This window comes from Artibeus jamaicensis, unplaced genomic scaffold (genome assembly GCF_021234435.1).
Source record: "Artibeus jamaicensis isolate MK-2021 breed Jamaican fruit bat unplaced genomic scaffold, CSHL_Jam_final contig_685, whole genome shotgun sequence".
Lineage (NCBI taxonomy): Eukaryota > Metazoa > Chordata > Mammalia > Chiroptera > Phyllostomidae > Artibeus > Artibeus jamaicensis.
The window spans coordinates 14,434,013-14,496,674 of record NW_026521924.1 but is presented as its reverse complement, the minus strand read 5'-3'; the positions used below and the strand labels follow the sequence as shown (position 1 = coordinate 14,496,674).

The window sequence follows — 62,662 nt, the reverse complement described above, 5'->3', positions numbered from 1 at the left end:
CTTGGCAGAGGATGGGGTGTAGCTAGAGGGCCCTGGTGCTGTCCCTGGTACAATAACAGGCTTCTGGTGCTGCTACTGAGGCATTCAAAGGGACCAAGAGCAGGAGACCCCCACCCTGAATGACATCCAGGGGGAGCGTGGAGGGACTGAAGACTTAGGCTATAGGTCCCTGCCTCTAGGATCCCAGGGTAAGGTGGGGACATGGGTGAGGTCATGGTGACAGTTGTCCTGCCAACTTGACATGAACCCGGGAGGGCTTGGAGTTGTGTGGGTCCCTCCAGGCCCACGGCAGAACACCCCATTCAGGTATTTAAACATTTAATATTATTTTTCAGATACTATAGTTGTATATTTCCTTTAACACTTTGTCAAGAAAAATGTCAAACTTAAAGAAAATTTGGAAGAATTATGCAGTAGAACACATATGCCTACCTACTAAATGAACAAGTCTTAATATTTTGCTAGATTTGCTTTGTAGGCATTTGTTCATCGATCCATCTGTTCGTCAGTTAAGACAGCTTATCTTCGTGAAGTAGCGAACATCAGTACACTTCCCCTTAAAGGCACTTTAGCGTGCGTACCGCTAGCTATAGTTCAGTAGTATTTGTTTACAGTTCTTTTATCTTTTAGGGGGAAGGTCAAGTTTACAAACCATAAGATCTTAAATCTTCCTGAGTTCAGACAGGACCATTCTATGTCACGGTATGGGACCAACACTATCAATGTGGAATTTCCCCCGTGTTCCTTCTGTCCCTTCCTGTCCTCATCTCATGGGCATGGATCTGTACAAATTACATAGTACTCATCCAGAACACGCCCTTGCCCTGCCCTTCTCACTCCCAGCCCAGCTCCCCCAAGCAATGGCATTCAACTCTTTTAACAAGTTCTTTTGCTACTTTTCTCCATCTTTCTAAGTATCATGCTTTTCCTGCTGTTTTTTTTTCTTAAATTCATTTTAGGCAAATATTTACCTGCTTTCTGGTCTGATGTCTTCATATAAGGCCTCTGCAGCCTGACAGCCTGGGTGCGAACCCCCAGCCGTTCCCCTGATCGACTCTGTGACTTTGGGCCAAACCTTCTTGTGCCTCGTTTCCTCGAGGGTGACATGAGAGTACTACGAGTATTCACGTTGCTGGATAATTGCGAGGATTCAACATGTAAAGTGCCTAGAACAATGCGCATTATCCAGTGAGTGGTCAAAACTGTTTCTTTTTATTGTTTTTATTATCAAGGAAGATTTAACTGTACTTACCCTCCTCTCCTTTCCATCTACATTTGTTACAATTTCCCATTAAAGGAATATGAAGTGTTATTTATATTATAACTATATAAGAATTGTTTCCTGTCAAGCCAAATCACAAGTTGTGGTTACATTTCCTTTCTTGTGAAGCTCTTTGTTTTTTTCCTGGAGTTACTACCTCCCTGCTTTGCTTGTCATTGCCTTAGTTTTTTCTTAACCCTCCATTCTCAGACATCCTCAGTTTCCCCATAGTTACACATAGAAGGTAATTTATTGGTTCTAACTGCTTTCCTGTAACCCTTTAGTGCTTTTTAACAACTTCCACTTTTTAATAAAAGCAGAGGAACCAGTTTTAAAAATAGAATCTCAAGCACAAGGATAGTTAGTAAGGTACGCATTTGGGAGTACCACTGAATGTCCCTGCCTGCGTGTGTCTCGAAGAGGGGTGGACACTGAAGTGGGGCCCCTGCTGCCAGACCCCGCCACTTACCCAGGGGAACCCCTCAGCACTGCCTGCCGTCCTACACCCGTTCTTTGCTCTTATATTTTATTCGTCTATTTATTCAACAAAAGTCTGCTGGGTCCCTCTGTGTGCTGTGCACTGTGCTGGCGAGTGCCAGGGACAGAGAGCTGGGGCCATGTCAGCTCTCCCTTGTCCAGGTTGGCATTTATTTACATGGCCATGTGAGGAGCTGGGAGAATCACTGGAACAGAGACGCACGCAGGGTTGGGTGGTGGCTGGTGTGTGACCTGGACGCGGCGTGGGAGTGTGTGTGTGGGAGCTGACCAATTTTCAATGGAAGGCCATCAGTGTGCATTTCTATGCATATGTGTGTAGGTGTTGTCTGCACAGTGTGTACTCAAAGGTATGTGTATCAGTCTTTCCTGCTCAACAAACCACCCGAAACCCAGGGGCCTAAGGTGATCTATTATTCTATGAATCGGCAATCTGGGCTCAGCTGGACAGTCCTGGTCTCACCTAGGCTCACTCACGTGGCTGCAGTCAGTGGGGGGCTGGGCAGCTTTGGAGACTCTCCCTCGCATGTCTGGCAGTTAGTACGCCGTTTGCTGGGGTGCCTCAGTTCATCTCTCTGTGCCCTGCGTGGGGTCATTCACATGGTAATTTCAGAGTTCCGTGTCCAGCAAGAAAGGACAAACTCCGATGCCTCTGGTTGTGGTTACAGCTCTCCCAGACCACGTGACCTGGCCAAGTCAGCTTCAGGGGATGGAGAAATAGTTTCTGTCTCTTAGTCACCTTGCGAAGGGCAGGAGTGTGGGCATGGAGGGATTGTGGCAGCCAGTTTCCAGCTGACAGCAACCCGTGTGGGTCGGTAAAAGTATTGGGGAAAACTCCCAGCTTGCGCACCAGAAAAACCCGGGCTTCCTGGGTGCTCCCACTCACTTGTTGCCCGACTGTGGTCAAGCCGCCTCACCCCTCTGAGCTTTGTAAACTGGGCAAAGTGGAATGGAATGAGATCTTTATAAAGTGCCTCTCATATTCAGTTGTCATCAGCGCAACAGGGTTATCAGGGCCTCCCGTGAGGCCCTGCACCTGATGATGTGGCAGTGAACGAAAAGAGCCCAAACATCTGCCCCTGGGGCGTTCCGTCCAGGTTTGGGACTGACGTTAACTGATCACCCCAGTAATTTTGTGGTCGCTAAGATTAGGTCCTGGAGGAAGGAAAGGCTGCTGACCCGGCCGGGGAGGCCTGAGGTATTTGAGCCGAGATGTGAAGGATAGGAAGGAGGTAACCAGGAGGAGAGGGGACAGGAGTGGGCAAAGATACCGGGTTGAAGGGAGAGCCCACACAAAGTCCCTGGGGTGGGAGGAGCCGATTCTAGGAGGGAGAGGAGATGGGTGGGGCCAGACTGTGTGGGGTTATGGGAGTCTGAAGAATGTGAAGGTCCATCTTTCCAGGCAGCCCGAATAAAACCCGAAGGTCCACCTGGGTTCCTGTTACTCCTCTCACCCTCCCTTTGCCTACGCTGCCTCCTTGATGTTCCAGAAATACACCGCCACCTTCCTACCTCAGACCCTTTGCTTTTGCTGTTTTCATTGCCAGTATCTACCCTGCCCCACTCGTCCACATGATTCATTCTCTCACTTCATTCAGTTCTCTGCCTGCATGTCAGCTCCTTAGAGAGCGCATCTTTGACCCACCTACTTACTGCCCTCTCCAGCTAGGCTGTCAGCATCCCCCAGTCACTGGTTCCCTACCCTGGTTTGTTTGTTTGTTTGTTCATTCTAGAAAAATACTTCCACATTGTCTGTTTCCTGTCTCTTACTCTAATCGCCTTCATGGGGACCACCCTGATGTCCAGATGGGGATGACCTGCTTCTGGTGAGCCTGTAAACCCCTCCTTCTCCTCTGGGTCTCCTCTGTGGATGGCATCTGGGTGGGCCAGGTGGAAAGAGCGGGTGAATGGGCATCTCAGTGGAAGGAGCCCCTGGACAGTCTTAGTGCAGTAAAGGGGGGCCCTGGGTCAGCCTGCCTGAGCTTGGACTCCCCTTCTGCTGCCTCCTAGCTGTGTGGAAATGCAGCTCCAGGAGGCTGGGACTTTCTTTGCTTTAGGCTGTGTCCCTATTCCCTGGGGGACAGTAGGTGCTGCGTAACATTTGCGGGATGAAAACAAGTGAGCGGGAGGCGTGCTGGAAGGAACTGGCTCCTGCAGATGAGGTCTGGGTTTCAGCCCTTCAGTCACCTACATAAACTTCTCCTTTCTGTTCCTTGGTTTCCCCAGCTGTGCTGTGGGGCCTCTGTAGTCTTTGGTAGGCTCCGGGTTTGGAAAGGAAGTCACTAGGCGGAGGGACAGCACCTGTGGGGGAGGAAGGGAGCTGGGGCCCTCTCCCCGGCCCTCCTGGGGATGAAAATAGCCAAGCCCAGGCCCTGGGTTGGCCCCTTACCCTCGCTGTGGCATCCAGCCGGAGCCGGGGGCTCTGTCTGGAGCCTGCCAGCCTGGCGCTGGGCCGGGATCAAGGCCGCCTGACAGCTGGGCCCTGCCGTCCTGGGAGGTTCTTAAGGGTAAAGTGGGCCTCTTAGATGTCCCCAACCTTCCTCCCCACCTATCCGTGCTCCCGCAGTGTCCCCTGGCCATAAAATCCCTTAATCCCCTACAGGCCTGCAGCCTTTGCAGCTTGCAAAACTCCTCAGTCCGTGTCTGGTTTCACCCGGTGTGGTAGCTGCCTTACCGGTGGGGACACTGAGGCTCAGAGACAGCTGCCTCTTCAGAGTTCACACAGCTGGGACATAGTACAGTTACTATGGGCACCTAGGTCTGGCCCTGCCCGTCCGGCCAGTGCGTGTGCGTGTGCGTGTAGGGTGGCATGACCGAAGCTGAGCCTCACTACCAATGCCCTCCCTTCACCTCCCTTCACTGGCCCCTGGACGTCTGGTCCCAGACAGGGTGAGACAGTGAGCAGCACCTAGAGGCAGGCTGCCTGGGTACCAATCCCACCTTTGCTACTCTGGGTGGACTGCTGGGTCTCCATCAACCTTCCACTTCAGGTCTGCCCATAGGACAAATCCCTTAAGGGCAAAATCCCTGGATATTATCAGAACTAACCTTAGCCCGGACTGGATTTGAAAAATTTCATTAGTTGCCTACTGTGTGCCCAGCACAGAGCAAAGTGCCCCTAGGGGAGCTCTTTCCTCGGAGTGGGCACCAACAGAGTGACAGGAAGGTGAGGGCATGTGCCCAAGGTCACACCACCGGAGAGAGCAGAGGCAGAGAGGGAGGGAAGTTTGGAGGTGGCCGAGACCCAGCGCTCATCCTCTGGGCTCCTTGAGACCCGGTGGTGTTTATTCGGGTAGATACTTTACCCCCGTCTGGGTCTGTGTGTTCCTCTTGGCAAACAGGGTGGGGCAGTTAGTGGTAAATGCAGGGGACCTGCCTACTCAAGGGGCAGGTGGCCCTGTCCCAGCCACCACTGCCCTCACGGAATGTGGCTCAGTGGGGCCAGACTTCCAAGTTCTCATGAGAATCAAGATCTCAGAAATGTTCAGTAGATTATTCTTACTGTTTAAATGTAGGAAAGTAACTGTTTAAATGGAAAATGCTCCCATTCAAAGAATATAATGTTATTTATTACACCATTGCTTGTCATAGCAAATGGGTACAAACATCCATCCATGGGAAGTGGTTAAAGCAGCTCTGGCCCAGCCAAGCAGTGGAATTCCACACGGCCATCGGGAAGACGCCCTGCGTGTGTTTGGTGTGGAACGGTGAGGTACCTGGCTCAGTGAACACGGTGAGGTGTGGAATGACATGCACGGTGCGCTGTGCTTGTGGAAACTGGAATATGTGTCCACACACTCTTGTACCGGCGTAAAATCTCCTCGGAGAGTCACACAGGGAACCTTACTGGTTGCCTATGGGGAGACCAGCTGGCTGGAGCCAGGGGTGGGAGGGGTTTCACGCCTTACTTGATGTACCTTTTGAATTTTGAATCATGTGAATGCATCAGCTATGCAGAAAGAATGTAAAATAAAGTGAAGTAAAGCAGACAACAAGAAACCTGAAACAGACAGACAGACAGCAGGCCCAGTCAGCTCCCTCCCTTCCCCCACCCTGGGGCAACCACAGACCACATTCTAGGCTCTGCCCTGCTTGGTTTTGTGGCTCCACCCCACGGTAATATTTTGGTTTCCACACGCACAGCACCCACGGGAACCCCCAGCCAATGTGCGTCAGGTTCCGGGCTGGGCCTCCCGCCAAGGTTGGTGGTGGGCAGGACACAGCGCAGGTACGGCGTCGTCCGGATGCCTGAGCGATGACACAGCCCCGGGGGGAGGGTTACATGTCCTACAGTCTCCCAGGCCCTGCTGGTCTGGCGCAGCCTCCAGGTGGGTGAGTGTGCACCTCGAAACAGCCGTGCCATCTGTCGACTCGCTCGGAACCTTCAGGGACCGAATCCGCCCAGCCATCCACAGATACTCATTAAGCACGTGCAACCTGCTGAATACTCTTCTAGGCACTGAAGATGCAGCAGATAGCAGAACAAAACCTTCCGTTCTCCTGGAATTGGTGTGTGAGTGCTGAGGTAGGCAAAGCCTGCAGGGAGTGGAAACGCCGTGCAGAGAGACAAAGCAGGGAAGGGAGCCTGGGCTTCTTCCCTTTTTATCGAGGTATAATTGGTGATAACACTGACCCATTTTAGGTCTCTAATTCAGTGGGTTTTGACAGTGGAAGGCATCTGTGTATCCACCACTGCAGACAAGCTACAGACTGTTTCCTTCAACCCGTGAGGTTCCTCCGACCCCCTTGCAGACAGTCCTCGCCTCCCACCCACTGCCCCCTGGAAACTGCGGGTCAGTTTTCCTGCACAGTCGATTGGATTTCTCTTTTTCTGAGGTTGATACAAATTGAATCTGGCTTCTTTCTCTCTCTATAATACATTTATGATTCATCCCTGCTGCTGTTTGTGTGCTCATTCTCATTGCTGAGTAGTGTTCTGTGGGCGGAATGTCTCATTCTCGTTTACTCATCAGCCTGTTGGTGAGCATCGGCCGTGTCCACAGTGTGGCCATCACACATAAAGCTACCATGGGCATTTGTGGGCAGCTCCTCGTGGACACGTGTTTTCATTGCTCTTGGGTAAAAGCCCAGGAGTGGAGTGGCTGGGCCCACTGCTGAGACTGTGTTTACCTTAACCAGAAACGAGGATCCTGCTTTTAAATGGGGGGTCAGGGCAGCCCTCACTGACAGGTGACATTTCAGCAGAGGCTGGAAGGAGGTGGGGGGTGCTGGGGGAGCTTCTGTCTGCAGGGTAAACTGAGGCGAGGGGCGGCGCCTGGTGTGTTTGAGGAGCAGCATGGAGATGGGTGGAGTGAGTGAGGGGGAGAGGGTTGGGGTGAGGGGTCGGCGTGTAACAGGGCTGGACAGTGTCGGCCAGGGTAAGGCCATTGGCTTTTACTCTGAGAACCCATGCGAGGGTCTGAGCAGAGAGCTGTGGCATAGGACCAGACTTGTATGTTAAAGCCCACTCCAGCCTCTACCCTGGGCTGCCAGATGGAGAGTGAGCTGCAGGGCAGCGCGGAGAAGGAGAGAGGTCGGTGAGGAGGCTACTGCACCAGTCCTGGCGGGAGAGGAAAGAGCTGGACCAGGTGGACTGGGTGGAGGGTGAGGAGGGTCAGCTTCTGTATCTGCTCTGACGGAGGAGCCGACAGGGGAAGTATTGAGGAGGGAGGTGGGGCAAAGAGGGACCTGAGGTGGCTTCCAGGAGTTGAGAGTGACCTCCAGCCAGCAGCCACAAGGAACTGAACTTCGCTGACCACCTGAATGACCCTGAGCCTCCACAGAAGAACACAGCCCAGCCCGCAACTTGATCTCAGCCTGGTAGACCTGAGCAGAGAACCCCACAATGAGGTACACAGACTTCTGATCTACAGAAACGGTAAGATTGTTGTCTCCAGGCACCAAGTTTGTGATGAATTTTTACTCAGAGGGAGAGGACTAATACTGGCATCCTAGAACCCTACAATGTCAGACCTAAGAGGGTCCTTAGCAACCACTGAGTCCAACCTCCTCACGTACAAATGGGAGACCTAGAGCTCAGAGAGCAGGAGGGACTTGAACCCTGGCTGCTGCAGGCAGGCGAGGTCAGGCAGAAGCTGTCCCAGCTCGGGAGGCTGTGCCAGGCCCAGCCTCTTCTCTCCTCTGCTCAGAGGCTGCAGTGCCAGCCCCTCTGCTAACCCCTCCTCTGTGGGGGCACTGCCCCCCCCCCCCGCAGAGCCAGTTTCCGGCCACCCACTGAATACCCTCATTTCCTGGGGGAGCAAGCTCAGGCAGGCTGCCCGCAGACTCCCCACCTGGCTCCCCAGGCGGCCAGCAGGTGCAGCCCTCGTGCCCAGCACAGCATGGCCCAGGGGTGCAGGAGCCAGACCGGACTGGATCTGGGAACTCAGGGCAGAGGGGCTCTGGTGGCCTCCCAGCCCTGCCCTCCTCAGCGGTGGGACCCTGGGCCAGGTGCTTCCCGTGGCTGAGCTGCAGCGTCCACCTCTGGGAAGCAGGACGGTGCTTCCCTTCAGGCAGTGGGTGAGCCAAGTTCTGTCCAAAACTCTGGACAGAGCCCAGATGCATGCCCACAACTTTCCCCTTTTTCTGGGCGTTGTTGTCCCCACCTGTTAAATGATTTTGTACCCTGTTTGGGGGGCCCTGACAACTGTTTTGGGGTTGGTCAGTTTCTCAGCTCCATTTCCTGTGTGACCTGGAATAAGTCACGTGAGCTCTCTGAGCCCCAGTTTCCTCACCTGCCAAACAGGGCTGTTAGAAATACCTACCATTCCATGAGAGATGCAGGTCAGATACTCGGCTGAGTGCCTCAGAAAATGTCAGCGAGCTTCCTCATTGTCGTTATCATCATTCCAAGCCGGTGAGTGAGGCGATGCCTGCTGGAAAGGGCAGCAAGGCAGAACCTCCCAGGGTGAAGGGGGGTTGGTTTCCTTGGAGACAGGTGTTTGTGGGCTGGGGACATTTTTGTCCCTGCATACATTTCTGGGAAAATGAAGTTAGTTCTTTTCCCTCAGCACTCTGTCCCGGCACCCATCGGCACCCCTGCCCCAAGGATTGCGGTCCTTGTAAGCAAAAATATGCGTTAAAAACATGCATCTATTTATACTCCCAGGTCTTGGAACCACACCTGTTTTTCTCTACAGGGTGGTAATAGCTTGTGCAAATGGCCAGAGGCGACATGTGTGTCAGACGCACACTGGGCAGGCGTCACTACAATGTCCCCACTGGCTGTTTGATTTATGCGCACTGTCCTCTGACCACAGTGGACTCCCTGGTGTTAACAGACCCCTGACTGCAGGCTGGGCTGGTAAGAGTTTCTCCTGGGAATTGAAGCTTGACTGGTGGGCACACAGGCAGAGGGTGGTTGGAGATGCGTCCTCCCTGGCCACTGATGGGCTCCTTGGTCAGTGACTTTCTGGGGTCTGCTGCCCAACTAACTCCCTTTGGTCGATGCGATGATTGGGAGGACAGAGCATCGTTGGGGGTTGAGGATAGACTGTAGTTCTACGTGGGACTCACTCATGAAGGCTGGAGCCCCAGCAGCCATCTTGGATCAAGAAGTGACCTTGATGATGAAGCCACAGGGTAAGAATGAAGCAAGACGAAGCTAGAAGAAGCTGAAGACATGGATGACCCTGTGGCCATTGTATCAGCCCTGGCCTGGACTAATCTTTGCAGACTTTCATTTTTTAAGCAAACTTTTAGTTTTAGAGCAGTTTTAGATTTACAGAACTATTGCTAAAGTAGTACAGAGAATTCCTACATACCCCATACACAGTTCCTCATAGTATTAACATCCGATGTTAGTGTGGTACATTTATCAAAATGAACGAACCAGTATCGCTATGTTATTATTAACTAAAAAATCCACACTTCATTCTGATTTTCTTGAATGTTCTCTTCCTGTTCTGGAATCCTGCCCAGGACACCACATTACATTTAGTGGTCATGTCTCCTCAGGCTCCTCTTGGCTGTGATGCTTTCTCAGACTTTTCTTGTTTTGGTGAGCTTGTTGGGCATTTTGTAAAATGTCCTTCAGCTGGGCTTTGATGATTTTCTTCCAACTATGCCAGGATTCTGTGCTTCGGGGAGAAAATTACTGAGGTGAAGGGAAACACTTTTCCCATCCCACAGAGGGCGGGTATGCTCCCAACATAACCTGCCCATTGGGTGCGAACTCTGATTACCGTCCATTTCTCCACCACGAGCTCCTTCTTTTCTCTCCCTTTCTGTGTTTTGCTCTTTGGAACAGGTTGCTATGCACGGCCCACACTCAAGGAGTGGGGAGTCCTGTTCCCTCCTTAAGGGTGGTGTAGCTCCGTAAATTGTTTGGAATCCTTTTGTATGGCAGAGTCATCTTTTGTATTTATTTATTCATTCATTTTTATCAGTATGGACTTGTAGGTATTTATTTTATTCTTTGGTTATAATCCAGTACAACTTAATTCTTTTTCTTGCTTCAATTGTTCCACCTTTGGTCATTGGGAGCTCTTTCAGGTGGCTCCCCAGACTTCTTAACACAAGAGAAAAACACCCCAAAGTAGATACTTTGCGGCCAAGATCTTAAATGCCGCCCATTCATGCATGCTCACCCCTTTGTAATGTGACTTTGCAGCTTTCCCTGTCGAGACCTGGATCTCTTTCCCCATCCCTGCAATCTGGGCCAGGCCATTGATCTGGACCTGCTTTGATCAATGGGAAAAGGGCCAAAGCTTGAAAGGGCTCATGCGTGGGGCTTGCTGCCCCGGGGGCCCTGGGACCGCCATAGGAGCCAGCGCAGGCTGGCCTGCCAGCGGAAGTGAGCATGTGTCCCGGTTACCTCCACTGCCCTTGCCTGTAGCCAGACAACAACCACATGCGTGAGGCCCTCCACCACAGCCGACTGCAGGTGGGTGATGGGCCCAGACGCGAGCCCTCCCCACTGGGCCCAGTCCAAGTCCCCACCCACAGAGTCAGAGCAAATCAAGGGGTAGGTTAAGCCGCTAAGTTGTAAGGTAGTTTGTTATGTAGCAAAAGCTGCTACCTAAGCCACTGTCTTTTCGCAAGTCTGTTATTTGATTTTTCTCTTAAATGAAGTCAGACTTAATCTTACATGGGCAAAGATTTATTTCACAGGGAGGTCGTGAGAAATGAATGAGTGAAGCAGGACATTATATGTAACAGTGCCACCTGGTGTAATAATAATAATAACAACAACGTGTTGTAGTGTGTTAGTATTTAATTTGTAATTTTGTTTCAGATTTTAGTTGTTTGGGAATGAGTAAGCTTAAGGAGCTGAGACCTCATTTTATGATCGTAGGCAAATAAGTAATTTTCTGGTCCTGCCTGCCAGCTTCAGACCACCGGGCACACGCCTGAGGTTCGGCAGCCTGGGTTTACCCTCTTCAGAGTGGCAGAACGCAGGCCTTGGGACTCCTGGGCGTCTCAGTAAGAGGGCGTTAGAAAGGGCTTCTCACGGGATTGGGGCTTGTGTTAGGAGATTTTGAGTTTGCAGACATGGGGTTTTCCTCAGGATTGGATGCCGTCAGGCAGTGGGAGTAATTAATTCTATCGCTGGGATCTCGACAAATCTGCTCTGTAGAAAAGGCAGAGCGAGGCTAAGCTGTTCGGTGGTAAAGAGGCCTCAGTCACTGTGGGAGCCAGGACACTGGGGAGCCGGGTTATTTCTGTGGCTTGGAAATGTTCATGTTTTGCGCTCACACATCATTTCAGAGTTGTCTTGTTTTTCTCTTGGTTTGTGAGTCACAGAACAGCCTGTCTGGCATTGGCTTCCGTAAAATCGTTTATGGTCAACAGGACGTCAGCTGCCACCTGTGCCAGACAACCCGTAGCAGCTCCGTGGCGGGGCTGCTTCCTTTCTCAGTCTAAGTCTGCACTAGTGGGTCCGGGAGGACTTCTCCCCCGTTTAAAGATCCCAGGTAGTGCTCAGGTTGGATTGACAAGCTCAGTCTGGCTCCAGCTGGACAGGTATCTTTAGGTATTTTTTTTCTCCCGGAAGTTTTCATTTGTTACTTATATTTAAAATATCTTAATCATATAGTTATCATTTTAATTATGTATAAACGGATTATATTACTAATCCAATATATTAATCATAACATTTACTAGGCACTTGCTATGTACCAGGTGGTATTCTAAGCATTTTATATTACTTTTTAAAAAATATTTTATTTATTTATTTTTAGAGAAGGGAAGGGAGGGAGAAAGGGAGGAAGAGAAACATCAATGTGTGGTTACCTCTTGCTCACCCCCTACTGGGGACCTGGCCTGCAACCCGGGCATGTGCCCTGGCTGGGAACTGAACCAGCAACCTTTAGGTTTGCAGGCTGGTGCTCAATCCACTGAGCCACACCAGCCAGGGCAGTATTCTAAGCATTTTATATGTATTAATTTGAGGATTCTTAACCCGGGATCTTATTGGGTCCATGGATAAAATCTGTCCTCACTCAGCACTAATTAAACCCAGCGCTTCCTTTAATTATGAATGTGGGACACAAACCACGTGATATCAGTAGCGGCTGGGACTTTATCGCCATCAGAAACACAACTACGTTCATACTCTTTCATACTCTTTCATGCTCTTACTCACAGAGTATGAAAAAGTATGGATATACCTTAAAATGTTAACATCCATCGTGACTTTGAAATAATAGTCCTTATGAGCTCCACCACCTGATCTTGTTGTTTAAGCGTTAACAAAGAAACATGTGTGGTGCTATGTCACAGTTGTGTTCTTTAAAAATATTCTGATGACCATGTCTTTAATAGAATTTGTTTCCTTCATAATACAATACATGTTGCTTCAACATTTGAAAACATCACTCTCAGAAGGGCTTCGTGGCTTCATTAGGTGCCAAAGGGGCCTACGTCGGATGCATGTTCAGTCCTCCAGTGGTCCGTGAGCAGCTCTTGATTCCAGCTTCCACAGAAGGGGACACAGGCACAGAGAGGGTGCGTGGTTAGCTTCGGGTCGCACAGACACTGAGTGGTTGTGCATTATTAGCTCTGCCAGCTGCCTTTACAACCTTCCGGCTGCGGTGGGCTCCTTCTCCTTGTCCGGTACCTGCATGTGAACATCCCGAGGCGGGTGGCAGGCACGTGGATGCACAGGCCTGTTTCTGGAGGGGGATGTGTGCAGTGCATACTGTGGAAAGGGGAACCACAAACCCTTGTCCTCCCTGGGGGCCCACCCCACTTCTGGGATCACTTTAATTAACTGCATCCTCACGTCCCTTGGGCCCTGGGCTTGAAGGGCTGGGCTGGGGGAGGCCTGAGGGGCCAGGCAGGGCTGAGGGGGCAGTGGGCTAAGAACAGGTGGTGGGAGGGTAGGCATAGCCCCAGGGCTGGGCTTCTGGCCCAAGTCTAGAAGTGTCACTGGGGACGGCTTGAGGGAGAAAAGGAATTTGGAGGACGGAGGATACAGTTCCCATGGTGAGTCCTCCCTGGGACTTGTGACTGAAGAATATCGGAGAGCACAGTCCCTGTGTCTGTGTGTGTGTGTGGCGGGAGTGCTGCAGGCTGTAAAGAAAAGCCACACTCCTGGGGCACCTCTGTTCTCCATGCCTTTACAGTGCTGCACCCGTCACTTCTGACGCCAGGCCTGTGGGCTTGCCACACACCCAGCCACTCTGTGACATGGGCTGGGTGTCCTGTAAGTCCACTCAATACTGACACTATTTGACTGGAGTTAGCACCAGATCCCATCAGACTGCCCTCCCTCCACCTCAGACACCAGTCCCAAGTCCAGGTTGTCACCTGTGCTTCTGACAACTGGTTATAAATAGGAGGTTTTCATGCCCCCTCCTTGGGTTCAGTTCAGTTGCTGGAGTTGCTCACAGACTCAGGGGAACAGTGCACTTTCTAGATCTCGGGCTTGTGGAAAAAGGATAGGACATGGAACAGCCAGATGGAAGAGGTGCACCGGGCAAGGCATGTGCAAGTTCCTGGGCTCTCACCAGGTGCACTGCTCTCCCCAGACCTCCACGTGTTCACCAACCCAGGGACTCTTGGAATCCTGTCTTCTTGGGTTCTTACGAAGGCTTCATCACATCATCATGGCTGAGTCATTAACACATTAGCCATTGGTGATTGGTCAACCTTTAATCTGTCTTCTCCGGGAGGCCGGAAGTTCCGAAGATTACCAGGACTTGTTACCTTTCTTTGGAGTTTCCCCAAAATCACCTCACCGAGACAAACTCAGGTGACAGAACAAGACATTCCTTTTGTCTTTCCGCTCTGGAGCAATTTCAGGAACTAACGATGAAAGAACAAGTATAACAAAGGATGATTGCATTGCTTAGACAATCCCAAGGGTTTGGGGGAGCTCTGAGCCAGAAATGGGGATGAAGACTGGCAAGGTAAGAGCTATTCAAAAAATTCTCTAGGGAATTTTTTATGAGCTTATCTGAGCCAAACTGATGACAGCTGCTGGGGAGCCAAATCTCAACAGACTGCGAAATGAATGCTCCGGAGAATGGCCGTTTAAGCACCATAGTTGATGCATTACAATCGAAGGAGGAGACATAAGGGGGTTACGTGATATTCACCGGTGATAGACTAGGGAGGCGGGAGAAAGCTGAGGGGGGAGATCTGGGATTGGATAGAAAGTAAAATGTAAAACATATAATTCTTTTACATTGGTGGGTCCACCACAGTTAACACCCACACAGAGATGGTATGTAGGAGAACAAGATTACAATGAGGGACTCTGGGCGCTCGGCTCTGGTGGGAGATTGTGCCCAGAGGGCTCCGGAAAAAGGAAACCATCTTGACATTCCAGAGGTTCATTATCTTAGATGCAAAATAACAACAGACAGGCTCTGTTGTATAAGGTAAAGATTGACCTTTGTTAGGGAAAGACACGGCCTGGACCGTGACTACCACCTTGAACTGCTTTTGACTCAATAGTTAGAAATTCTCATTTCAGACCACCCTCTGTGGTTACTCTAGGTCTCTGACCTTTGTGGGGCTGCCACACAGGCCTCCCCTGGGCTCGTCAGGTTTTGCACGTAGCCCTTTTCTTCCATGAGACCAAATCTACATATTTCTTATTACAAATCACAACTATCACAGGAGCTTAGAAATGCCAGGCCCCTACTCGCACGGGGCCCGGGGACCCCTGGCCTGAGGGGAGTGAGTCCTCAGAGGGGTCTTTGGATGTGGGCCACCCACAGACCTAAAGCCTCTTCCCACCACGTGGCTGCTGGGTCAGGAGCCCCCCAGAAGGGCCCCTGTGATAGCAACTCCCCTCTCTCTGAATATCCGCTCCTCCCTTCCCCCCCGGCATGCCTCTTAGCCTTCAAAATGCCAACAAGTCTGGTCAATTGTTTTCTTCTCCAAAGCAAAGTGATATCAGTGAAGAACACAAACCCATCACACGCGTCATGTGTGACCATCATTTGCTGGTTCTCGCACCTGTGCCACACTGGGTCAGTTATTACAGCCGTGGGGTGTGCGCTCTAAGGAGTGGGGGCCGGACGGAAAAGTCACGGCTGGTCGCTTCGTCTCGGTTGCTCGTTTAAAGAACAGGGGCAGTTACTTGCTGAGATGTGAGGATTTAATAAAATATTGTATGTTCTCAATTCTAAATGGTAGGCATGTCCAGAAACTATCCAGCCACGTCCTGTGAGAAATAGAAGCATTTATTGAAGAAGATAAAAGCTACAAGAAACATTGTACATAGGACAATGATGCCTCAGTCCCCTTCAAAGTAGGCCCCCACGACTCATCTCTGGTTATGAACTTCTTGAGGAAATCTGGTTCGTTAGTAGCGGTTTTCAAGTCACTAGCAACTGCGGCACGATGTTCCTTCTGCTCTGGTAGCAGAAGGCGTGGAGCAGATTTTGCCATGACACATTTCATGCCAAGATCCTGCATCAAAATCTCGGACACCGAAGTTTTGGAATCCCCGGATCAGGTTCTAGTTCTCACACTGTCAGTTGCAGATCTTTGTCGATTGCAGCCCATACAAGTTCACTCTCAGGGGTTCTGCTCGGTGCAGGCCTTCCAGAAGGTGGATCACTTTCAACAGATTCTCAGCCGTCTGATTTGAGGCGTTTGTACCACACTTTTATTTGCTGTACTCATTGTATTGTCCCCGAAAGCCTTCCGAATCATCCAAATAGTTTCCGTGGAGGAATGTTCAAGCTTAACGCAAAATCTGATGCAGGTTCACTGCTCTACCTGCTCGGTCATTTTGAACCCAGTGCACGTGCTCACTCATGGAGTCTGCCTCCCTCACTCACCGTACAGAGCAGGTGCATTGTGCACACGTGCAGCGCATTCTGGTCCGCTCTCCTTGGCCGCCAGGTTACACGGATGTTGCGTAAACCATTCTTGTTATATTAACAATGGCTGACTTTGTCCAGACAGACCTCCTGTGTCCAGTCGATGCTATGTCTGAGGAAATTCGGGCACAAGGAGAAGGTAATGACTTGTACTTTATCTAATGTCTGATTTACTCACTTTTAAAAAACAGCTTTATTAAAGTAAAATTGACACGTGGTAAACTGCAAATATTTAAAGTGAACCGCTAAACAAATGTAAACATGTATATACACCCCTGAACTGTCACCATAGTCAGGACAGTGGACATACTCATTACCCATGAATGTTTCCACCTATGTCGTTTAGAGAGGACGTCATTGTCTCTGAACTGGGGCTCTCGGAACTCCCGCTTGTCTGTGATTTTCAGAAAAGATGAGAATAGTGGCCCATGTGGCTCAGTTTGTCGAGCATCATCCCCGCAGAATGAAGAGTCCCCGGTTCAATTCCTGGTCAGGGCACACACCTGGGTTGTGGGCTGGGTCCCCAGTTGGGGTGCGTGTGATTGATGTATCTCTCTCACATCCATGTTTCTCTCCCTCCCTTCCTTCCCTCTCTCTAAAAATAAATAAATAAAGTATTTTTTAAAAAGATGAGAGTTGACTGGTGGTACATATCACCACATGGAGGCCACTTGCTAAGCCTAAGAAGGACCGTGTCACACACCTGTGCATCCTCTGCTGTTTTCCGAAACCCCTCACAGCCACAGCCTGGTGCCATTTGGGCTTCTTTATGCTGCAGGTGACAAAATTCCAACTCTAAGTTGCTTGAGCAAAACAGAATTTTTATTGGTTCAAGGAGCTGAAAATTCCAAAGCACATCTGGTCAAGTGCAGCTCGACTCGGGACTCCAGACCTCACCGCTAGGCCCTGCTTTTCTTTGTCCTCTGCCTTGGGCAGGCTCCACACAGGAAAGCAAAGGGCGGCAGCCTGTGAGGTGCAGCTGGAAAGGGAGGGAGGGGCCAGACCCGGGGCTTTGTTCTTTACTCTGGAGTCTGGTGGCAGCGGGCAGCCTGGCAAGGGATTTTTAGCACGAGGCTGAATTCTGAGAAGATCACACCAGCTGCGGTGCACAGCCAGAACAGTAGAGTGATTTAAAAAAATCTTGCTTGAAAAATCTTTACTTTTAAAGGAACCACAATAGAGTTAGCGCCAGGCAGCATTTTGGGTTCCATCTGTGGGATCTCGTGTCTTCCCACGAAATGTGTATCAGTTAAGATTTTAAGTTCCAACCAACAGTGGCTTAAATAAGATAAAAGTTTGGTTTTTTTCTCATGTAAGGTAGTCCAGGGCTGGTGTAGCAGCTGTAAGATTAAGAGAAATCCAAGCTTCTTCTATTGTCCTGCCCGCCCACCCCCCAGCTCAGTTTGTAGCTTTGGTCCTCGGGTCCAAGCTGCTGGAGCGCCAACCATCACACCTGCAGCTCGGATGAAAGCAAAGGGGGAGGGGAGAGGGGCCCCCCTCTGCATTGGGCCAGCTTTCCCATTTTCCTGACATGACATTTCTTACATATCATCGCCCAGAACCTGGTCACATGCCATACCATAATATCAAGGGAGTCTGGGAAATATGATCTTTAATTGTGCACATTACCTCCCAAAATGGTGTGTGTGGTTTTATTGTTTTCTTTTTTTTTTAATAAGGCTGTACATTCTTTGATACTCTTTCCCGTCAAGAGGTAGGGTCTGTGACCACACATCCCCTGAACCTGGGCCGTGGTCTCTGTGCCACTGGGACCAATAGAATTGGGTGGAAATGCAACTTCTGTGCTGTGAGTTTCTGTGCCAGGTCGTAAAAGGCCGTGCGGCTTCTGCCTGTTTGGCTTGGAACCAAGACCAGCTTCCTGGGTGTGCGACCTATTTAGTTGGACTTGGCCCTGTGCCAGAGGCTTATTCACTCTTTTTAACGCTCGGCTATAGTCTTGACATTTTTGATGATTTTTATCTTAGAACTTGTGTTTTGTAAGAGGAGCGTGGGGACGATGAAGCATGCGCCCACGCGGAGGGTGTGTGTGAGAGGATACGTGTACACTAGCTCCTTGCCACCCTTCGAGGCTACTGAGCACACCTGGGCCTGTCCATGTGGTGCCTTGGTGTATGACCCAATGATTAACACTGGAAGAAGCAGGGCTTTATTTACAATATTCCAACCTTAGGGGGCGCTCAGCACCTCAGCTCGGGGACCAGTTTTCCCATGAGACCCAACACTTCCCATGCTCCCCACCAGGCTACTAGCCAAAAAATCCCCCAAAGTTTCCCATGTTCCTATCTGGTCGTAATCTGGCAGTGCAAACAGTTCTCCAGTCCCTCTGGAAGGTACCAAAGTGCCATCCTCACACAGCAGCTCTCTGCTTCAGGGTCTGGGGTACGTGGCCATCGGCCTCCGTATAATAGCCCAGAAAAGGCACAAGTCCCGAGAGTCCAGGTAAAATCCAGGTGTAGCAAGGCAGCATCTTGCAAGGAAGTCCTTGGCAGCTCTGGGGTCAGCCAGAGCAGGCACCGCCACAGCAGCAGCAGCAGCAGCAGCAGCAGCAGCAGCAGCAGCAGCAGCAGCATCTCCTTCTTATTTGTCTGGGCCGCATGGCCTCCTTCCTCACTGTACACTGCACAGCGCTGGCTTACTTCTCCCTTCCAAGTCGCACCGTGGAAGTCCCTTACTACAGACAGTTTGCCTTCTCCCTCACCGCTACTCCCCACAGGGTCAAGAGAAGAGAGCGGACGTCTGCCGCACCTAGTTTAAATCCTACCTGCATCTCCTGGCGTGACCCCATTTCCGACTCCTCCCACGATGACTTACATCTGCCTGTTCTCTGTATCTTCTGTGTTTCTCTGGCCGCCCTTGTTAGTCCCCACGGGCGTGGCCCCATGACACAGAGCCGCCTTCCTGCTCTAGTGTAGGTGCAGCAAGCCCTGGGCCACATCTCAGGTTAAAGTAACGCCCATCTCCCTGGCAGCACAGATTTTTAACATAATTATGAAGCTAGCCAAGTTGCCATAGTTATGCAAAATCTCCCAATAGCTGTGCTCTGCTTTCCCATCCCCTAAGCCAAGGCTGTGGGGGCTTTTTTCCTGAACCCCGCTGTACACCCCATATCATCAGTATGTGCATTTGCGATGCCTGCTTCGAACGCACTCACCTTGTACATACGGCCCCATGCTCAGAAGCCCTCCTCTCTTGTCTTCATGCTCTACTGTCACCATCATGAAATTCTTTATTTTATCCTTGAACTTGTGTATCGGAAGTGAAGTCCGATGGGGCAATAAATCGTGCTTATGGGCGGAAGAGATATGTTGTGGGTGTCCATTCACATACGGTGCTCGCAGTGCCCGTGAGCATGGAACTTCGGTGAGCCCACAGTGCACGGGCACTCGGAGAGACCCTCAGCGAGCACCAGGGAAGCCTGTGATGTCTGTGGTTAAGCTGGGGCACAGTCCAAGGAAGCCATGCTTTTGCTCAAACCAGAAGTTCCTTTCATCACAGAAAAAGCCATGGCATTCTAAGACACACAGACAACCAAGGACACTTATCATACATCCTTTGTGATTCATTTTGCTTTCCTGCGTTAGCCAACCACTACAAGTGACACGGAGAGAAAGTGAGACCTGGGGCACCCCACTGTCCCCTTTCCCTTCAGTCCCCTTACTCATCATAGGTAGGAAGTAGTGTTAGTAGATGCGGGCATAGCAGGAAGGAAAACAGACGCAATTCAGTGAGTCTGGGGCAGCATTTCCACTGTCTGGTAAGAACGAAATGAACACACATGCATGAGTTATAAAATATCAGTTGCGACATTTCAGTCATTCTGCATATCAATTAAATGCTCTTACATTTGCATTAAAACCATCATTGCACAATATAAAGATGAATGGTAAAATCGCGCACCTAATTTGAATTTTTAAAAAAACTTAGAACATTTAGTAGGGAATAAATAACACCGTGACAGGCTGAAAGAGAGAGAGAGACCAGAAGAAGGGAAAAGCTTTGTATTTTGTACCCTCACTGGCACTTCTTTCCTACTTTTGGAACAAGGAGCCCTTCATTTTGCAGTGAGCCCCGCACAGTGTTGCTGGTTGTTGGGAATGCTCGCAGTCAGAACGCTTCCTTTCAGCCCCCAGTCGTCACGCTGTGAGCAAGCCAGAGCGCGTGGAGAGGTGCCCCCTTCAGTAGTCCTACCCAAGCCCACGCAGCCTTGGAGTCACCTTGCCCGGGTGACAGAAATAAAGACTCCAGATGACGCCACTCCCACCTTTCCCAGCCCCTCCCAACCCCGCCCCAACTTCCGGACACCGCTGTCCTTCTGAGTCTTCTAGCCGAGGCCCCGCCCCTACAGAGCAGAGACGTGCCATCCCTCCGTACCCTGTCTGAGTTCCCGACCTACAGAATTCAGGAGAGAAATAAAACATGTTGTTTTTCGCCACTAAGGTAGGGAAGTTTGAAATGCAGAAATAAATGTACCTGGTTTATTCATTTGGGTCGGTCCCCACTGTTTCTTAACACAAATGAAGTTGCAATAAATAACTGTGCATATGTTATACATACTCAAGGCAGATTCCTAGAAATGAGGATTACTGTGCCAAAGGGCAAATGCATACGTAATTTCTTTAGCTGTTAACAAATTCCTTTCTAAACTTTATTTTCCTCCAAATAGCTTTCTTTGTATTTGCAGTCTATGTATACTTGTATAACCCCCTCCCCAATACGCCCACCAACAGAGAAACGCACAGAGAAAAGTGCACAATTAAAGGTACAGCTTGATGATGTCTTGTAAACCGAACACGTGTGTGCACCCTCAGCGTGTCAAGAAACAAACATTCCTAGTGCCCCAAAAGCTGCCCTCGTCCCCTTTCTCAGGGAATACTCACTTCTGGGGTGTGTGTCATTGTTTATCCATTTTCCTCCTAACGTTCCTGGTGAGAGGCTGATGCGAGCTGTACTCCTGGGCTACGGTAGGGCCCTCAGAGCCTGTTCTGTGGACGTCAGGCTTGTTAGCTCCGCCCTCACCTTTCATTCTCAGACTAGGTTCCCGCGGAAGCCCGGAGTCCTTGCCCAGACAACAGGAAATGAACAAATGCATGGCTTGGCTTCTCTCGGTTTAAAGTTTTCCCTAAAAACTTTGGGGTCCACTCCCAGCTGTCTGCTACCAAGTTTCAGCAACAACAAATGTTCAAGCAACAGGCAATAATGGGCAAACCGAGAAACGCGCAGACTGCATTGAAAATAACAGTGATCATCATTTATAAAGCGGTCTTTCGTGGGTAGATTTTCTCTAAGGCCTTGGCAAAATAGGTATCATGATTCCCATTTCACGGGGGGAGAAAACCCAGGTTCTGAGAGGGGAAGTAACTTGCTCAGGTTCACACACTCATATTGGAGGATGAAAAAGCCTGCGGGCTCTGAGCTACCCCAGACACTGGCTTCCTGATGTTTGGGCCACATCTTCTTGTGTCCTCTCCTCAATCTAGCGCCCGAGGCCCCGCCCACACCTGGGCCTGCTCACCCCTGGCCTCGCCTACCCCAGCCCCTACCAAAGCTCTGGCCTCTACTGCATGAAGCTTTCCCCTCCGCCAGCCCTGGAATCCTCTTTTTGCCCCGTTCACCTAATTCCTTCTCATCAAACAAGAACGCCTTTCCCCACTAAGTTCACGTCCTTACTCCAAGAGTGCTTGCATGTTCCTTTCCCAGTCACATTCATTGTACTTTTTGTTGTTTGGTTACTTTCTATTGAATTTCTGTTTCCTCCCACACGCTCCTGGCTACATTCCCAGGGCCTAGCACAGTTGCTGGCACGTAGGAGGTACCCCTATACATATTTGTCAAGGGGAGGGGCCATCTTATTTTAATCTCTTGGCAACTGTGAAGCGAGCAGGCCTGGGCTGCTCACTCCCATTTTGTGGAGGAGGCAAGTGAGGTCTGGAGAGGGAAGGGGCTGGTCTAGCCTTCTGATTGGTGGACACAGGCAGATCCCGGTGACTATGGTCCCGACACATCTCCCAGACACCAAAGGACAGGTGAAGGCTGAGAGAAGGGGCCTTGGCCAGCCAGGGGGCTTCCAGCCTTCCCAGATTAGAAGCAGTAAGTGTGGCCCGTCTCTCCTCTGCCCAGGGCACAGGGGGAAGGCCAAGGAGGTGGACAAGGAGGAGAACCGAGTCCTGCTCAGAAAAGAGCAGGCGGTGGTGGGCCTGTGGCCATGTGCTCTGAAGCCAGAGCAGCAGGGAAGGTCCTGTCCGTGCCCCAGGAGGGTCCAGTGGGGACAGCGGGCCTTCATCTTCTCCTGTGAGTTTCAAGCATTGGCTGGACAGCTTGACTTGGCAATTGCTTATGTATTTATTTACTCCTTTAACCTTGGTCACTGGGAACATGAGATCAAGGTGAAGCATGCTTTGGAGGAGGTGACTTGGGTCCAAAGCTGCCTCTGTAACCGCTTCTTTTTGTGACTTTGGACAAGTGACTTCACTCCTCGGGGCCTCAGTTTCCCCATCTATAAAAGGGGGAGATGATAATAGCTATCCCAGTGGGTTGTTTGGGGGCTTCTATGGCTATTCTAAGGGAAGTCCTTCATGAGGTGCTGGGCACAGAGAAATATCCAGAGACAACATCCCCGAGAGCTCGCTATGCACGGGCCCTGTGCTGGGGGCTTTACGATTTACTAAACCCGGATGGGATTTTGGAGGCTCTAGTGTTCATCTTGTAAGGGCCACTAGTGGGACTTGGACCCAGATTTCTGTAGAACCAGGGGGCGGAACCAATAAAAGTGTTACTTATAGAGAACAGCCCCTGCAGGCTGGGCCCTGTGTTCTGTGCCATAGGAACATAAAGGTCAAGCGGAAATGGGCGGTTCTTCCAGGATAACTGGCAGCCATTTGGGACCCCTTCTTCGGAAGAAGTGCTTGGAGCCCGAGCCTCTGAAGTCCACTTTGAGACCCCCTGGAACAGAGGTGGAGCTGGGGAAGGACCAAGCGAGGTGGTGAAGAGCCCTGATTGAGAGCTGCCTGTTAGAGTTATTCTTGGGGTACTGGGGAGCCCCTGAAGGCTCCAGGCAGGGGAAGGGATCTGACTCTAGGCCAGGAGAGGGGAAACCTGCGTGCAGGGCCTCTTGTGAGGTTGCTTGGACCTTCCAGGAAAAAGGAGAGGCCAGGGTGGGAGATGGGTTCCAGAAGGGGGGCAGTGCTGGTGCCCCAATGTCTTTTCATGCCAGATGGGAAATGGCACCTTGGGGGCAGCTGCTCTGGCCTCAGAGGGGGAGGCTGCGGTGGAGGATGGCAGAGCCACCCACCAGCATGGACAACTCAGTTCTAGTGACAATTGTCAGTTCTTCTGGGACAAGTGATGGACATCTGGGACACTTTCCTCAGAAGGCATGTTTCAGGGCCAAAGCCTCTGAACTCCAGTTTAAGAACTTACATGGCAGAGAAATAGTTAACCCACTGCATTTTGGGGTCTTTTAGCTACAGCAGCTTAGCTGTATCCTAAGTCACTGTGTGACCTTAGGCAAAGCACTTGACTTCTCAGAGCCTCAGTTTCCACATCTGTAAAATGGGATAATGATAGAACCTACCAGGATTCAGAGATGGTGCCTGTAGAACTAGGTTGGAGAAGGCTATAATTAATGTCCGGTATCTCTACCCACGTGCCCCTGGCTGACCCCATGCAGGAGACACTCTGAACTCCCCATTTGCCTCCTCCTTCTGATTCCCCTCCAGTGGCACTCAGCTTGAGCCCGTGGGCACAAGGCCCTGGCCCCAGGCGGACACAATAACCAGGGCTGGGTGACTTTCAGACAGCCCTCTCCTACACTGTACAGGGCGGAATGCTGAGGCCTACAAGGGGGCAGGGGTTTGCTCCAGCTCCACCGGGATGTGGGCCGAGTGGTGACTGGATCCAGTCCTTGGCAGGCTTCAGGGTGTGTGTGTGGGGCGATCTCTGATACAGGTGCTCGGGGGGCACATTCTTCTTCCACTTTCCCCCTTGCTCACTCCGCTCCAGCCACACTGGCCTCCCCATGACCACCCCAGGGCCTTTGCACATGCTGTTCCTCTAGTGTTCCTATTCTTCCCACCACTCTCCTCCTGGCTGCCTCTTCCTCACCATATTTGCCCTCAATTTAAGAATCACCTCTTCAGAGAGGCTGTTTCTGATTACTCTAAGTTGGGCCCTTTGTAATCTTTTATTTCTACCTCCTATTTATTTTCCTTAATTGCAATAGATTCATTTTTAAATTTTTTTTGAATACTTGGTTTTGGCCAGTGTCTCCCTCTAGACCGTCAAGCTGTGTGAGTACAGAACTGGGACGTGTTCCTTGTTCACTGCTCCATTCCTGTCACCTCTCTAGGCTTTGACCCAGGCGGGTCCTCAAGACGTGGTCACCGTGTGAATAGATGAATGTGTGTGTGAACGCATGTGCCAGGCCTGCACGTCCACCTTCACGTTAAACCTGCACGACTTCTCTGTGCAAGATCCCAGTCTCCTCGTTGTTGCAGAGGCGGAAAGGGAGGCTCAGAGGGGTCTCACTGGGTAGGGCAGGGATGGGTTGGACGCTAAAGGCCTTTGCACTTCTGCCGTCAGGCCGCATGAGGACAGCAGCTGTGCATTCCCACATTAGTCCCACACAAGAAAGTAGCATATTTATGCTGGACATGGCCCGGACCAGACTCCGTTCTCCAAAGGGCTGCTCCGTCAAACGACGCTGCTGCCAGTGTCGCCAAGGCAACGATGATAGCTTCCTGAAGCATTTTTAAATGGCAGAGGTGAAGGCTCACACAGATGTTGAGGGGTGCAAAATCTGAACAAAGGGGTCAAGTGCCCAGCCACCAAGACAATCCATCCTTATGCTGGCTCCTCCCTTACTCCTTGGAAAGGCCACCTTCTACCTGTCCCGTGGCTGTCGTCTCTGGGGTGGCACAGTGACCTCTCTCCCCCAGCGCGGAAACCGCCTTTGCTGGGAGCATGCAGAGATCTCCTCCTGTCTGTCTGGCTCCACCAGGACCTACCAGGTTCCAGTGGGAAAGACAGACAGGGCTCGGAGAGCTTTCCAGAGAGTTTCTTCAGCCGTTGGTATTGGTGGGTGGGGGGGATACCACTCCAGCATTTCTGTGGTCGGTGTCAAGATGCCTCCAGAGAACGCTGGACAAGGAGGCAGCTTACAGGAGCCCGTGCACTGGGGGCGGTGATTGGCTGTGCCGCCTTAGACGGAGCCCTTTCCTTCTCTGAGCTCGAATTTCTTCGTCACTAAAATGGGGAGAACACTGGTCTGCTGTGGGGAGAGGTGACAAGGAGTCTGCATAGGAACCTGCAGATGCAGGTGGCCCTCAGGAGACATTCCAGCTGTGCACCTGCCCCCCGCCCCCAGGGCACTGTGCTGCCTGGGGTCCTTCAGCTGGTCTCGTCCCAGGGCTTTCAGAGGTCTGCAGGGGACCATCTTTACTGCACGGATGGAAAACAGAGGCTCATCGAGGGCTAAGGGGCTCTGGTCCAGGGCCAGAGCCAGTACTATGAACCAGGGTCTGACACTTCCTGGGCAGGACCCAGCTGTGACCTTGATAGTCTGAAGCAACTTGGGATGAGCTGGAGCTGGGGGCCAGCCCTTGGGGCTCAGGGAGGCTGGGAGAGGAGACAGAGGGAGAGGAAAGAGATGGCAGTCACCGAGACCGAGGGAGGAAATGTGATCACTGGTTCTTGCCTTCCCACATCCCTGATTCCTGAGACAGGGCTGGCTGCCCACTGCTTGTCCACGTGGCTTGGGTGGGGCTGACCCTGCTCCCCTGGTCCTGGGCATAATCATGCGGCTCAGGTCTGCTCAGCGAGAATCATGGTGACAAGTACAGGGGTGGGCACAGGACCAGGCCTGGCTGGAGGGAATCGCGCCTTTGCTGGGACTGGTGAGCTCTTCTGCCTTAGGGATGCTGAGCTGGGAGGTCACGAGCCCAGGACTGGGGGGGCCGTCTTGTCAGGAGAGAACATGACTGGGAATGAAGTCAACGTGGCAGACGGCAGAACCGAGAATGGAGAGGGACGTCATTTGAGTCCCCTGGATCTAACTGCACCTGAAGCCATTCCTAGACTTCGTGTTTTGTGAGCCAATCCATTCCTTAGGACAGGGTTTGGACGCCCTGAGCTGGAGAGTCCTGGCCGGGAGGAGGAAGGAAGGTGAGAGGGAGCGGTGAGTGTCTGAGAACAGGTGTCCGAGAGTGACCCGAATCAGCCTCTCAGCCTTTCCAGAGAACTCCAGCGCAGACAGGGATTTGGGCCCTCGCCCCCTCCGGAGGGGTCTGTCCCTGGTGCTCACAGCTTCACCCTCCTCCTTTCTCTAGCACATGGCAGAGTAAAAATAGATGCTGTGGACACAGCAATAAATGCTCGCCTTGGCTGGGTCCAGGAGAGGGGATGACCCGCACTAGGGGCCGATTTCTCCCCCATCGCCTCTTTGGGAACTAGTGTTTATCAGGCACCTGCCGCGTGCCAGGCTCTGCTCCGAAGCTGACACACACGGTCGCATCTCCTTGCCTCGGCCCAGAGAAGAGTGGGCGTCGTCCTCTCCATTCCACGGACGTAGCAATGGGGGCTTGAGAGGCTGAGCCATGGGCCTCATGTCCAAGAACTACAGCAGGTTGGACTGACTCGGGGCCCTGCCCACGGCACCACCCAGGGGTGTCCAGCCTTTTGGCGTCTCTGGGCCACAATGGAAGAAGAGTTGTCTTAGGCCATGCATGAAATACACTGTGACATGTATTCACAAAAAGAAAATCTCATAGTGTTTTAAGTGAATTTGCGACTTTGTGTCGGGCCGCACTCACAGCCGTCCTGGGCTGCGTGAGGCCCGCGGGCTGCAGGTTGGACACCCAATAACAGGGTAGATGGGTGTTGATCTCACTGGGATTGGAGACGGTGACACAGTGACGAGGGTGGGTGGCAGAGTGGCTGTGGCCCCTCTCTGACCTTGTCCTCTGAAAGAAGCTCACGAGGAGCCCCCGGCCCCCCAGGCCCCAGCTGTAGCACCATGTTGGCTGGGGCAGGAGGACAGGGCTAGGGGCTCCTGGCCCGGGTTAGACCTGGGAGGGTGGGACCCAGAGACTGGTGTCCTGCCCAAGGCAGCGAGGACAGTTCCAGCTGTGCCTGTACTTGCGCTGGGCCGAGCTGGGCTTACATGGAGCGCCGAGGGCAGCCCTACGCAGTGAGCTGGCCTCCTGGGCCAGAAGGAGCCTTGAAGAACACTTCAAGGCCCAGGGCATAGACAGGAAATTTAGTTCTAGACCCTTTTGCAGGGATGGTGTATGTCTGCCTTAATCCAAAGTTCCCTTCCAGTTGTTTTGAGAGGCTGCCTGAGACCGCCACTGTGGCTCTGATGGCCAGAAAGGGTGAGTAGCTGGGGGTGGGGGATGGCGCCCTGGGGCTCCTCCTCATGACAGTCGAGGACTAGCCTTTTCCAGAGGCATCCGCAGCCCCGGAGATGCTCTGGAATAAACAGGGCCCGTTTTCAAACAAGTAAATTTGGACGGAGCTGCCCGCTATCTAGCCCCTACATGGGCAGTCACATACAGGCTCACCCGAGTCCTGCGGCTAGGGGCGCCTGTTCACATCGCTTTCGCCTGGTGCTTCCCTCGCACTTGACCATGGGTACTCTGAGAGGGGAGTCGGAGTTATTCTCTGCGGGGCACATTCTGGGGCCTGGTGGGGGTAAAGAAATCTCTCTTAGATCTCCTGGAGCCCCTGCGAGACCAGGGCTGAGCTGCGGGTGTTGGCTCCCAGGAGCAGTTGACAGTGTGGGGTGAAAGTAGTGACCCCTATTATGGGGTGTATGCAGCCTTGGACAGAAAGTTCAAGGACATCTCAAGGCTGAGAAAGCTTGGGACAGGAGATGGCCTGCCTGCTAACTCTGGGGACAGAATCTGGGTCTTCATTTAAACAGTTTCCTGCCTGCAAGGACCTTCCTACCTGCCTGAAATTGTACCGTGAGTGAAGCATTCCTTTGAGGAGTCAAGCTGTCTGTTCCCCGCTCATTCAGGGCACCGTGACCCTCACACTGACATCGCCCCCACCCCTGCAGAAGACTGGAGGGAAGAGGAGGAGCAATCCTGCAGAGACACAAATGCCTAAATGCCCACCGTTTCACAACCTGAAGGGGACAGGGACACAGCTGACTCTTGGGGACTCCCTGGGGCAAGGAGGGCTGGCTCAGGAGACCCAGGAGTCCAGGCCCAGGCCCTGGCACTGTGTCCTGTGTTTTGGGTCCTGCTTGTCCAGGAAATACCAAGTCCTGTCTCCTCCTGTGGGTCCAGCCTCCACACGCAGCTGCTGTCAGATGCCCAGGGGGCGCACCATCATGCGCGCGGCGCGCAGTGAGTAGCTGGCGCCCTGGAAGTAGTGCCAGCGGATGCCGTTGAGCTTGCGCACGTGGTTGTGAGCTGGGTAGTAGATGCCGTTGAGGTTTGAGAGGCCACAGGCGTCAAACCACCACCCTGGTGGAAGAGAGGAAGAGGCTTTGGGGAGCTGGGGGCCCACCAGTCGGGTGAAGGCAGCCCCCTACCCCAAAGACTAATCGGGCTGTTGCCTCCTCCAGGAAACCAGCTCCTGGGAGACCGGGCTGGGTGGGAGAGGGCATGGCGGTGGGAGGGAGACTCCCAGACACCCAGCCGAAGGCCTCTGGAGGGTGGCCCTGGACTCTGGCTGCCCCTCTTGGCCCCTGCACCCCCAACCGTTTCCCCAACCCCTCTACGTCCCTGTCTCTCTCCCTCCCTGACCTCCTCCCCGCTCCCTCAAAGTCTCCTTGTTCCCCTCTCTGCATGGGGTTCCAACGCTCTTTGTCATTCCAAGTCTCCACACCCCGTGGGTCTCTTTCTCTCCCTGGTGGTCTCTGTGCTTGCCTGTCACTCCGTGGGTCTCTCTCAGTCCATTCTCATCTCTCTCTGATGGTTACGTCCGTCTTTCTGGGCCCGCCTGTCTCTTACACACCGTGCTCCTCTCTGTCTGTCCCTGGTCTGCATTCCCTTCTCCATCTCTCCCTTTGTAATTCCGTCTCCACGCCAGTTCGGATGTTTCTGTCTGTCTCCATCTTTTCTCTGTGTCTCAGGCGGACTCTCCTAACTCCCATCTGTGGGTGGACGGGGCTTCCCCCACCTGGCACCCACCTCCAGACAACATCTGGGCGCACTTGCAGAGGCAGTTGTCATTGTCTGAGTCCTGGGTGCTGAAGTTGGTGCCCTGCAGGACCAGGCTGCTCTGGCGCCCCGCCGAGCCGCTATACCCGCTCAGAGAAAGCCTGGAAGCCACCAGAGGTGGTGGTGGGAGAGGGGCCCGGAGTCAGGCTGGGGCCGGCTGAGGAAGGGGCTCCGATCTTGTTGTTCCGGGGGAGGGAGCTGCAGCCTGGGGTGCGTGGCCCATCTCCCCTCCCAGCTTGCCTTCCCTGCCTGCTGCCTCTCAGGGACTGAGCACCCACCGCGTGCCTGGCCTCCCTCGTCTCGCTGAACCTGAGTCTTACACAGGAGTGAGCATGATTATGATAATAATACAGTGAGGGCAACAGCTAACATTTAAAAAAAACATCTACGCTGTGCCAGGCATTGTTCAGAGCACTTTACATGGTTTGATTCATCTCATTTAGTCCTTACAACACTCAGTTATTCCCATTGTACATATGAGAAACAAAGACCCCAGGGACCCAAGGAGCCTGCCTAAGGGCTCAAACGACAAGGGGGAGAGCCCAGATCCCAGCCCCTGGAGCCTGACTTTCGAGCTACGTGCATTTTCTTCCCCTGCTGACCATCTGCAAACCCCAGCCCCGTCATGCCTCCTTACATCCAGCCACTTCCTCCAGGAAGCCTTCTCTGACCACACCAGCCCACTTAGATCTCTGCCCTGGCTGAACCCCGCCCCTATCCCTGTGACTTCCACATCTGCAGCCGGTCGGGGAGGGTTTGTATTTCTCTGCTGGGCTGTGAGTCTCAGCTCTGCCTCTCGCCAGTTGCCGGACCTTGGGCAGACTACTTCATGTCTCAGCTTCAGTTTCTTCATCTTTAAGGTGGTAATGATAGTATATGAACAGTGAGGGGCCCTGACGGGTGTGGCTCAGTGGACTGAGCACCGGGCTGCGAACCCAAGGGTCGCTGGTTCAGGTTACAGGCCGGGTCAGGCCCCCAGGAGGGGCCGCGTGAGAGGCAACCACATATTAATGTTTTCCTCTTTCTCCTTTCCTTCTTCTCTCTCTAAAAATAAATACATAAAATATTTTTTAATGAAAAACCCCACAGTGAGGGCTTTGGTCGGCTGTTGTGATCCCATGACTTCAGTGTGTGGTGGGTGCAGAGCAGCGCTGACACGTGACAAATGCTCAGCACAGGCAACACTGCATGTCACTTGTCCCCGTGCTCCCTTGGCACACAGCTGCCACAGGCCTCCACCTGCCTAGTCGGAGAGTGCTGGGTGCCTGCAGCGGAGAAGGGGCTGTACTGGCCGCTGAGGTGAGCAGCCAGTTTGGGAGCAGTGAAGAAGGTCCTGCGGGTGAAGGCAGGTGGATGCCAGCTGCGGTCCGGGCGGCACGGGGAAGCTCTGGTTCTTCCAGGGCGGGGCCTGGGAGATTTTCCCAGTGGGGTCCGGAAGGAACGTGGGGCCTGGACATACAGACTGGTGAGGTCCCTGCAACTCCTACCCACGGGCTCTGTCTGTGGTGAGACAGGGACATGTCCCTCAGGGTCCTGATGGCTGTGACCAGCCATGAGGCTCTAACTGTGCCCTTACACATGCCACCAGGGGCTTAACTGACTGCTGTGGCAAACTGCCCATCCAAGAGGCCCATCTGGCCAGGGGCTCCCAGGGTGGGGCGGGCAGGCTGGCCCGCCCACTAATATGGTCCTGACTTTTCCTTCCTGCCAAGGTGAGCTCCTCTCGAGGGCTCAGTGAGGTGAGTTCAGAGCCAGGCTTGGGCGCAGAGTGAGGTTTGGGGTCAGACTCAGTCTGGGGCTGTGTGAAATCAGGGCTGAACAAAGCCGATGGTTCTTGTGGGCCGCTCCAGCAGTCCTGGTCTCACTCCTGCGCCCAAGTCCTCAGCTCAGGCCCTGCCTCTCTTCCTCTCCCCTTTGGGAGCCAGCATGGGGGTCTGTGACCCCTGGGGGACCCCCGAGTCACAGACCAGCTAACCCCACTGGACCCATTGTTCAAATGTGCTTTGAGTATATTCGAAGCTCAGTCCCAGGGAACCCATATAAACCCACAGGTCCCTGGGGATCGCCAAGTTAGATATGGCAGGTGCATCTTCCATGTGTCCGTGGGCCTGCACCTGAGTCTAGGTGTCTGTGGTGTGTGCATTTGGATGCCACCGTTCCACTCGTGTGTGTTTCATTTGAGTTTGTGCTAGAATATCTGTAGTGGGTGCAAGGGTGTGCTCTGGAATCTGCTTGCGTGCCTGCAGTTGTGCATGATTTACCTGCAAGTGATTCTGTGGGGGACATTTGTACATGTGTCTGGGTGTGTGCCTGTGCATGTTTGTGTAGCTGTGCACTTGTGTGGTATTATGCTCTGCGTGTGCCCCAGGGGTGTGGCGAGCCCCTGCACATGTGCACGTGTGATGCTTGGACATGTAGTCACGTCTGGTGGATGAGTGCCTCCGAGAGGCACATGCCTGGTGTCCGTGTGTGATGACGTCTCGTCTGTGCCTCTCCCCTTCCCTCCCCGTGGACCACTTTCTCTTCAGGCTTACACATGTACCCCAGCGGGGCTCTAGAGGTCCCCATTGTTGTGACTGACGAATAAGGGTGCCCCTCCTGCCCCGATGCCCATGCCCCAGCTGCTGACTGTGCTAACACATTGCCGCCTCTGGCTTCCCTAGGGGGATCCTCCGCACCTCACCAGCCGGCTGATTCTGTGCGGTGGTGGCATGGGACCAGTGGCTGTTCTGTCACTCTCCCCCTGGCCCTCCTTTGGCATTTTCCAGACTCCACTGTGCTTTCTGGGATCTCTGCCCCCAGTGAGCAGGGACTCTTCCTTGTGACTTCAGCAGCCTTTGAAAGAGGCTTGCTCAGGTTGCAGGTATCTGTGGCCAGCTGAATGTCAACTCTCTCTGTCTTCTTTCAGAATATTCTTACTGTCTGAGATGCCCTTTCTACTTTCTTTGTCTGGGGGATGCCCACCCATTATAGGCATCACCTCAGTGCTTCAGTCTCCACATCACTAAAGGGGGTACAGCAATGCTCACCTCAGAGTGCAGTGGGAGGTTAAATAGAGTAATGTGCCTGGAACACGGTAGGTGCTCAGTAAGTGCTCATTCCTTTTCCTAAACAGAGCCAAGGGCCAGGCTGAGGGAGGGAGAAAGACCTTGACAATATTATGATGTGCTCATATTTAAGCTCATCTTGTCGTTAAGAAGCAGAAGAGCAGAGAGGCCAGAGCCTTGACTCCTCCAAGTTCACAAAGCAAGCTAGGGCAGAGCTGGAATGAGCCCAAGTCCCCTGATTCCAAGCCCAGGGTCTTTTCATCTCTCCCCACAGCACAAGACAAGCTGGAGAGGTCGCCTCTCCCCTTCTGGGCCTCTGTAAAATGACTGTCTTGGGTGACTGACCTTGGAAGGCCCTTCCTGCTCTGAGGGATGGCAGCATCAGCAACATTCTGTCCACCCCACCCCACCCAGTGGCTGGGATGTGCTGAGTGCTAACCAGCTGCCTCCAGATCCTGTGACGTGTGCCCAAATGGGGGACAGATGGTAGGAACAGGAAACGCCCAGGGACTGACCCTTGGTGCAGACTCGGTAGTCACTAGCCAAGGGTCCTCAGCCCACCCACCAGCCTGGGCCCCGAGCCCACCTGTACAGCTGCTCCTCGCTGCCCAGCTGGAAATGTTCATACTGGGCATAGGCCTTGTTGCCTTCCCAGTCTTGCAGCTCCAGACGCAGAGAGTAGGCTGACCTGCTGGTGAGCTGGTGCACCAACTCATTGCCCAGCCAGTGCTCCCCCGCTGGGTCACCGAAGCCCTAGGAGGAGAGGGGGGTCAGGGCGGGCTGTATGCTAAAGAGCTGGGCTGGGCCAGGGTCTGGGGCCACTTATCCAAAACCACTTTGCCTGATGATGAAGTTCACAAAGTACAGTGTGGGCAGACTTGAGGAGGAGGGAGCTCCCCAACTTCTAGGGCAAAAAGACTTTTGCTAATGTAAAAGCCCGTTAAAAGTAACTGAACCACATTCCTATTAAGTTTGAGAACAGGCAAAAATTCATCTGTGTCCATGGAAGTTAGAATGACAACCTCCTTTGGGGGAGCACAGACTGGAGGGCATGGGGGCTCCTGGGGCGCTGGGAGTGCCCTGTGTCCACCTCTCAGGGGTGGCCACGTGGCCAAACACATATGGAAACACTTACTGAGTCTGATACTTAAGATTCATGTACTTGGTGCATGTATGTTAAGTCCCAATTTAACAATTAAAGATTTTATTCAGCTGCATAAATGGTGGAGTACACATTGTTCAAGGACCTGGAAGCCACTGTAAAATTTCTGCAACACAGAGCCAAAGGGGAAAAGGATTCATGGACTTGGACACCAGGGTGGTGATTGTGGGGGCTGAGAGAGGTAAATGGTAATGGAAAAATACAATAAAAATAAAGAATAAAGAAAAACACTTTAAATACTGAAGAAGAGAAGATTCAGCAATAAAGAAATGTAAAGAAATAGGAGTCACCGGTGTCCTAGGTTACAAACCAACGCCCTCGGTGAGAACAAGAATTCAGCACCAAGGACAGGGCACCCCTCAGCCCCACTGCCCCCATTCCAGTCTTGCTGTACCACTGATTACTAATACTCAGCACTCTTCTGTGTGTTTCTGCATCCAAGCACCCTATATCTCTTTGCCATTCTAACGACTGTTTAAGACCCAGTAGGTTCAAGAACACTCATAGCTTATATCAAATGGACAGCCAGCAGGCACAAAAAAATAATATTGTTGCATTTCCTTGTGGGTGTCTTCGTTCATTTGTTTTGCTTTAGAAAACTTTTGAGTTTTTCAGTCAGCTTGCCAAAAGTCCTTTATTCAAAATTTAATTAAAAAACTGGAAAACAATTGAGCACTATTTCTCATTTTGTAAAACGTACATGGTCTTCTAGCCAACAATTGCACATTACAAAATCTCTCCAGCACACATGGTCACGTATGTGTGTGAAGACAAGGAAATTCGTTTAAGCAATTCAGCCAGGGGTGGGAGAACAAGATTACTATTTTTCTGTTTCTTTTTTTGTATTCTTTCACTTTTTTAAAAGCAATGAATATATGTTGTATTTTCCAAAAACTAAAACATAAAGTTAAACTTTCATTATTAGGGTGTATGTTAGAACTTGCAAGAAAAGGTTAAATTTCAGAGCATGGAGTCCTGGAAAGCTTAAGGACAAACCATTTCCCTGCCAACAACCCATCTCCCACACCAGGTTTCAGGGCTGAAAAGCACCCCCTGCCTCAAGGCAGTAATGTTACCTGTTTATAATCTTTCCACTTCCGCTGAAAATTCACGCTGCCATCCTCACGGCGCTGGATGAGGGTCCATCCACCTCCATTGGTATCCATGTCACAGAAAACCTGAAGGAATTGGTGGGGGCAGGGGTTGGGTGCCCTGAGAGGCAGCTGGAAGCCAGATAGGGGCCAGCTCAAGTGTGATCTGGCCAACAAGATGATGGGGAGCCTGGTGGTCAAGGGCATCAGGACGATCCAGGCTCAAACTCCCCATCCACTGTCATCATTTTCTAAAGGGCAAGTGATGCCCTCTCATAACCTTTCTTCCCTCATCTGTAAAGTGGGATATTAATACCTTAACCTCCTTGTGCCTCAGTTTCTCATCTGCAAACTGGGGTGGCTGTGAGAATTAAATGAGAGGAATCATCTAAAGAACATTCTGAATAAACGCAGGCTTTTCACTTGTTACTACTGTAGGGCTGCGTAAGGATTAAGTGCTGATAGGTGTGACGTGCTTGGCACACAGTGTAGACTCAAGAAATGCCTTTCTGTTCAGTGGACAGATGTTTTCTGAGCACTTCCTGTGTGCTGGGCTCCATTCAAGGCACTGGATGCCAATATGGATAAGAAAAACAGAGTTCCTTCTCTCAAAACGCTTACCACCTATGGGCAATCTCATCTTTCAGTCTATCTTTGCTCACATGTTATTTTTTCCAGCCAGTTCATTACATGTCCCATGTTCAGTGAGGACAAACTTGGTGCCTAGCCCTGGATGAGAAAGAGTCAGAGACAAATCAGACATAAATCAACCCTCAGCATTGGCTTGAATTGGAGGAGGCTGTGATGGTGCAGGCAGACTATTGGGGTAGCTACAAGGGGAGCTTTCAAGAAGGAGCCACTGGAAAACCCTGGAAGGCTTCCCAGAGGAGGTGGCATTGGAACAGGGCTTTGATTGATAATGTGTCTGCCAGGCAGAGATGAGTGGGAATGGCATTTCCAGTGGAAGGAGCAGCAGGAGTAGAGGCTCTGAGATGGCAAAGGCCTGCTGAGTGAGAGAAGACAGTGGCATCTGCTGCGAGGGTAGCAGAGGGTGCAGTAAGGGAAACCGAGGCCTGGAGAGGGGAAGGGACTTGCTCAAGGCAGGTGAATCTAAAGTAAAATTTAGGTTCGATTCCAGATCTCTTGCCTCCAAGGCCAGCTCTTCCCTCTCTATCAGTGTCCCCAAATTTCAGCCATTCACACCTTCCCAAATTCCACCAAAGCTGAATACTTAATTTCACATAGAATATTTACTTAAACATGATATTCATGTAGAATATTTACTTGAAATTTTTTTTCACTAAAGTAATACTTAGACTAAATGTATTTTAAAAAGAAGTCAGTAGTGTAAGTTGAAAACTAGTAACACTTGCCTTTGTTCAGATAATCGTAAAATAAATGAAAACAAGACAGTGTTGTGAAAGTCTAGCTAGAAATTGTGAGTCTGGTCTCCTGTGTTGAAAGGGTAGTGTGGCCAGGGTGTTGCGGATGATCTGAAAACAGGCTGAGCCATTCACCTTGATATATTCAGGAGGGTTGAAAGGAAATTAAAAAGGGAAGTAACAAGTGTGAATACTGGCAAATTGTTTCCCACACCCTTCCACTGCTGGGCCTGGCCCCCAAACCCTCCCTCCTGACTTCCACACTTTCCCTTGACCCCCCTTCCCACCTGATCACTGGACCTCAAAGCTCAGGGCGGCCTTGAGAGTCACTTACGGAAGAGAGCCCCTTATTTCCCACGCGGAGCAGAGAGCCCCCACTCCTACCTTTAGCTGACTCTGTGTCAACTAGAAGGGAACTTTTTTGTGTTAAGGCCCTGGAATTTCAGGGTTTGTTTGCTACATCAGCTGACATGACCTTCAACAGAGAAATATTTTCCTGTGATTCCAACGTAACAGCATCTCTGGAGAAGATGCAGGAGAAGGATACACTCACATTTGGCAACTTCTGCTTTAACCCCATGAGCTGACCCCAGGCTGAGTGCAGGGCTCAGAAGGGAGGGCCACCCAACCTTCTTTGAAGTCTAAAATGTTGGGCAGGCCTGAAGTTGATGGAGGCAGGGGGGTGATTGTCTGTGGCCCTTGGCTCAACACCTCTGAGAGCCTCAGCCCCCGAGAGCCCCCTCACCTTCGTGGGCTCTGTCATATTGGCCACACGGATGGTGTAGATGCCACTGGCATTGGCCCCGAAGCGCTGGATCTCCGCACAGTCCTGGAACACCTGCTCGGCTGCCGTGACGGAGGCTGCAGTGGGACAAACCGAAAACCACCAGAGTGAACTAAGGAGAGAGGGGAGGGGCCTGGCCCGCACTCCCGCCTGTTCTGTGCCAGGTTCCGGGTTGGGAGTCCCTGGGGACAGGGAGAAGAATCAGACCTGGGAAGGTTTCCTAGAGAAAGTGAGAGTGAGCTGGGACCTGGGTAAAGAGCAGGAGCTCCCTGAGTGGTGCCGGATACGGTGTTCCAGGCAAAGGGAACAGCATATGCGAAGGCTCCAAGGTGGGAACAGTCCTGGTGTGTGCAGCGAACAGGGTGTGATGAGGGGGACGGAGTGAGGCCAGGCGGGGAAACGACTCACACCAGAGAACAGGGCTGAGGCCAGAGAGAGCTGGGGTTGTTTGATCAACCTGAGGGGAGCAGGGCTGAGAGAGGGCCACCGAGGAAGGGCACGTGAGGCTGAGGTTTCAGCAGGGGCCAGGTCAGCCTTGAATGCCAGGCTGAGTAGCTCAGACTGTGTCAGGGAGTGTGGAATGGAGATGGGAGGGGATAAGACTCAAATCAGGGAGGCCAGAGATGAGGCTGCTGCGGTGGAGAGGGTACTCCCCACTTCCACGGACCAGAAGACCGAGGCCCAGGAGTGAAGTAACCGGCTCAAGGGCACACGCTGGCAGGGGCGGAGCCTTCCCTCACCCCGGGGATCTGTCCCTGGAGCTCCCTTGGGTGGGAGGCCCGGGGTCACCTCCATAGGCCACCCCTCAGCTGGACATCCCTGCAGTCCTGGGGAGCTGACCACTGGTCTTAAGAGCCCATGTTTCTTCTCTCAGTAGAAGAAGTTAATGACCAAATCCCAGTGAGCCCCGGGGGCTTCAGGCCTGGCCTGAAAAAAGTGACCGTTGACAAATAAACAGAGAGGGCTTCAAATTCCCTTCTCTGCCCCCTTTTAGTGGGATCCGGTTAGAGTTTGAGCTGCGACTCTGCCACAGAATCCGATCTGTAGGTAAGGTGGTTATCCAAGAATGGGGCTAAAATTCCAGATGGATATGTATCCTCACCAATGAGGAACCAGGAGGCTACCAGGGGGCAGGACTTCCTGTCTGGGCCTTGTACTCGAACCTGGACCCTAGGCCCTGGAGCTGGGGCACTTGTTAGAAGGAGGCAGTTTTTCCTAGATCACAGATGAAATGATTAAGGCCCCAAGCCATGTGCAGAACATTCCCTGGGCAGAGTCTCCGGGGCCCCTGCTCTCAGGCCCCTGGTCCATGGGAAACTGCAGTCCAGCCAAGCCTGGGAGAGGTGCAGGCGTAGAGGTGAGTGGGGATTTACAATAATATCAATAAAAGTGAAATATCTACTATGTGTTGGAGCGTTTCTTACCCAGGTGCTGCCAGGGGCAGCGTCAGGCCAGGAAAAATGTTTTCAGGGGGTATAACAGTAAGCATGGGCTGGTGCTGATGCAGCAGGCAGAGCTGGCCGCAGCCCGGGTCCCTTTGAATCTCTAGGCTGGTAATTTGTACAGCACGGTCCCATTTCAGTCCTAGGCACCGTGCTCAGCCCCTTCATGTACATGAACTTATCTGGTCTCTATACAAGAACTCTATGAAGTAGATGTTATTGTGATTCCCATTATAGAGGTGAGGAAAATTGAGGCTCTAAGGTGTTTAATGACTCGGGCAAAGTCGCAGTGCTAGTAAGTGAAGCAGCCAGGGCTTGAACTCTGCTCTGTCTGACTGCAAAACCTGCGCCCGTCCCACTCCCCACTCCCCTTGGGTCTCCCCCACTGAGCCCACACGAGGCTGCGCACACAGGCTGTGTTAACGAAGGCTGCTTCCGACGTGGGGCATGCATCGGGGTTTTCCTGCCTGTGTCCCTGTCCTCCTCACCTTCTGAACACCCTGCGCTCTCCACCCACTGCCAGCCTCCCCCTCCCCAGGACAAAGCGACACAGGCTTCCTAACTAAGCTTCAAGGATGCCTGGTTCCGGCGTCTGTCTCCATCCGATCTTCGGTTCTACACCCAGTGGCTAATCCTCTTTCAGTGTCCCCATTCAGATGGGAAGAGAAACGACACCCTACTGCCTGTCCCTGGTGACAGTGGGGAAGGAGAACAGGGCCTTTCGGCCAAGGGTGCCCGAGGTGAGGTGTCCAACACAACTGTCCCCCAGCCTGGTGAGCAGGCGTTGGGCCACAGCTGGAGACTGGGTTAGTGGTGAGCCCCTGGGGAGAGGTGTCATGCCAGGACCCCATGTACCGGGCTGAGCTACAAGAAACCCACACGTGGGATTAATTTCGGCGGCCTCCCTGCCAGGGCAATGCGCCAGCTGGTAATAGCTTTGGGTCACTCTGTAGCTCATGGTTTGGACGTATCTGCTTCTCCTGCCTGTAGCTTCCTCGGGTCTCACACCCCATTCAGAGTGTCTGCCAGCCTTAGATGGAGCCATGGTGCCATCCTCTGCTCCCAAATCGCTGCCAGCCATGCTGCCTGGCATCCAACACTGTTGCCACATTCTGGGTGCTCTTAAGGCTTTCCTGACTCCCATCTCGACCCAGCAGCAGTAGGAGCCCTTTCCTGCGTCTTTTTCTCTCCCCCACCGCATAGTTCCGATCAAGCTCCATAAAACAGGCCTGCCCTGTTCACACTTCCCCAGGGACTCCCCACTGCCCCAGGCTGAAGTTCCCTTTCCCTACCACAGCATTTTTTAGGCCTTTCATGGTCTGGAAAGTTCAGAAACACTGCTAGCAGAACTTCAGGCACATAGTAGGCACTCAACAACTACGCCTTTCCTTCTCCTTCCCTCCGAGACCCACAGAAAGGAAGGGTCAGCATTTTTGCACGAGACACAGGCCATGACTGTGTTGTTCGCTGCTGTCAGCCCGGCACCCAGCTCTGGGCCTGGCCCTCGGTGGGTGCTCAGGAAGTGCTTGCTGGCTCAGTGACTGCAGCCGGAACCAGGGGTGCCTTGGCCACCCCCAGGGAACCCCGTGAGAAGGAGCCGGTGAGGGATAGGGAGCTGGCCTATGCGTTGTTCTCTGCTCTCAGAAGTCAGGGCCAGGGGTGCGTGGTCACTTCTGTTTCACCCTCTTGGGCTCATGGGCAAGGGTATTAGGGTGAGTGAAGTTCCCAGGGGAGCTGAATCCAACCTCCTCATTCTGTAGGTAGGGAAACTGAGGCCCAGGGAGGGGCGGGGCAAGCCCAAGCGAGTGGGAATGGAGTATGGGTCCTGGAATCCAAAATTATTAGTCTAAGCTGGTGGAGTCCTTGTTATTATCATCGTTTCCATTAAACAAATGGGGAAACAGGCTAGGAGAGGCACAGGGGCATGCCCAGAGTTACAGAGTCTGGGAGAAGAGGCTGGATTGGTTCCTGTTGGGACTGTTGACGCAGTATTATCACTGCTTGTCGTTATTTCCGTCTCACAAGTGGTGGTAGAAGGGTGAGGACTTTCCGGTGGTGGCTTCCAGGCCCCTGGGTAAGCAGTGTCTGCGGCCAGCCCCTTCCCGCCCTCCTCCCGCCCCATGCGTACCCGGCTCACCAGTGCCCTGAGCCACCAGGCTCAACAGGTGCCGCACCGACTCCAGCAGCTGGTGCTGCTGGAGCTGTAGGAGGTTGGAGTTGCTGCTGGTGGCACGCAGGCTGCGCTGGAGGTCGGCGAGGGCGCCGTTCTGGCGGCTCAGCAGACGCCGCAGCTGCTCCTTCTGCCCGCGGAGGCTGGCCAGCTCTGCCTGCTGCTGTGTCTCCAGCGCTTCCACCCGCATCTCCAGGGCACTGCGGGGAGGGGCGAGGCAGGGCGCACAGAGGTGAGCTCGCCGCAGTCCCCAGCAGGTGGCCACACTTGCACGCTTTCCCCTGGGTCCCAGGGTGAGTTACAGACCTGCGCTGAGGCTCAGAGAGGTAGAGTGTCCAGCTCAGGATCGCAAAGCCCAGAGGTCGGTGGCAGAGAATGAGGACTGGAGAGAAGAGTAAGATGGATTTGGGTCCAGTACAGAAAAGAAGTAGGGGTGGGAGGAACATGCCAGCAACCAGGTGGCCAGGATCAAATCCCAAGTCTGCTGGCCCTTTGATTCAGCAGTCCACTATCAGGAAGTAACGCCCCCCCCTTGGGAGAGAGGGCGAGAATGCCAGTGGGGAGAATGCCCGGTGGGAGGCGGGCTGTGAGAGGGTAAAACAAAACAGCCTACATGCCCAGTAGCCAAGGCTGGCAGAGTCTGTTCTGTCTGGTGTCTCGGGAAATACTCTGGAGCCACGAAGGGGGAGAAGGCAGAGCTGGGTGCACAGAATTGGAAAGATGCTCAGGACTTGGCGTGGGACGACCCTGGCACATCAGTGCCCCTGGTCTAACCCCACATGTGGGAGGTTAAAAAAGAGAGAAGGGGGAAAGTATTAATGTAAACACAGAGGGTTGCAGGTGGACTTACAGGAAGAGGTGTGGAAAGACGGTGGGAGGACACAGTGGCGGCTGTGCAGGTGGAAAAGGGACAGTGTGTCCCCTGAGTGCTGCCACTTCTGCAGAGCGGTGTGGAGTGGATGGAGTTGGAGAGGAGTTGGGGGGACCGTGTGTGGGGGGCTGGCTTTCCCTTTCATTTTACACGGGTCTCTGATGGCTGATGATACGAACAGGAGGCATTTTTGTAATGAGTTTTTAAAAAGAAGAGTTTTGGGTTTTTTTTAAAGAAATGCTTTTGACTCGGCTCTCTTTTGTGGCTGGTGTTTTTATCCCACAGCTTTGCTCCTGTGTGTGTGGTGAGACAGGGAATGCTGTTTACCACATCGCCGGCTGCAACTGTACAAAATCAGAAACAACCTCAGTGCCCGCTAAGTGGGGACATGGGGACAAATGCAGGACGGCCGTACAACACACACACGCTGGAGAAAAGAAGGCACCAGGGTGTCATGCACTTATAGAGCCATTTCCTGGATAACTGAAAAAAGAAAAAAAAAAAACCCAGCCAAAACTAAGGTGCAGAATAGTGGAATGCTACATTTGGATTTAAATAGGACAAAAAAGGGATTATTCATGCCTATTGATAAGAAACCTGGAATACTAGCTTAGTGAATGCCAGCTTTACCAGGACAGAGATTTTTGTGTATTCATTCACTTCTGTAACCCTTGGTCTGTGATAGCGCCTGATGCCCGGTAAGAGCTCAAAAAATAATCCTCTTTTTTTCCCCCAAATAATATTGTTGGTTGAATGGACAGACAGACACAGAAGGAACCAGGAACAGCGGCTACCTCTGCTGCAGGTGAGCGTGTGGCTGAGGGCAAGGGAGAGGTTTTCTCATATGTCGGGTCATGCCGGCCCATTCTCCAGACTGAAACACTAAGTCCAGCCCGGGGAAGATGGAATCTCCCCTGGATCCCAAATCACATCGCAGAAAGAGAGAGACTCTGGGCACACTCAGATTCTAGAATTTCAGCCAACTGCATGGATGAGACCCTACTGGTGACATTCATCTCTGCTGATTTGTAGGCCCCTGGTGCCAATTCTGAGTGATGGAAAGTGTCCCAGTCCTTGCCCTCCCCCTCCGCACCTTGGGATGGGAGACTAAGAATGAGAAGGTGACGAACTACCATTAGCTGCACCCGGTCAGAGGGAGCTGGGTGACACCTAGGAACTTATCTGGGCCTCTTGCGTGAGCAAAAGTAACACCTCACCCTGTGCACAGGCCAGAGGCTGCCTCTGTGGGTGTGTTGGCCTCCTCCGGCACCCTGACCTTGGCAGGTTTTTCTTTACTCAGCTGGAAACTCAGATGAAATTAGCCTCGGGTGTCTGCTTCTCTGCCTTAGATGTACCCCATGACTCCTTCCCCGTGTAATTTCATGGGTGTTTCTCTCATGCGAATTTGTTTATGAATTCAGAGATTCCCCACCAGTGCAGACAGGAAACTGGTCATTGTGGTTGCTGCTGAGAAGGGAAATTGGTGAATGAGATCAGATTCATTTATTTACAAGTAAAGGAATCACATTAAAATGTGCAGGGCAGATTGTATGGCGTGTCAATTGTAGCTCAATAAAGCTGTTTAAAATTTATGAAATAAATAAATGGAGAAAGGAAAAGAAGGAAGGAAGGAAGGAAGGAAGGAAGGAAGGAAGGAAGGAAGGAAGGAAAGAAAAAAGGAAGGGAGGGAGGGAGGGGAAAGAATCAGGGTGTTCTGAGCTCCAGGAGAGTGTCTGTCCCTGTCCCCACCCAGCGCTGGGCAGACACGCCCGGTACTGCTTGGCCCCCAGCCCAGCCCCAGCCTCAGCCCAGCCCTGGTGTCCACCCCCACTCCTAGCTGCAGTCCGGTGTCCAACCCTGATTTTAGTCCTTGCCCCTGCCCATGCCTAGTCCTAGCTGCAGCTTTAGCCGTAGCCCCCCAATGGTCCCTCACTGTGGTCCTAATCCAGGTCTCCAGCTCTGTCCCCAGCCCCTGTCACAGGCACTAGCCCAAGTCCAGCTCCAAGTCCTGGCCCTGGCACCCACCCAGGTCTGGCTCTCATGCTCACTCAGGTCCCTTCCCGGCCCTGGCTCTCAGCTTGGGCCCTGGCCCCTCTCTTGGCCACATGCCAGTGCCCACCTGTTGTAGCCCTGCAGCTGGTAGAGCTCATGGCCCTGTAGCAACAGCTGCTTCTCCAGCCTGTTGGTGGACAGTGAGGTCTCCAGCAGCTGGATCTTCATCCTTGATGTCTGGTTCAGTACCTGCCTCGGCAAGCGGGAGGGGGTGGGGGTGGGGACTGCTATGTAAGCCCTGCAGGGGCCTGCCCAGCAGCTGCCTACCTGCCCGCAGGTTTTGCCATTCCAGAACCTGGCTGATCTGTCTCCACCCTTGCTGATCTGTCTCCACCCTTCCAGTAGTTATTATCTGTGGTTGTTCATTGATTCATTCATCTACTCGCTCACTCACTCACTCTCTCACAGGCCTTAGCTGAGCTTATGATCTGCTTTCTGAACTTGCTTTTCCTGTCCCAGGGGGACTCACCCTTGACCTCCACACCTAATCCAGCTGCAAGGCCCATCAGCTCTGTCTCCCAAACAGCTACCTGACTCCTTCCCTCCCCCTCCACGGCCCCACTTGGGCCCTGGCCTCCGTCATTGCTCATTCTGTGTCCTGTGTCAGCTGTTCACAGCACCCCCTGTTCCCGCCTTTGTCCCATGCAGTCCATTCTCTGCTCGGCAGTCCCAGGCAGCTTTTTAAAATGTGGCCCCTGGGCTCAAAATCTCCCTGTGGTTCCCACTCATAAAGTGGAGAAGACCAGTCTCCACTGTGGCCTTCAAGGCCCTCTGATGCCACCTCTCTGACCCCTCGCCCACCAGCCGCCCCCTCGCCACTCCAGCCACATCAGTGTTCTTGAGGTTCCCGGAGCTTGGCAGCCTGGTCCTGCCTCTGGGCCTTTGCACGTGCTATGTTCCTTGCCTGGGCTGCTCTCCCAGTAAGTGCTTCAATCCTGCCTTCTCAGTGGTGCCTGCCTGGCCTTCCTGGTCTCACTGTCTCAACCTGCAGCTCATCCCTGAGGCCACTCCCACCACACGCAGGGGTAGGGATAGATACCTGTTTTATTTAGTGTGTAAACTCCAACCAGGCACCTCCAGCAGTACCTGGAACATAGTAGGGCTCACCAAAGTCAAGCCCATTTGTCAGTCACCTTTTCATCCGTTCACTTACTTACCCTCCCATGTACCCATCTGTCTCCTCTTTCAGTCACTGGCCTCTTGAGGTCAAATGAACTGTTTACTATCCATCTCCCCTGGAGCACTGTGAGCCCCCTGAGGGCAGGGGGAGCATGCTGGCCCCCTCATCCCAGTGCCCGGCATAGACCTGGGCATTGGAGTCACAGAGACCAAGGAGCCAAACCCAGTGTCACCCCCAGGACTCATGGCCTGGTGGGAGACGATTCTGTGACAGGGTCCTGGGAAGGGGCCCCAGGGGGATTGCAGGCCCAGAGGAGGCCCTGACATCACCCAGGAACAGAGGTCAAGGCAAGATGACCCAGGCTGGCTGTGAGCCAGCCTGGCTGGCCACAGGGCCCCCGGTGCCGCCCGTGCACCCTCTGGTACCTGAGCCTCCACGTCAGTCAGCTTGTGGGCCCGGGCCGTGGTCTGGTTCAGGAGGCTGGTGCCCAGCTCCAGCATGGTGGCCGTCTGGTTCTGGACCATGTGCTGTTGTACCTGCGTCAATTCTGGCCTCAAGTTCCTCTGGATGTACCTTTCTAGCTGTAAGGAGACCATGGGCTGAGGTCATGGGCAGGGGATGAGGGAAGGCTCCTGTCCCTTCCATGTGTCCATGAAGGACACAGAACAACCAGGAGGGCCCCCCTGCCATGCCAGACCATCATTACCTCTCGCCTGGACTGTCTCTGCAGCTTTCTCCCTGGCCTTTCTGCCTCTACTCTTATCTCTCTGTCTAGTTCATCCTCCACTCAGAATCCAGAGGGGTCCCGTTAAATCTGAGTTAAATCACATTCTTCTTCTGCTCAAAACCCTCCCAGGGTTTCTCTCGTACTCAGAGGAAAAGCCAAAGTCTGCTACAACTATAGCTTCTTGTATGGCCGGACCTCCTGATGCCACTCTGATTTTCTGTTACTCCTCTCTTCCTTGCTCACTCCAGAAGCACTGGCCTCTATGACATCCTCCAACACAGCAAGCATGTGCCTACCTCAGGGCCTTGGCACATGCTGTGCTGTTCCTTCGGCTTGGAACCCCCTCTCCCCATCATCCCCTCTGGCATGGCTCACTCCCTCATGTCATTTCAGGTTTTTCTTACCTATCAGGTAAGATTTCTTAGCAATCCCTGACTTTATATTGTCTATTTATCTGTCTGTTGCCTGTTTTACTCTGGGAACGTCGATTCCGTAAAGCCAGGAACTTGGTGCTGCCCACCACGTTATCTCCGTGTCTTCCAGCACAATGCTTAACACATGCTGGGTGCCCAGTAAATGTGCGTTCAGTGAACTGATGGGAAAGGATGGCCGCAAGGGTCAGCAATGGTCATGTCCATTTTCCAGCTTCCTAGGGGACAGCCAGCAGCGGAGGGTGAGGACACATCTTTCCCAGAACAAGAGGCTGCAGATCCATCTGCCAAACTGGACATTTTGGTTTCCTGCCCCTCTCCATCTGCCAAACAAGGCTGGTCCAGCCAGTCTCCAAGGGTTCTCCCAGCCTGAAAGTCCTGGGACTGGACAAGATAATGTTCATCTCTCTGACAGGTCTAGTTTTTTTGTTTTATTTTGTTTTGTTTCCCTAGAGCAAGAGGAGTTGGTGCGGCTGTGACACCGGGTCAAGTTGCAAAGGTGAACAGTGTGTTCTGGGGCTCCGTGCCCCTCCTCCACTCTCTCTCCATTCTGCACTCCTGCTGGTCTCTTGCCACTCCCCCTCCCCCTCCCCTCTTCCACCTTCTTCCCTCACTCTCTCCCTCCGTCTTCCATGAGGTCCCGCGGGGCAGCTGTCAGGGCCCCTGGAAGACTGGTTGTCCCCAGGGAGAGAGGTGGGAACCTTGTCTGGGGGGCCAGGCTCTGACTGCTTCCTCCTCCATCTCTTCTCCCCTCTACCATCTCCGTGGTCTACTCCCATCCCTTCCTCCCTACAGTGCTTTTGAATGAACACATTCCACTGCAGTGCGAGGTCAAATCCTGAAGGGGGCGCATGTGGGCACGCTGGTACTGATTAGAAGGCTGGTTCTCCAGTATGTGGTCCTTGAAGCAGCATCTTCAGGGAGCTTGTTGAAATGAACATTTCTAGATCTCACCCAAAACCTGCTGAATCAGAATCTTCCGGGTGGTGCCCAGCCATCCAGTGAATCTGATACACACTCAAGTGGGCATACAAGTCACAAAGGGGACTGGGGACCAGGGGGACAAGCACTTCCGAGCTTCTCCAGCCCCTGTCCTGTTGCCCCCCCCCCCGTCTGCTGCTGCATCCCCAGCCCCCCACGCGCTGTCCCCTGCAGCACACAAACGTGCTTCAACAGTTCCCTTCTGAAAAGTAAGGAAAAACGATCCCGGACCCCAGAGACCCCTTCAACTGCGCTTCGGATTTCTCTGTGCCCTCAACAGTACAACATCTTAAGAAAATTGCCTCCATTTCCTCACCTCCATCCTCGCCCTCACCTTAAAAAATTCAAGAACATTATTATGGTGTACTTCACACATACAGGAAAAAAAAGCATAAAAATAATTTGATAAAAGCTGTGTATTTGTCACACTTAAGAAAATATAACCCATCCCGTCGAATCCTGTGCACCCCACCCCAGCCCCTGCCTGTCTCCCCCCCCCCCCCCAAGCCCCTTCACTCTAACTCGCCTTGGTCTGGCCTTGGACTTGGTCTGGCCTCGGCCTTGGTCTGGCCTCCTCGACAAGGCAGGGTCAAGGGACACTCTGTGTTCTCAGCAGCACTTAACCCAGATGACCACTCGCTTTTGCTGGCAGCACGTTCCCCCAGTTTTCCTTCTCTCGCCCCATCACCTCCCCGCTATTTCCTCCTTAACCAGGCTCCTACATGTTGTGGGTGGCGGCTCAGTGCTGGGCCCTCATCTCTCTCCTGAGATCAAGGGACCTTAATGTGAAGAGCATTCCGGAGAGTCCATGAATGTGTGTTAAAAAATTAATTACATCTTTTGTTCTCTAACCTGTAATTAAAAAGGCCACATATTATTGCCCTATTAGCCAATCCCAGGGACTTAATTACCAACAGAAATCATGCATACTTTCATTGCAACATACGTGTTGCAGTATCTTAACCCACTGTTTTTGCTCATTATGACTCTGGAATTATGGACATTCTTGGACCCAACACTCAATAATGCTATAGCTAGGGCACAGATTTAGGTGTTTTTTTTAACAATGAATTAATTTTTAGAGAGAGGAGTAGGGAAGGAGAGAGGGAGGAAACATCAATGTGTAGTTGCCTCTCTCGCGCCCCCTACTGGGTCTGTGGCCTGAAACTCAGGCACGTGCTCTGACTGGGAATCAATCCAGAAACCCTTTGGTTTGCAGGCTGGCAATCAGTCCGCTGAGCCACACCAGCCAGGGCTAGTTTTAGTGTTAATATTTTGATTACAATTGCAACATCACTGGGTGTTCTTATGCTTTTATTTTTTGCATTTGAAAGTATTATTCTGAAAAGGCTTCCATATGCTTCACCCAGGATCAGACACCAAGGTGTCTGAGGCCACAAATGTACTAGGGCCCTGAGTGGGTAGGTGCTCTGTGGGCCCCAGGACTTTCACGCCCCCTCCTGATTCCTCCCCTGAATATCCCACACACTCGTTGTCTCCACAGAGGTTTCCAATAAGCATCTCAAGCAACAGCACCCAACATGGAACCCTTGACTCCTCAGAGCCCACCACCCTGTCCCTGCATCCCCACCCTGTTCCCCCTTTGTCTTTCCCCTCTCAGTAAAGGGACCCCCCCCCCCAGTCCTTAAGCCCTAAACCCAGACCTCATCCTGGACCCTTCTTTTTCTCACCTTCCACACTCAGTCCACTAGGAAGTTCCGGCCACTATGATCCCAATGCAAGTTCTGAATTGGTTCACTTCCCTCTGTCCCCAGCCAGCTACCATCATCTCCAGGGTCATACCCTCATGCCGTCCCCACCACACCTCAGCCAGCTCCCCGGGGGTCCAGCATGTGGCCGGTCAGGGTGCATCTGGGTGGATGAGGGGAAGCAGAGCTTCACTGAGGCTGCCCTTGGACTTTCCCACGAGTCACGAACCCCCTGGGACCTGGTTTAAAATATAGGCCCCCAGGCCCTGAGTTCCTGCTTCATGCTGTGAAACGGCAAGTTCATTCCTACCACAAGACCTTCTTGGGTGTCCCCCTCAAGCTTCTCATGTGCAGATGGACAAACTGGGGCCCAGAAGACTCGCCTAAGGTCACTACATGGTGGGCTGGGTTCTAAGACTCCCTGCTTGGGGGCTTCCTCGGGTCTGCAAAGCTGGGCGGGACCTCAGGATTGCTTGGGGTCATCTCGAGTGACAGGAGCTCCCTCAGCACCCTCACCGGTCTCTCATTTGTCCTTTGGCTGCAAGTGGCTGGGTGGGAAAGGTCCCCTGCAGCTGGGGCCTGTCACCCAACTTGCCACACCAAGCATGAGCTCTGGGATGGGTGATGCAGGCCAGATGGGCCAGTACGGCCAAGGTGGGGCTCTGGTGACTAACGTCAGCCTGTGTGGTGGGGGTTGGGTGCTCAGGAGACAGCTGGAAGGGTGGGGGAAGGATCCCAATGGACGCAGGGGCAGGGAATGGGGTCTGCCACAGCCTCCCCCACACCGTGGGGCCTGCCTCTTCTCTGTCACCCTCATGCTGGGAAGTTCTCAGGGCTCAGATGGGAAACGAGGGCCTGGATTCCCAGCACCCCTCCAGCCTGCAAAAAGGCTGATCTTTGACCCTTGGCCTCCCCCCTTTCTTCTTGGTCCTGGGTTTGAGTTCTGGCTCCATCCCACTCCTGCTGTGGGTCTCTCATAGTTGAGGGTTACATTTCTCTGAGTTCACTTTACCAGTCTGTGACATGGAGACAGTAAACCCTGCTTCTTATGGGGCAGAGGGCATTTGAAAAGGGCCTTAAAGGGAATGAAAGGGGTTTTGATGGGTGGGGCTGGGAGAGGAAGAAAGATATTTCAGAAAGACAACGGGTGAGCATCTATGGATGTGTAGTTCTCAGCACCAAGCCTTCTTTTCTTCTGCGCGATTTAAATAAAAGCTACTTCAGCTGACCAATAGAAAAACTTCAGTCCATCCATCCAATGGACTCCACTCAGCAATATAAAAAACTCTCATGACGACCTGAAGGCTCTCAGATGGATTGCACAGAGTGAGAAAAGCCAGCCTCAAAAGGCTACATGCTGTTTGATTCACTTATATGACTTTCTGGAAAAGTCAGAATCCATGGTTGACAGGGGTTGGAGCCAGGGGCAAGGACTAACTACAGAGGGACACACAGACTTTCAGAGTTTGGGGATGTCTGTGTCATAGTTATGGTGGCGATTACATGACTGCACACATCGGTCATCATGCACAGAACTGTGTGTAAAAGGGTGAATTTCACTGCATATGAAATAAAAAAACAATGAAAAACAAGCCCACCAACACATGGTTCTTTCAAATATATATATATATATCTCATCATCATATCATCATAATGAACAGGTTTCCTGACAGTAACCCCTGACCCTGAGTGTCACTCACATGTTCCCTCAGGAATCATTTCTTGGGCACCTGCCCCATGCCAGGCACTTTCCTAGGTATTGGGTTGGCCAGAAAGTTCCTTTCGTTTTTTTCTGTACGATAGCTCTCGTAGTGCTTAGTTGTCTTGAACTTCACTCAGAACACTTTTGTTAGATTGTATTGTGGCAGCTGTCATATCAGCGTGCTTTTAACATTTTTTTCAGAATTGGTGAATTTTTGCGCAACCATTTTAATATTGAAGATGGAGGAAAATATGCTTTATTATTTCATGAAAGGTAAAAACACAACTGAACACACACAAAAAGATCTGTGCAGTGTGTGGAGAAGATGCTGTGACTGACCAAAAGTGTCAAAAGTGGTTTGTGATGGTACTATTGACACTTTGGCCAAATAATTCTTTGCTGTGGGGCTGTCTCATGCATTGGGAGATGTTTAGCAGCACCCCTGGCCTCTGCCCACTAGAAGCCAATAGCAGGAGATAGCTGACATACTCAAAATATCCAAATCAATGAAGTTATCGGTGAAAATGAAAACTGTGTCTTTTATTTTACAGAAGAAAGTTGAACGGGCTTAGTGGCCAACCCAATCCTAGCGAATCAGGAAGTGACAAAATGGGCACATTATCTGATCCTGGTGCACTGCCGCTAAATCCACCACTTGAGCCCCACTAGCTGCGGTGCGGTGAAGAGCAGGAGATGGGGTAATGATGGAGGTCAGAGTCAAGTGTAGCCAGAGCGGCAGGGAAACCCTCAGCTGAGGCGGCTGCTGAGCTCAGAGGAGAGAAAGGCCCGGCTGTGGGAAAGCTGGGAGGAAGGGAACTCCAGCAGGAGGGAAAGGTGCGTGCAAAGGCTGAGGGGGGGGGGGTGTCTGGTGTAGGTGAGTATGACTCTGACCTCACCCTTCTTTGCCGTGTGGACTTGGGTAAATCACCTCACCTCTTGGTGCTTCAGTTTTTCCACTCCCTAGTGGGTGAGAAAACTTGCTGCACAGGCTCGTCATGAGAATTAAAAGCAGGAATGTCTCAATGCACATAGCGCAGTGTCTAACACACAGGAAGTGCTTGGTGGATGCTTGAGTCGTCTTCATCCTACACTCTCTCTGGGAGGCAGGGCGTATTCTGCGTTTCACTTTCTCGAAGACCCAAATGATGCAGGTGGCTGCCCCAGGACCCCACAGCGGGTCAGTTGCACCACTGGGACATGACCCCTGGACTCAGCCCGCTTCAGATCCCACAGAGGGTTCCCGGGGTCCATTCTAGACATCTCAGAGCCAGCTCTGCGGCTAAGCAAATGCTCCGAGGCCAGGGGTGCAGGCTCAGGGGACAGACCTGTTGTCTCACATTTCCTGCCCAAGGAGAGAGGGGGAGAGGGTCTGTGTATGTCCAGCCTGCAGAGCTCTGGGGCCTCAAAGGAAAGCTGGGCCACGCCGCTTGCACAAATAAACTGGATCCTTTGGGGGAAGCCGTGCTCGGGGCCTCTGCACATCCCTGTGCTGAGGGCATCTGTGACAGCCTTTCTAGGCTCTCTTCTTAGAAAAATAACCTTCCTCCTCCAAGAAACAGATGCTGTTTTCTCCTCTCCACCCCCCAGTCCAAAACAGAAAGCAGCCAGCGGTAAGGTTAGGAAATCAAACCCCCAGAGATTTGGTTTGGCAACCCAGATTCATTTCTTGTTTGGATAACCCAAGGCTGAAAATGCCAAGAATTTACGGGCAGTCTAGGGAGGTCGGGGAAGCTGGGAGTCCCAGGCCAGTGAGGGAGGGTCTCGGGCTGGGCCGGGACCCCACACTGCACCCCCGCTGGATGTGCTTTTGACCCATGTTCAGTCAGGCCAGGCCTGGCAACCACCAGGCTGGGGGGCTGAGCTATTCTGAGCTTTGACGTCAGGGTCCTGGAGCACAGCAGAGCCCAGGGGCAGTGCCAGGCTGGAGCCTCCTGCCCAGCCCCGGAGCCCTCCCCCTCGGCTTTGGAGGCAAAAGGAGGAGATAGAGATCCCAGCTGAGCAGTCGGACTGAGGGGTGGGCGCTGGCCATCGGGCCAGTGTGTCCTCCAGTGTGGATGGAGAATGTGGACACCTGGGGAGGTAGAGGTGGTGGTGGGGGGCAGGTTGCCTAGTGGTTAGAGGAGGACCTGAGAGGGTGACCAGGAGAGACCTGCGGAGACACTACTACACAGGAGAGAATCAGAGAGTGACAGAGACACACAGAGACCAGATGGCCGCTGTGAGAGCTGCGGGAGAGACCCGTGAGAGGCAGAGGGACATGGGATGAAAAGAGACAGAGACAGACAGTGTCATAGGCCAGTCATCACTAGTACAGGTGAGAAAGGGGAGAACCCCACAGTTTTGGGGTTTGGGGTTTGCTCTGCCCCTGGGGCCCCGGAGACTCTGTCCGGTGCTGGGAATGGGCTGGGAGCCTGGGGGCTGTGTCTGGCCCTAATGTTCCTTGCTCTCTTCACGGGCCCCTTGTTAGGGGCGTGGGAGAAGGCAAGGCATGGCACTTCCCGACTGGGAAAGCTGGGGAGCTGGTGGGATGGCAGGAGTGGGAGCGTGCCTTTACTGGGAGCAGGCTGCAGGCAGATGCTTCCCAGCTCTGCTGCTCTTGACCCCACATCACATGCCTCACAGATGGGGCACCAAGTGAAGGGTTACAGACCTAGTCTGTGGTGACCCCAGGAGGCCATGTGACTAACCACTGCACCACACGGCTCAGCCACGGAAGCCTGCCCTCCAGCTGGCTCTGTCTCCCCGCCCCCTCGACATTCCTGGTGGCTGCCAGGAGCTGATGTGCAGCTCACCAATAGTCCGGACGTGAGTCACTGGGGCAGAGGTTTTCCAGAAGGAAGGAGTAGGAGAAGAAAGAGAGGTGGAAGGAAGGTGAGAACAGTAGAAGGAAGGAAAGGGAGAGGGGTGCAATGGAGGGGAGTGAGAGATGGGGAGAGGGAGCAGAGATAGGGCACCCCCTGACCCCTAGCCCATGCACATCTGAGCACAGGGCAGAAGGACACCAGCCAGCTGCATGCTGGGAGGAGAGTGGGTAGCCGGGGATTCGGGAATGCTGATGCAGAAGGGAACATCCACTGTCTCTCAGATCCGCCTCCCCCACCTCCCTGACACCCTCCAGGGAGGAAGAACCTGGAGTGTGGAGTGAGAATCGTGATTGGCTTTTGCTGCTGCATGACTCTGGCGAGCCCCTTCCCTTGCTGGGCCTCAATTTCCTTATCCATACAGGGGAGGAACTGGGGGCATGGGCCGGGCAGGTGGGGGCCACTGGGAACTGGCAGCAGCACCCCGGTGCCTACCCAGATGAACAGAGTGTTGCTGGGTGCAGGGGGGCAGATTATCTCCCGTCAGCCCCGGTCGTCCCTGAAGGCCACGGTGATGCCACTAGACGAGGCTATTTGAAACTCACTTTTCTGCTTTTCTGGGATATTATAGCAGAAAACAAAAGGAGGGGTTGGAGTTTCAAAGACTCTGGACTGAGAGAATGCACAAGAGAAGAGCCAGAGGAAGGTCACTACTGTGGCCACAGAAGGTAGCAAGCATTCCTGACTGGGCCGGGCAGAATAGCCAGGAGAGAGGTGACTGTTCCGGTACCGCCTGTTCCTGCACCAGGGGTCGTGTGTCTCACAGGGGTTGGAAGGACCCAGGAATGACCGGGCTCATGTTTCCACTTCCAAGGAGCACCTAGTGGAAACAGCCAACATTTATTGAGAGCTCACTGCATGCTTGGCACTGGGCCAAGGACTTCATGGCCATCATCTTGTGGCTTCTTTCTACTTTACAGGTGAGGGGAGCGAGGCTCAGAGTGGCGAAGCAACATGCCCCAGGTCGCACAGCGAGGAAGAGGCAGAATGCACCTCGAATCCCAACTGTTGGGCTCCGGAGTCGGGGCTCTCACCTTCCAGGCTCTGCTGCTACCCCAGACAGTCACAGGACCCAAGGGGAAGGGGCTGCCAGGCCTGTTTAGGGTCTGAACTTGCACCATAGGCACAGAGGGACTTGGCAGTGACCCGAACACCAGGGGGCACGAGGGGAGCGCTCAACCCAAGGGCCCCTTACCGAGGAGACCACATGGCAAACACCTGCATGAACCCCACAGAGACCAGGCATGACTGGGGACCCCTCAGGAATACTAGTGTGGACAAGGGATATCCCCAACCCCGAGGGTGTCTGCCACCCTTGGACTGACTCGGCTGAGCTTTCCCCACTCAGTGGAGTAAAGCTCAAAACAGAGATAATGTTGAATTAAATAAAAGCCCACCAAGCTACCGAATTCCTGCCCGGGTGGGTGGCACGAAGTCCTCAGGCAGCCCAGCAGCAGGCTGACAGCGGCGCGTGACCATCCCCCCGGTCTCCCCAGCCACCTGTGACATGCTGCCATTTCCTCCAGTTTGTGGATGGGAAACTGAGGCTCACTCATCCATAGCCATGCGGCAAGTGACTGCCAGCGTCAGGATGTGAACTCAGGTCTCCCTGACTCCTACATCAGTGACCTTTGCCCCTCAGTGTCCCCAGCCCTGAAGGTCAGGCTAGGTGGATGGGCCCCTGGAGGGCACATTCCCCTGTGAGCTGAAGGGATGAGCTGGGTGACCTTCTGACTCGAAAGCCTTTGGTTTAAATCCATCCCTTGGCTCGGCCAGCACTGCCCAAGCACCAGGCACCCAGGGAGCCAAAGATGGGTGAGCAGGTGAGACTCGGGGTAGAGAAGCCGGGTGGGAGGTGACGAGGCCTGAGCCAGGGCAGTGGCCGGGGAGATGTTTGCCGATGAGCGGCAGGATGGATGGGCCGTGCTGCTTGGGGTGTGGGGGTGAGGTGGGGGTGAGGAACAGCCCCAGGGTGGTACTACCTTAAACAGAGAGACAGGTAGGCAGGGACTAGAAGAGCTGAGAGTCAGACAACCTTGGAGTTAGGATACTTGGAGCTCTCAGAGGGGAGGTGGCCGGAGGAGGGCAGGTCAGGGTCCTGGATTCGAGGCACCGGAGTGCCCATCAGATGCCCATCTGGAGTCACCATGGAGCAGGTTGGAGACAGTGGTGCAGGAGTGTAGGGGCAGCCCTGAGGCCAAGGCCACTCAGTGCGAGAGCCAAAGGAAGAGCCAATCAAGAGCTAAGACTACATCCTGGGAAACACCCACATTCCAAGCAGTTCAGAGAGGAGCAGAAAGTCACCTGCGAGATCAGAGGAACACTATGCAAACGGGAGGCGAGTTCTGAGAACGCTGGGTGAGCCAGGCACTGTTCTCTGCCCTGGGAACCCAGCAGGGAACTACACAGGCACTATCCCTGCCTTCCTGCAGCTCATAGACCAAAGGAAATGCTTTTAAGAACAGGTGAGTGATAAGTGCTAAAAGAGAAAAACCAAAGCTAGGGGAAGGGACAGCAGGAGGGTGGCTATTTTAAACAGGGTGGACAGGGAGGGCCTTTCAGAGGCGACATTTAAGCAGAGATGTGAGGGAGATCAAGGGTGAGACACATGGCTGTCCAGGGGAGAGGTATTCCAGGATGTAAGGATTTTTGCTCTTATTCTGAAGAGATGGCAGCCCTGGGAAGGCTTTGAGCAGAGGAGGGACAGGGTCTAACTGAGGACTGAATAGGACCCCTCTCCCTGCTGAGTGCAGAAAAGACCGATGGGGTGGCCCCGGGTGGACACTGGGAGTCTAGGACCCTGGCCGTGACAACCGTCCAGGTAGGAGACGCAGGTGGCTGTCCAGGGTGGGGTCAGGAAGTTGGAAAAGAACTAGCACCACGTGCTTTATAGATAAGTGTTTGTTAACGAAGAGCGTTTCCATCAGTTTCTCCTCTTGACAACTCAATTCGTCAAGAGGTCAAGTATGATGAAGACTGAGCTGTGGCCCTTGGACTTGGGAAGTGGGACATGGCAGGCGACCTCAGGGGAAGGAGGACGTGGGGAGTGAGGAAGCAGAGGTAGAGCACGTGGACCTCTGAGAGCTGTCGGTCGGAGAAGAGGCTCCTTTCCTCCCCGCCTGTCCTTTTCCTCTTCCCTTCAAAACACAGAATTTACTTGCATGTGATTCAACACGAAGGGGAAGGACCAGTAGGAGGGAGAAGTGAATGAGGACTCAGGAGGGGATGGGTGGCTTGAGCAGAGTGTGGGGCTGCAGAGGGTGGGCCTTGCAGCCTAGGTGGGCGGGAAGTGGTCTTGGTCCCTGCAGAAACCGCCTCTCTCTGAGCCAGAGACAGGCCTCGGGGACTGGAGGTGAACCTGCAGGTGTGGGGCAGGCTGCTGAGGGTCACCTCTCTCTTGGGGCCCCGTTCTTGTTGCAAGGGGAGGTCCACGTTCTGGTGAGAGGACGGGTGGGGTTCAAGATGGAGGCCCGAGGAGGGTGAGGTTTGGAATAATCCTTATGGGACTGGGAACAGGTGCCTGAAGAGGCACCCACAGACTTCAGGTGGCGTGGAGCCCCCAGAGGGTCAGCTCCAGAGTGTGAGGCCAAGAGCTCCCTGGAGGGGGACCTGAGGGTGGGCTGGTGGAGGCTGGAAGTGCTGCAGGGCAGGCGCTGGGAAGGCTGCTGGCCAGAGAACTATGGGCAGAGGGTGAGCGTGGGCTGAGGAGACAGAGGGTCCGGGCAGGAATGCGACAGGAGTTCATATCGTGTGTGCACACACGTGTGTGCAAATGTGTGTGCAAAGCAGGTTGGTTAGATAGGCGTAGTGCAGCCTCTCCACCTTGAGGGTGGATCAACTCCCGGTGTGCACAAGGCAATCCTTTGGAAATCAGGAGGAAACTGCCAGAACTTCAATTTACATGTTTTTATATGTCCTCTTGCTTTTCCTTTTATGGATTCCAGACAGAGGGGAAGGGAAGGAGAAGAAGACGGAGACCAACATGGATGTGAGAGAGAAACATCAGTCTGTTGCCTCTTGTATGCTCCTGGACTGGGGACCAAACCTGCAACGCACACAGTGCTCTGAGTGGTATCCGAACCCACAACTTTTTGGTTTCTGTGATGACGCCCAACCAGCTAGGCCTTGCTGGCCAAGGCTGTGTGTCATCTTTTCAATATTCATTTGCATTTGTCTCCCCTTCTACATATACATAAATATTAAATAAATATGCGTGTATTAAGGAGTGGACGTTGCTGTTTGGGCACATGGTTTGAACAATTTGGACACCATGGGGTAAGAGGGACCGTTCCTTGGAGAGGCACCTTGGGGAACCTTCTTGCCTCCTCTGCTCGTACCTCAGTCTGTAAGCTGCTGTCTGCTGTTTAACACACCCAGAAGCTCCAGGGATCAGTTTGCTCTCTCTACCCCGTGCCATCATTCAGACTGTCTCCTGGACCCGGGGCCTGGGGCCTGTTCTCTCTGTTGGTAACTTCTACTTAGGGGGCCGGCCAGGCCCATGCAGGGTGCCCTGCGGGTGCCCTTCCTGCCCCCATGCTCAGCCAGGTGCCAAGCCTGCCTCATTTACTCTGTACTTCAGTGACTCACCAAGGCCAGGCACAGAGCAGGCAGGCAGAGTTTTCTGAATGATAGGAGGTGCCAGAATGGCCCTGGCCTTGGGCCACAGATTTGAGGGTGGTGTCCTCAAATCCTCGATCTCTGCCATCCTGAATCCAGTTCATCGGCAGAGCCCATTTGCTTCCCTTTCATAATATACCAGAATCTGAGCGAGGACACCTGCTCTCCAGCCCTGCCCTGCTTCAGGCCTCCATCACCTGTTGCCTGGTAGGTGTAGCTGCCTCCTCACTGGGCCTCCACCCTGCCCCCCATAGTCTGTTCTGTTAGAACCTATTCAGGTGTGTGTCTCCCAACTCTGAACCTGCAGCGGCTCTCGTGATTCTCGGAGCAAGAGCCAAAGTCCTTCCAACACAGACTGCCTTCCCCTCACCTCTCTGGCCCCTTGGTCCCCCTCCTTCTCTGCTCCAGCCACACTGGCCAACCTGCTGTTCCCCAGGCACTGCCACTGCACTCCCACCTCACAGCCTTCATCCTTGCCGGTCCCTTTGCCATAAAGGCCTCCCTCCCCTGCCCCCACAGGAGACCTGCATGGGCTGCTCCTTCACTTGATTTGTTCTCAGGGTTCAAATGTCATCTCTTGATTTATCTGACCTCAAATACCCATCCCTGATCACTTCTTGCCTTTTCCCTCCGTCATTTTGCTCACCGTCGGACATAGTAGATTTGTATTGTTCATCTTTTTATGCCTCTTACCCCCACTAGTCCAGAAAGGGATGCACTCTGTTTGCTGTTGTATCCCAGCACCCAGGAAGGGCCTGGCCCATGGCAGCTGTCAGCCAGTTTTCATCGGGTGAATGAATGAATGACAGGGAGTCCCGTTTCCAGTTCTGACCCTGCCCATCTTGCTATGTGGCCTTAGGCCCATTGCTGGCCCTCTCTGGGCCTCATTACCTCACTCTGTACAATTCGGAGACAAGGGTCCATCAACCTGGCCCTCTGTGCCCAGGGAAGACCTCTGAGGTGGACGCTCCCGCTGCCAGCCCCTGCCCAGCGCCCCCTGCAGGCCCAGCCGTACCTTCTGCAGCCACTGCGTGTTGTTCTCCAGCACCTTCTCCAGGCGTTGCACCCGCTTGGTGGGCCAGTCCCCGAGGTTCAGTGCGGAGGCTGGCGAGTCCCTCTGGAGGCTGTTGGAGGCCCTGAAGGCCTCAGGCTCTGGAGGGCAGGGCTCAGGCTCGGGCAGCACGAAGGTGTAGCTGCACTGGCCATACTGGACGCGGTGTGCCCGGCGGCGCCCTCTCGCCTCCTGCCCCCGCCGCTGGGCTGTGGTCATTGCGGCCACAGTGAGGAGGAGGCCACCTAGCAGCATGGCTGGCTGGAAGAGTATCCAAAGATGTGGGGATGGTGATGGGTGTCCGGTCAGAGCCCAGAGGGCCCCGCTCCGAGCCCAGGAGGCACCCACCTCGGCCACCAGTGGGCAGGTCTGCCCGCAGAGCCGCTGCAGCTGCAAACCCCTGTTTGGCCAAGCTCCACCCAGACAGCTATTTATACTTGCTCCAAAAGCCACAGCTGCTCAGCTCCTCCCACCGCCGTGTGCTCCCACTCCGGACTCTCCCTCACCTCTATTCTTCCCTCTTTTCCTTCCTTCCTCCTCACTTGCTCACTTACTACCCTGTCTGTGCTTCAGCCTTGCTCTGCCTCGGGGCCTCTGAGCCCTTTTACTGGCCAGAGGGGACCTGGCCTCCCAGCCAGAGTGCAGGCACGAGAACAGCACAGAGACATGTGCACACACTCAGACTCCAGCGTGCACACACACACACGCTGGGACGCCAGCGCTGCCTGCTGCAGAAAACCTAACGCAACTGCTCTCTTCCTGTCTCTGTCCCTGTCTCTCCCTCCAGCCTCCCCCAGCTGAGGCTGGAATCTCAAATTTCAGCACCCCATGCCTTCGCTTTCTCCCCCCACCTCTGGTTCCCTGTTAGCACTTGGAACACCAGTGAAGTGGCCCCCCAGAGAGTGAAGGGCGGGGGCAGGGGAGCGAGGCCGGAGGAGGCAGCCAGTCCAATCTGACTCAGGAGGCAGAAAATCCTTACAAGGTCGGGGAAGTGGCTTCACCAGGGAGCTGGCTCTGTCCTCCCTTCTCCCTCGGGCCTTGAGGGATGTTGTGCCCTGAGGTAGCCCTGGCTCAGTTCCTGTGACAGTACTGAGACGGCGTCCTGTCCTGTCCTGTCCTGTTCTGTCCTATGGCAGACTGTTTGGGGGCTGCCTTTGTCTGGAGGCGGGGAGGTCGGTGGTCGGGAGAAGAGCTTGGGATGCAACCCCCCCCCCCGCCCCCGAGTCAGGCAGCTGGCTCTAACTCCCTGCTCCGAACCGCGGGCCCTGAGACCTCAGGTGGGCAGCTTCACCTCTGGGTTTCCGTAACCTGCTCAACCCTGGCTGGATTAACTCTGTCTCTTGAACAAGAAACATATGTAAATTCTCCGAATGGACACTAAGGGATCTTTGATTAACTCGTTTACCTGCTTACCGCTCCGAATTCTGGCTCCACGACTGACCAGCTGTTCGACTTTGGGCAAGTCACTGAACCTCCCTGTACCTCTTACTTCTCTTGGTAAACTGAGGAAAATACAGGGGTGTGCAAAAGTAGATTTACAGTTGTGAGTATACAAAGCACAGAGTTAATAAAGCTATTGTAATAATTACAACCTGTGTGTATTTTCCCATACAAGCCACTGTGAAGCTACTTTTGCCCACCCCTGTAATGCCATCCATCACACGGGTGGAAATGAAGCGAGTTAGAGCAGTGTTGGCACCCAGTGAACACCAAGCAATTACTTTGCATTGTTGTCGGTGTCACGGTTGTTGTCTGCCTCCCCTCCCCCAACCCACTGCAATGCTAACCCCATGAGGACAAGGGCTTGGGGGACACAGTGGCTGGGCAGGAGGTGCCCGGAGCTGGTCAGGGCTCTCCTGGGTGTGTTGCCTCCTGGTGTGATTTGTTCTTTTTCCCAGAATGGAGGCAGAGCTGGCAGTCTGGTATTGTTTTCTTCCCTTTGTGTTCCCAGATCCTGTCTGAGTTTTGAACAGGGCAGGCTGCTTGGGCGAGTGGCAAACAGGGGCTCATCCGGGGGTTGGAGAATATTCACCCAGGTGCGCGGGCACCCAGACACTCACTGAGCTTCTGTGCGCCAAGAGCCCTGTTCTCTCCTCTGCCTCAACTGTGACCTCTGGCCTTGTAGGGAGGAAGTGGTTCACAGAGGCTGAGGTCTGTCACGGCAGGGGCACAGGTGAGCCCGGAGTAAAAGCCTGTTGTTAGGATTGAGCAGGTTGAGCTTCGTGATAATCCCGATGAAGCCAGCATTGTTATCCTTTCATTTTACAGAGGAGAAAACTGAACCCCATGGTAGGAGAGGGATTTGCCTAAGGCACCCAGCCTTACAAGGCCAGGGAAGGTGCTTGACCTGAATTGAGGCCTCAGAACAGGCTTCGCCTCCAGCCTGGCCCCAGAGCCCAGCCTACTTCTCCCACTTACCCTCCCAGGGCCATGTGCAAGGACAGCAGCCCCCCTCAGCCTCAGTCTCCTCATCTGTGCACCAGGGAGAGTAGTAAACCTCCTCGTGGGCTGTCAAAATGACAGCGGAAGTTCCTGGCACAGACTGTATCTTTAGTCTTATTGATGGAAAGAATGAATGGATGTAATTTCCTTCCCTGCACAGTCTTAAATAGGCATGGGTCCTGAAATTACACTAGGGTCTCTCTGTATGAAAGAGGAAATGCAGATGGGATCAAAAGAAGAGTTCTAGAAAGCCTGGAAGATGGCCCTGCCTTCCTCTGCACCTGCGTTTCAGCGCCCCTTCTCACCTCAGGACCTTTGCATGTGCTGCATTTTCTCGCTCAGAGCACTGCTGCCCGCCCACTCTCACCCCGACCTCGCATCGGTTTTCTGGTTTCTGTGGCTGCCAACAACCACCCCAACACTTGGTGGCTTGAAACTGAAACGGCCATTTATGACCTGTCAGGGTTTCCATGCATCAGGAATCTGGGAGCCGGTCTGCTGGGGTTTCTCCTGGGGTTGCAGTCGGGCACTGGCTGAAGTCTTTTTTAACTCACCTGTCAGCACTGTAGCATCCCCTGCCCCCCCCAGTCATGGTGTCTTCTGGCAGCCAGGCTTCTCACATGGCCACTCGAGGCTACAGAGATGCACGTCTCCAGAGAGCCAGGTAGCAATTACGTCACCTCTTGTGAGCTGGCTTCAAAACACGTTCAGTGCAATCTCTATGTTCCATTGGTCAAGGTCTTCCCAGGTTCGAGGCAGGGGATATAGACCTCCCTGTCTATGGAAGGGTGTCATTGTCGCAGGAAAAACTTTCAGAAGGGGGTGTGTGGCTGTGGCCATCTCTGGGAAGTGCTACAGGCAGGAGAACCTCCCTTCTTTCTTTCTTTCTTTCTTTCTTTCTTTCTTTCTTTCTTTCTTTCTTTCTTTCTTTCTTTCTTTCTTCCTTCCTTCCTTCCTTCCTTCCTTCCTTCCTTCCTTCCTTCCTTCCTTTCTCTCTCTCTCTCTCTCTCTCTCTCTCTCTCTCTTCTTTCTTTCTTTCTTCTTAAATATTGCAGACACATGCTCACGTGGGCCTCTTGGCCCTGTTCAAGTTTGAAATCGGAGCCCCTCTATAGCCCTGGCCCTTCATCTGAACCCTTCCTAAAGTGCTAAGAGGTCAACTACTTGTGTAATTACTCATCCCTTGGCTTGTCCCAGGATTCACTATACAGTGTGTTTTCAGTGAATACCTGCCTAATGGGTGAATGAATGAGTGGATGAATGAATAAATGCAATACTTGTGCCCAGCTCTCCCTGCCAGAACACGGGGGTCGAGAGGGGCACTGTGGAGCCACCATGGGCTTCACCAGCAGGGCTAGCCTGGCTGACACAGGCCTGGACAACCTTGGGCAGATGGCCAGCTGCTCTGGGCCAGTTTCCTCCTCCTCAATTGGAGACAGGCTCGGGCCGCATCTCCCGGAGGCCTTGCCCAGGCAAGCTTTAGGGAAAGTTCATAAACTATCAAGCTGCTGAGCATTTAAACACAAGGGCCCCCACGCAGCGACCGAGGTGGTTTGGGCATAAGCCCGGCCTGGAGACAGAAGCCATACAGAATGACCTCCCAGCTCTCAGGGAAATGGAGGCCAGCCGTTGCTGTGTGTCAGGCGGTGGCAGGCGGAGCTGGTGGCAGGGCCCAGAGAAGGAACCTGGAAGACGCCGTCCGGGCTCAGCTCGTGAGCTCCAGGAGCCCGAGGGCCAGTGCCTGAAGGCAGCATTCACCTCTGGGCCTGGAAGGGCCTTTGGTGACCACCATGTT

The 62,662-nt window shown here is 53.2% G+C and overlaps 1 protein-coding gene across 2 annotated transcripts; it reads right to left on the bottom strand.

Moving 5' to 3' along the window:
- Nucleotides 1–26,778: 26,778 nt before the first annotated feature.
- Nucleotides 26,779–59,913, bottom strand: ANGPT4 (angiopoietin 4). 2 transcript variants are annotated; one of them, XM_037143155.2, is made up of 10 exons: nt 59,831–59,913; nt 58,390–58,686; nt 44,772–44,927; nt 43,294–43,415; nt 40,262–40,503; nt 36,653–36,768; nt 34,511–34,612; nt 32,859–33,025; nt 29,196–29,326; nt 26,779–28,526 (listed from the first exon to the last, which is right to left on the bottom strand). In XM_037143155.2, exons 2-10 carry the CDS (start codon nt 58,678–58,680, stop codon nt 28,366–28,368), a joined length of 1,488 nt encoding a protein of 495 aa, XP_036999050.2. In that variant the 5' UTR covers nt 58,681–58,686; nt 59,831–59,913; the 3' UTR covers nt 26,779–28,365. The 2 variants fall into 2 exon arrangements, with proteins under 2 accessions (XP_036999050.2, XP_053526978.1); XM_053671003.1 differs by lacking the exon at nt 59,831–59,913 and having other exon boundaries at nt 58,390–58,812.
- Between the last annotated feature and the right edge of the window lie 2,749 nt (nt 59,914–62,662).

What these genes read in the sequence shown, in the direction of transcription:
- ANGPT4 (XM_037143155.2), bottom strand. Translation starts at nt 58,680, where the DNA reads ATGCTGCTAGGTGGCCTCCTCCTCACTGTGGCCGCAATGACCACAGCC. An exon ending in ATATGACAGAGCCCACGAAG is followed by an intron (nt 34,613 to 36,652) that starts GTGAGGGGGCTC and finishes CAATTCCTTCAG; the next exon opens with GTTTTCTGTGACATGGATAC. An exon ending in AGTGGAAAGATTATAAACAG is followed by an intron (nt 33,026 to 34,510) that starts GTAACATTACTG and finishes CTCTCCTCCTAG; the next exon opens with GGCTTCGGTGACCCAGCGGG.